Source organism: Pinus tabuliformis, chromosome 3_2 (genome assembly GCF_031772625.1).
Source record: "Pinus tabuliformis cultivar Carrire ecotype Pingquan chromosome 3_2, CPIR1, whole genome shotgun sequence".
In the NCBI taxonomy this organism is placed as follows: Eukaryota; Viridiplantae; Streptophyta; class Pinopsida; order Pinales; family Pinaceae; genus Pinus; species Pinus tabuliformis.
In genome coordinates, this window is record NC_142302.1 from 85633497 (window position 1) to 85705585 (window position 72089).

Genomic DNA, 72089 nt, shown 5'->3' on the forward strand with positions numbered 1-72089 from the left:
GAAGAATATTTCCATTATTTATAACCTAAGGATTGTGAAATAAGTATTTGATTCTACATTTCCATGAGTTTGGACATCTAATTTGGTAGTCACGCTTGTTTGGCTCGCTTTTCATAGATATCATTAATATTTTGTTGAGTATAGGAGTGGTTATGATCTATCTTATGTTATAAATCCTCACATTGAGTTTCTAGAGTAAATATTTTGTTGGAGATATCCACCCCTCGGTTGATAGCTATCGAGATGCAACTACACAAAAAGGGTTCCTACAGAGTGGTACCAACGTGACCAGCACTATGTCCTAGCTCATATGAGATACGGGCTTCACAGTGATGTGGGTTTGTCTACCAAAAATACTTACTAGAGTGCAGTGCCATGATTATCAATTCAAAATAAGGATTTTATTTAGATAGGTCCCAAATAAGGATGTGTGGAGGATTGATATTTTTTTTTACCTACTCCTATAAAAGATGTTTTCTTGCCTAATGATTATAGGACTAATAGAAATTCCAAAATTTTGAATACCACAATCTACCTAGGAATTTTCTAGAATAATAGTAGATGTAGGAGTTCCGAAGGACTTGATGAAAAGGAAGTTCTAAGTGCTATATCTCTTTGATATACACGAAAGGTCAAACAATGGTACTCAACCCAATATTTTATGGAACTAACTAAGGAGGTTGACAATATTATGAGTTTTAGTACCTATATACCTAGGTACCAGTGAGTAATATTCTTAAGTGTTTTTCATGGTGCATTATAGTAGTAATATTATCAATTAAATGATGTAATTGTGGTTTTGAGTTACCTAAGGAAATTTTAGTATACCAAAGGGTATATGGAATATAAATTTCATATACATATGATAATTAATGCATTACGATTCCAAGGGGTACCAATCAGGGTTACATGAATGTCCAACAAAGTGAAATCATTTGCATTTCTTGCATGTATTCTTCCCCACCATAATATTATTTGTAGATTCCATGACACTTTTGTAACCTAAATATATTCTCTAAAAACATTGTCATTTGAATATACTTTAATACTACTTGTGGTGTCCCTTAACTGCAAAGTAGAATATTTAGAGAAGATATAACATATTATAACAAGGTTTAGAGATAATATCAGAAAACATAATAGTAATAGGAAATTATAGGAGAACTAAAATACCATAACTAACATTACCATTATTAATGAAAGTAACGTTCACTTTCTAATTGAAGGGGAACCTCTAGATGAACATAGCTTAATTTACAATATGCTTAAAAATATTTCTCATTACCTTGCTTCTACTTAATTTTGTCATTTCTATATATCCTTCTAGGAAATTTCAAGTAGCTAGAACATTCTAGTAAGCCTTCTTACAATTATTTATTTCATATTGTATCTACTACATAGGAATTTTCTAATGGTTATGGCTTGAAGGCATATCAACCTATATATCTATTTACAAGGCTTAAGATAGGAATTTGAATGATAATTACTTTGCTAACTTTCCAATTTGTAACACTTCGGTGGTAATGTCGAAATGCTTATCATATGAGACACTTATACACCAAAAAAAAAAAAAAAAAAATTCATTCTTCTTGTACTTGTATATTTTTTTGTGTCTCCTTAAGAGTGATTTCCTTTCTAATTTTTGAACTACTTTATGGCCACACATATTGTGCTTGTCCATTTTTTAGTGACATGGTTTAAAGAATAGAAAGTATTTTCATTAATATTTTTTTCTCAGGCATGAGGAACTCTTCGCATAAAATTTTGATAAATGAGGTGAGTTGGAATTATTATCAACTTTAAATCATTTTTAAGATGACTATATTTCAACTTTGCATCATTTACACAATACTTAATGAGAGGTCATTATTGTCCATGCTCGTTCAGAAAGGAACCTATAAATGATTTTTTTTTCCTTTCCACTTAGGAGGTTCATGACTCATTTTTACTTTCTAAGAGGGTTTACCTTTTGCAATTTCTCATGAAATTTTCTTTTCAAGTACATTATGAGTATAATGTGCTTCCTTAATGGCTACAACATATTAGAGATATAATTACTTTGTCATTGAATCTATCATTCATGAAAATTGTAGTAGTGAATGGGTTGTTTGTTGGGTCCGCCTAAACAATGGCCACAAGTTCTATATATTGCAATAATATTTAGAATCACTACCTTCTACACCTAGTAGTATATGAATCATATTGTCGGCCATGCTCATTATGGGAGAGAGACAAAAAAAAATCATCCTTATTGGAGGTTTTGTGCTTGTTGTGGCTCCCTAAGAGGTTAGCATGAAATAGGCCTTGAGTCATTTAGAAGGTGATTTTATTTTATTCTTACACCATTTAGACATAGAAAAAAGTGAGAGGCAGTTTTTTTCCATGCTTCATAGGCACTTGAAAACAAGCCATTTTTCATTTTACCTAAGAAGTTTACAGATTGTATTGTGCCCTTAATGTGGATTTCCTGTTGAAATATTTCATTATATTTACATCACATGTGGGTTATGAAGCTACTGTATTTCTTAAAAGACTTTAATGAAATGTAAATGTGTCACTATTTGATAAATTAAAGAGTCATTTCATGCTAATAATGGTGGTGAGTAAGTTATTTGTTGGGTCCATGTGGAAAAAAGTTATGGGTAATTTGTAGGGTAGCCAAATTTTATTTTTCAACTTAGTAATATATTAGTTGTAATGTGGTAACTCTCATAATGGGAGGAACAAATATAAACAAATATTTTTCCACTCTTCTTACATGCTTATTTTTTTTTTAGTTCTCTATATGAGAGGTATCCTTTTTATTGTATTGACTAGTCTGTGGTGACCTATATTACTATTTTTCCTTTCGTGGTGACTTGGTTGAAAGTCTAGAATGTATTTTAAATAACTTTATTTTCATAGGAAATAGGTCTTTTTCATATAAATGTAATAAATATGATAGGTTTGCATGAGTGTGGGTCTTAAATCATTTGTAAGGTTATTTTGATTTTATTTTACCACTATTTAGACTTAGTAATATATGAGAGGTAGTTGTTAGTTATGTTTTCCTGTTGAGGAACCTATAAATAAATCTCCTTCCATTATATTAGAGAGGTTTTGGGGCTAATTGTGGCTAATTTTGGCTACTTAAGATGGATTTTCTTTTGTAACTTTTCAATAGATTCTCAACTTGGGTGGATTATGAAGATAGTGTGATTATTGAAAGACTATTGTATAGTGGTGGAAAGAAAGTTTTTATTATACATGTGTGAAAAATTGATATAGGTTATTTGTAAGGTGATTAGCTTGTAGCTTTCAACCCCTTCCACTTAATAATTAACATATGAATGATAATGAGGAAATGATCATCATGGGAAGAACTCACATAAATAATCTCTTACACATTCTCCCAAATGGATTATTATTTATTTGTGGATCCATAAGATGGCTTCCCATTTTAATCTCTCATATTCCTATATGGATACCCCTATTTATTTGTCCCTTTTCTAGGGGCTAGGTTAAAAGGATAGAATAATGCAAATTAACATGAGCATTGGGATCAATTCATTTCTAAGGTTATTGGATTTCATTTTTCCATTATTTACACTCATTAATAGATGAGAGGTAGTTCTTGGCCATGTTTTTTTTTAGGCACCTCCAAATGGACGTTTTCCCATTCTATATTTTCATATCTCATTTTGGCTCCCTTAATGGGATTTCCATTTGTAATAACCCATTGGATATGCATTATAAGTAGGTTATGAGGATATTATTAAAATACTTATGTTTTGTAGATGTTCCAATATTCTTCTAGTGGAAGTACCATTACATACCAATCGTGGTCGTATTTAAGATACATACCAAGTCTACGTGGAAAATGGCTATGGGTAATTTGTAAGGTGTTCTACTTCTAGTTCATGGTCCTTTTAATTGATTAACATGTATGTGGTAATGTAGAAATTATCATGATGGTGCTTATATAAAAAAAAATTCCATTGTTATTTGGGAACTAGTGTTGTATTGGATCCTAAGAGAGCTTTCCTTTACAGTGACTTAATTATTTTATGGCCACCACTATTGTACTTTTCACTTTTTCAATGGATTTGTTGAAATTATAGTATGTTCTCTCAATGAAATTCCATTGCATATGTAAGTGGTGTTTTCTTCATACGTAGGTGACCTATCATGTTTGACCACCATGGTATAAGCTAATTCCATCATATCCCTCACTACTTACGAATATTTGGTTAGTTTCTTATCAACTATGAAGAATACTCTAAAATATTAAAAAACTATCACTCTAGTTGAGGGTTGACATATTATAATAGTACCCCTAGTTGGCTATTGCACTATCTTACAAAATAAAACCTAGGAGGAGTAGGGATTATATCTTTTATTATTTGATATTGTTTCATAGTTGGGAAGGCCAACTTTTAATGGAAATTATTTTTCTATTGCAACTATAAATCCCATAGGTATCAATTAATTCCATATAGAGTACATCTACCTTTTTAATTGATCGTTTTCCATAACATAAAAAAAATAAAAACAAAATTATAGAAAAATAAATAAATAATAAATAAATAACCTCACCTTCTACTTGGGTAAGGATTTTCCATAAAAAATATTTATGTGTATTATGGATGGTGTTTGTTTTTCTTTCTATTTTTTATTTCTCTCATTCTATATAATAATTCCTAACCAAATGATCTTGAATATAAAAAAAAAAAGAGAATATATTTCAGTAATTTTAACAGATATGTGGTGACAATCCATTACCTGATTTGTTTCAATGAAATATATCAATGGAATTTTGGAGATAAAACTACCAATGAAAGTTTAGTTTTTCTACATCGAGTTGATACTCATGCATTTTGACACTCTCTTTAATGAACTTGAATGTTCGTTTTAGAAAATAATGTGATTTTGTGTAACTTTTTTTTATTTGCTTTGATAGTACATGGTGTATTGCATTATGTTTTTTCAAATAAAAATTATTGTAAATTATTATAAAAAGATCTACATAATTTAAATAATATAATTACTCGGTTCTAAATTCCATTTTTTTGAGATGTTTAATTTTTATATAATAAAAACTAAACACCTTTATTTTAAAAAAAATTAAAATAAAATAAAATAAGTCATACGTACCTTCAATACATTCTATCTTTAAGTAATCATTAATTATTTATCCAATTTGATAAGCAAGTTTTATCTACCTAAACGAAATCAAAACACTTTCAACAACCTATATTGGACTCTTTTGGTTCTTGTGGGAAAATGGAAGTAAAGAAGTTTCACCTACACTATAGAACTATAACATCCATAGTGAAATTATCCCCCAATTCTAAATAATTGCAATTAAACAAAGTCTAGGAGATGGTACATGGATTCTATTTTTCTGAAGATGGATATCACTTGCGGAAATGAGAAAAATGTAAACACATCAGCCTCGGTTGGTTGAAGAAATTGAATAAGTTGAATACGCATTAAAGATAACTGTAAATACAAGGGTTGGCCTAGATGTCCCTGGCCTCAAACAACAATAAAATAGGACAAAAATTAATAGAGTTATCATGCCCACGATGTCCAAGATGATTGGGCCGCATGGAGCCTAGGAAAAGGAGGAACAATTTTGCTAGTTATGGGACATAAATGAAGGAGATATGAAGACTCTAGAAGAGTAAAATGGGATGATAATTTCTTATTCACCTATGGACTATGAGTGAGGAAGGTAAGAAAATGCAGGAGGAAGAGAGTTGTAAATAGAAATGGACTAAAAAGGGAAGAAAATTACTAGCTAAAAATTCCTTGAGAAGAGGCTTGCAAGGAGGAAAAATTGATATAATAGCTAAAAAAATCCATGAGAAGAGGCTTCGAGGGAGGAATAATTGAGAAACCAGGTGAAGAATCGTTGAGAAGAGGCTTGTTGGGAGGAAGAATTGAGAGATCAGTTAAAAAGTCCTCCACAAGAGGCTTTCTAGGAAGAAGTTACAGAGAGAAATGATTGACTAAAGGTTGAAGGAATACTCTAGAATCTTGAGGATTGAAGAACCCTGTAACACCCTCCCCCCACATCCACCCAAGTAAACATGCCAACTAGGTTAAACATGAGATGAGAGGCTACTATGATCAGATTCAACCTCCTAGGTAACCTTAAGGACGTGGAATCATTGGAACATCACATACAGTTATCCAACATCATTAAGAGAACCCTCAAGAGACAAGTCAACCACCTAGACAATATGTACCTACATCCCACTATTGTTCTAGATCCCTTAGTCCCTAGTCACTCTCATGCTATGGGTAAGGGAGCAACTAGAGACCTAAAGTCACTCTCATAGGTTCCAGCAGCTATGGACTAAAGTTGCCAGTTCTGTGGCAACAACCCCCAGATTTAAGCTACTTTTTAGGCCCAAAGCCCAGGCCATTGCCTAGAATGGAATGAAAGCTCGTAATCAAGTAAAGTATAGGGAAACATGGAAGTAAAAGCAATGAACTCAACAAGACCTTAACCAGACCCATACTAGCTATGAAAACCATTTTGTTAAACATATAATTGACATGTAACCTATATGTGTAAAGAACAGAATTAGATGTAGGGATCTCATACTTATTTGAGAATTGATATAAACCATTGTTCCCTTATTTCACTTTATGCATATTCGTCTATTAGGTCATAGACATATCATCCATTCATGTACAAGTAAAAACATGTTGAGAGCCATACATAGCTACTGCCACAAAATGTACATATAACCAACATAATAGAAACAAAAGTACCATAAACATATCAGCCATCAAAATCCACATATACATCAATACATTTGCAAATGGAGATGAAGGGAATGAATTTCTCATCAATGAATGCAATGAACCAACTGGAGATGCGATTACCACCTTCCGCCTAACCATAGAATTCCTGGGCCAAATATATCTTCATCCATTCACCCCCATGCCATATTTCAAGCATGAATGTGGGACTCAAACCAAAAGAACTCAACCAGGGCATATCGTTGCTAAACCACCTCACCCTCATCAATAGAAACCAAGCTTTACCATAATCCATCCTGAATTACTAGGCCAACATAGTGAACACATCAGAACTATATTTACCATGATCTCCACCCGATCACTAGGCCAAACAAGCATGGATGCTACTGAATTTTTCCACCTATACCTTGAGGAATTTTCTTGTCTCCTAGTATCTCAATCTTTACTGCAATCCAGACCTGGATCACTAAGCCCTAAGTCAAGACCCACTCTTGAGGCTTTACTGCATGTCCCAAACATAGGATTAATCAGCCCAATGAAGAGAAAACTACCTCTAGTCTTTACCGCATATCCTACCATTCATTGACAAGGATTCATAGGCCATATGAGGCAACACAAAATTTGAACACAACCCTCAGTCTAGTTCTAGGGTTGCTAGGCCATGTGTTCTATAATTTCAGAGATCCACCTCACTTAGCTTTGAATCCATCTGGAAATCTGGCTCAACCACCCATGAGAACCTCATCACGCCATGGCTATCCGAAAATGACAAGGTTGGTCTAAAAAACACTTTTACTCCTAGAAATACCCATGTCATGATAGAAAAGAACCACATGCAATACCATGCATGCCAAATCTAGCAAGGAAAATACACATGCAATTTAATACCTGCGATAAACCCTATTGTATCAACTTGATCCTACCTTTCCCTACTTGATCCTTGCTTCCTCTTGCCTTATTTTCCTTTCTTGCTCTAATGCCAAAGTGCTCCATGAAAAATCTAAGCATCCAAGAGTATGAGAGAGAGAGAGAACAATGAAATATCTCCAAAGCTAAATTGATCAAGCCTTGCCCATTGATCCTCATAAGCCTTTTTATCAATGAGGCCTCTATTTGCTTCATTGTCCATTATTTTCCTTCAATTTCCTCCTCACATGCAACCTGTGACCTTTCACCTTCCTTTTCTCCTAATTTCTATTATTTTCATAATTAAATGTACCAAAATACCTTTTTACCTCTTTAATGCCTTAGCCTTTTCCTTTTCCAATTCCCTTAGACATAAGCAGCCAAATGAACACCCACTGGGATATCTTGCCCACCATTCAGCTTGGAATACATTTCTCATCATCTGCGGTATTAATATATTTTTACATGGAATTTTCACCAGGTTTGTTACAGAACCCTCCCTTTGGGGGAGTACTATCCTTGGTGTTCAATCACACATATACCTTAGCAACCTACTAAAAGAGGACATACTGCTCGTGGATCTTTATAACACATGTCGATGCAGTATTTACAATGGAAGATCTTCTCAAGAGAAAGACATCATGACAACATGACAACATAATGCATAGTGGAGCTTTATAACACAACTCATTACGGTATTTACAATAATACACACACATACACATATGCACATTTGCTCAATGAATAAATAGAAGGATATGATGCTTGCATCTGCAACAAGGGAATCTAGAGACTCACACCTCCATCCTCAATGTAATACTAGGATTCACCTCCTTCCTAGGAAGTCCAAAATCCACTGCAAAGTCAAATTTGCGTTGAGTGTCCAAAGCTATAATCCCCCGGCACTTGTCATCTTAGTGAACAGTTACCCACTCATTTTTCTAGGGTGCACTCCCAATGTTAATCCAATTCTATATGGAAACACTAATGACCATTAAAAACATATCTGTTACCTTCCCTTCTATGCTACACAGTCCCTCGGGAAATCTTGTCACCCCTTTCGTGCAGTGAGTCACCTTCCAAGTTCCCCGGAATCACCTAACCCAGGTGATCCATGCCTTGGCAAGGCTTCCTCGCATCAGACATTCAAAAAAAAAAGGACTATACCTACCTCAAAACCATGATACCGATCATAGCATTCTCATGGAAATCAATGGACGCTATTGGTTACTAGTGCCCCATAATGGCCCTTTTCATGAAGTGCTCTACAAACATACTGTTGCGTGTTCCAATTTCTTTCATTGTTGTTGTTAATTCTTGGAGTTGATTTCAACCGTTTAACTGAACATTTTCATGCATTACTATTCTAAGAAGATAACTTCCATTAGATTTAAAATAAATTGAAATAAATTAAAATCATATCTCATTGGTGGCTCGTCAACAAGATACATTTGCAATTCTATTCATTTCCTGTCACAAGTCAAACTAGAATATTTGACCAAATCATCATGTATAAAAACTTCACATTAGGTTAGGTCAAAGCATAACCATCATAGATCAAAATCATAAATCGCATGTAAGCAAGCACCACCTGCACAATGTGTGCACAACATCACATGTACATGACAAAACTTGCAGAATGTGCACACAATGTTATATGTACACTCCACCATTGTACATCACGTACACAATACCACATGTACACAGTACCACATGCATGACATGTACATGACACCACATGTAGATAGTGCCACATGCAAGACATCTACACAACACCACCCACACACAATGCCATTTTCACAACATGTACACAGCACCACATGCACACAACACCACTTGTAAAATCATGCACACCACACCATATGTACATAGAACCACATGTACAACATGCACTGAACACCACTTGTACATAGCATTACATTTCCAACATGTACATAACATCATATGTGCACAACACTACATATCCAACATGTGCACAACACCATATGCCTACATCACCGCATATTCGTCATGCGCACAGTGTAGTATGTACACAATACCACATATTCAACATGTACATAGCACCATTTATACCCAACAGTGAATTTGCAACATTCATACAACACTACCTGTACTACAACATGTACATAACATTATATAATCAACATGTACACACACTAAATATACACCACACTGCATGCACATGACATCATAGGTGCAACAAGTACAACATATATGACATATGCAGAATAGTTGTACCACACATCCAAAACCCCATTGACTCTTTACGAAGCAACCTTTCTTCCAGTGTATTCTTCATGCTTTTCCCAGCATGCCACAGACCATACTTCTTTAACATTTATGATGTATCCTTTGGTATAACTTGTCCAAAACATAAGCATAGGCATAATACAAGCATACAATATAAATTAATACTCACATGATACTAACCTCATATGTTTGTCATGACTACTTTGTTGAAGGAAATGTAACTACGTTTGATCTTGATAAATGTATTTTTGATATTTGTATTTATTCAAGAAAATAAATATTATTTTTATAATACATGTCAATGAGTTTCTTGCTCATTCAAATGGGTCTAGCACAAGTTAAAGTGTTATAGGTGAGTCAACTAGTCAAAATAAAATGTTGAAGACCTTGAGGGCATGTTCCATCATGTATATGTTTGTATAGAAGTCAAAGAACACTCCTCCAAGAAAATTCAAGTCTCCTCCAAAGAAAATGCACCATCAAAGAGTCTCCTCCAAGCATGTGACACCACCAATGAAGCCATCCGAAGTAAGATAGCAAGTCGGCGTACAAACATTCCTCAACTTGGCCTTCTAGTCGGCATAAAAGGGGGGACAATAGTCTCTATTTATAGGTTGTCCACTCCACTATAATGCACTCATATAGCTCTGAAATCAACGAAGTGAAGAGGATAAGACAATAATGAAAAAGGATGAAGTAAAGGATCCTCTAGTGCAACAATGTAAAGGGAAGCATAAGTGAAGGTTGGATGCTAGTTTCTAGAGAAAATATAGTCACACATGAAAGGAAGAAGAAGGCTACCTGCATCCATAAAAATAGAGACTCACATCCAAACATATCTCATCATTTGGGCTAGATACATATGCTTAAAGGGTCTCCCACTCAAGAAAAGTAGAAAGGAATAAAAGCGATGGTAATATGGTTGTTCTAAAGCCTATTACAATCATATGTGTGAGGACAAGGAGGATATCTCTCCTATCATAAAAACCCTCCCAGTATAGTTATACATGTTCGTTGGTTGTTTAAGAGAAGGAAGGGATCATCATAAGGAAAGGTTCTCATCAAAGGTATCTCTTCTAGAGCAAGTGCAACAAGATCTAACAATGGTTGGAAGAAGGAAAAAGTGCCGAAAAATAAAGTGCTAGAAGAAAGATGTGTGAGGGAACAAAGTGCAGAAAGGAGTAAGGAATTAAATTGTGTTTGGAGGAAATTCTATTCAAGGGTCTATGGTTTGGCATTGATCAATAAGAAGCTTCAATAAGAGAAACTTACTAAAGTGGTTTCTTCTGAAGAGAAGACAGGTTTTGGCCCTGGAAAAGAGTGAACATCTTGTGCTCTTGTTATTATGTTTTTTGTAGTAGTTTGATGAAGTACACACACATGCATTAATCAGAAGAAGAATATTAAGATAACAAGAAAAGTGAAAAGAATCCACAAATTGTTATTAGGTGAAGAAGAACCATACTAAGCCTAATTTCCCTAGATTCTTCTACATGGTATAAGAGATAAGGTGCCACATCAATGAAATGGAAACTCAAGGACACCCATCAAGGAAAGAAATCTACAAGGTTGAAGCTTCAAGCCAAATGTGCTCAAGGAAAAGAAGGCCTACCATCTATAATTCATCAAGGAGGACTATAAAGAAAGAAGAAGAGCCTTACATAAATGCACCTACAAAGTAGAGAAAATCAAAGAGGACCTACATCATCTACGAGTCAAGAAGAAAATATCATCATCAATGCAAGTCCACTTGGATAGATAACTTGAAAAACATAAATATCCTAGGAAGGCCAGCCATAAAGTCTTAAAGGAGAAAGAAAATCCACTATATTTAAAAAATCTATCAAGCAAGTATATGTCCCCTTCTAAATATACATCAATGTCTTTTTTCAAGGAAAGCAACAAATTGGTAAGTACCAAAAAATTTCTTGCATGGAAGAAGAGGACTGATTTACTTGTAAAAGAGAATGAAATTCTAAAACATGTCAACGAGAATATAACTATCATTGCTAAGGAACAAACCCAAGCCTTAGCAAGTTAGAATAAGGACGAGACAAGAGCTCGAAGAATTCTACTAAAATCTATCAAGGAATCCCTCATTCCTTATGTGTCTAAATTTTAAACATCAAAAGAAATTTATGATAAGCTAATAGAGCTACTCTTGGTATCCACAATTAGAGAAGTGATATCTCTAAGAAATGAATTATACAAGATGAAAATATCCAAGGAAGGATTAGTTCCCTACTTCATGAATATTTCTGAGATGAGGGATCAACTTCAAGATCTTGGGGAAGTCATGTCTAACATAGAAATGAAAATTATAGTACTCAATGCTCTACCTGAGGATTGGGGCAACTTCACATCAAGCATATAAGCCAAGAAGGAAGCAACCGCACTCAGTGGAATGTGGTCTCTATGTAAGACAGAGGAAACCAGACTTAAAGCAAAGGAAGATGTGGGATGAAAGGATAAAGCATTTAGTACCATGGCGAAGAGAAAGGGAAAATTTTGCAAATTTGGTCCATGAAGAAAAAACAAGAAATACATCTCCAAAATCTAGTGCTATGGATGCCAATAATATGGACACTACAAAAGGAATTGTCCTATGCTTAAGAAGGACAACAACAACCAAATAAAGAGGGAAGCAGCTCACATGACTCAAGAGGGGAAAGAAGAAGAAACTTAGCAAAAGAAGGAAGCTCCTCCATATCTCTACTATGACTAAGTCAAACTCTTTACTTCAAGTCTTCTTTCAAAATTTTGAGTAGGATAGGAGCGTGTAGGAATAGAATAAAATTGTATAGCTATGAACATCTTCTAGAATATAGAAACATGAAGTACACAGAGTTATAGATACTCATGCAGAAAGAGAATTTATAAATAACAAAAAATGCATGGTTAGAAATATATTCTAGAATATAGGAGCATGATCGACATAGCTCAAGATATTCATGTATAAGGAGGATACCTGGGATAGGACCTCATCCACTATGAATGAAAATTGATCATGAATAAGAATCTTAGAAGACCTCCATCATCAAAAGGAAAGAAACATTTGCAATGTAAGGGTCTTCAAGATCCTATGATGGAATCTTCAAAAGAAGATTCATGAATAAGAATCAAATATCTCATTGTGAAGCCCCATTCATACGATTCAAGGAAAGGATGATCTACAGGAAAGCTAAGATAAAGCAAGAAGGGAAACACCATGAACAATCAAATAAAGTCAAGATGATCAACGGATAGTCAAGATGAGGTATGTATGTCTCAAATTTTAGTCATGTTAGCATATGTATATTATTGAATCATGGGAATAGTTCTATAACATGATCAAATTTGAAAGAACCCATTTCATCAAGGACATGCTCAAAGGAATGTACTACAATGCAATGAAGGTCAAAAAAAGGATATGCTCACATAATGAGTATAAGATTGCTGACTAAGAGGGAAAAATAAATGTTGACTAGTCCATAAAGAAAGCAACAAAGAAGTGCTCTCACAAGGAGCAGAAGGTGGTTGGCCAATATATTGAAGAGGAATCAAATGAAGAAACAGATCAAGCATGTGAAGAACATTGTGATCACTAAGAATCACTATCTGACAAGATACTTTGAATATATCTCCCGAAGGAAGGAAGGGTAACTCTGACAAAGGAAGGAAGGACCCTTTGACAGCTATGAAGGCCTTGCAGATATGAAAGGTATAGATCACTGACTCTACTCTACAAAGTATGTCATGATGAAGAAGCCATTAAGCGGAAGCAAAGAAATGTTGAAGAAATATTAGGATGAATTCACAAAAGGCTACCAAGTCAAAGAATGTAATCAAGAGAGTATAATGAAACATCCATGAGAAGAGTATTCTGAAGCATGGAAAACTAACAAAGGAGTAGCCAGATGACAAGAAAACTTGATGTATGACAAGAAAGCCACCTTCCATGAAGGAAGAAATGACATGAAAAATCAAGAAGGAAAGTGATTGATGGATGGTGGCCTACCTAGAAGAAGTTCAAACAAAGTCTTCGTGACATAGAAGAAAGGAAGGAGATCAAGCGGTTGAACAACCCACGACAAAGAATTTCTTGGTGAATGAAAGAGTCCCTAGTTAAGAGGGAGATCTGGAAAGTCCCAAATCAAGGGGGAGTTTTGGATCACCCCTGATTACAAAGGAGTCACAATTGTGCTTTCCCATTTAATGTGTCATAAACTAGACTAGGTCTAACAATTGTAAGTGTAGATGAATGCCATGAATGGAAATGTAGACACAATATAGATATAACATGCTTATCTTCACGTTGAATAAATAATGGGAGGATTAGGCTATCATTTGGCATCTGATATGATTTGAGGATGTGTATGGAATCCAAGACAAGAGTAGGCAAGAGGGCCAATATTTTTTGAGGGTTGGGAACCCAATGTAAGAATAGTCCTAGAAGGCCATACTCAGAGAGCACCTGAGTGGGTATGTGCCCTGAGAGGCAATGATGAAGGTGTTTATAAATCATCAGTCTCCCCATCATTGTAGGTCATTGTCTCATGAAAATATGGAGTTGTTAGTCAAGGCCTTGCACTATGAAAATGTTGATTCATATGATGCTATAACATATCAATTGCAATTCTGGATTCTCTTACGTAAATTATTCAAGATTAAAACATAGCCAAACACCTTGTAATGGTGTATGAATACCTCCCTAGTTAGGAGGGAATGTCGAAGGAAATGTAACTAGGTTGGGTCTTCATAAATGTACTTCTAGTATTTGTATTTATTCAAGAAAAAAATTACTATTTTTATAATATATGTCAATGACTTTCTTGTTCATTGAAATAGGTCCATCACAAGTTAAAGTGTATAGGTGAGTCAAATAGTCAAAAGAAAATGTTGAAGACCTTAAGGGCATGTTGCATCATGTATATGTTTGTATATAACTCAAAGAACACTCCTCCAAGAAAAATAAAGTCTCCTCCAAAGCAAAGGCACCATCAAAGAGTATCCTCCAAGAATGTGACACCAACAACGAAGCCATCCGAACTAAGATAGCAATTTTCCCTACAAACAGTCCTCAAGTTGGCCTTCTATTCAACCTTAAAGGAAGGGAAGTCCTCTATATATAAAGTTTTTTCTACTCCACTATAACACACTCATATAGCTCTGAAATCATCGAAGTGAAGGAGATCATAAGATAATGAAAAATGATGAAGTCAAGGATAATTTAGTGAAATGAAGTAAAGGGAAGCATAAGTGAAGGCTTGAGGCTATTTTCTAGAGAAAATACAGTCGCACATGTGAGGAAGAAGAAGGCTTCCTGCAGTCATAATATCGTAGACTCAAAACCAAACATATCTCTTCATTTGGGCTAGAGACATAAGCCAAAAGGGTCGCCCACTCAAGTGAAGTAGAAAGGAAGAAAACTGAAGGTAATAGGTCTATTCTAAACCCTATTACAGTCACATGTGCGAGGAGAAGGAGGTTATCTCTACTATCTTAACAACCCTCCCATTATAGTTATACAACTTGGTTGGTTGTTTAAGAGAAGGGATCATCATAAGGAAAGGGTCTCATCAAAGGTATCTCTTCTAGAGAAAGTGCAACAAGATCTAAAAATGGTTGGAAGAAGGAAAAAGTGCCGAAAAACGAGGTGCTATAAGAAGGAAGTGCCAAGGAACGAAGTGTAAAAAGGAGGAAGGACTTGACTTGTTCTTATGTTTTTTATACCATCTTGATGAAGTACACATAGATGCATTAATAATAAGAAGAAGATTAAGCTAACAAGAGAAGTGAAAAGACTCCACAAATTGTTATCAAGTCATGAAGAATCATACCAAAGCTAATTTCCCTAGATTCTTCAACATACTCTTCCCACTTGATTCCTCATAGACCAGGAACCTATTCATGTCATTTTCCTTTGTAAGAAATCATTCCTCCACATGAATGATTCCTGATGACCCTATCAGATAGTGACATAGATACATGTACACATACATGCATCATAAAATAATAATTATCTTGTCAGTCAACTTCATACATACATACATATGTACAAATAAACATTAACATAAAATAATCATGATTCATGATCATCTTATTAGACATGTGTTGTAGCGGCTACAACCACTATCCAAAATTTTTCCTTGGCTTCGTTTTGGAGCCTCCCTACCAACCTTCCTTAGTAGCATGTCTTGGCTTGTTAAGTACACAAGCTTCAGCGATTTTCTAGCAGATTTTTAGCCTATGCATTATGGCTTGTTGCATTCCATCATAGGATGTATCTTCGGACATGGTCCAACTATAGGCTTAGCAACTCCCTCAAGAAATTGCACAATTCTAGAGGGGAACCAACCTTCACTCTAGAAATTGTGCAATCTTATTAGGCAGCCTACTGGGCTCCAAAATTACACAAATCTGCCTATCACCCTTCACTGCACAAACTGTGTAATACCTCCTAGCAGGGCTGCTCAATCCAAAAATTGGGCAAGTATTGGCAGTAGTCAGCTGCTCAACCCAAAAATTATGCAATCCTTATGCACAAACAACCCAACTCCCTCCAAGGAATGCACAAATTTTCCCCTTAGTTGAGAAGGTTGTTGCATGTTCCATTGAGTTGACTAGTTCCATCCAGGACCCAGAAAAATTTACTTGCATGCATGGGATTCCTTTTCCCGGAATATCAAGAGAAACATGCAAGAAACATCCCTAGATTTTAGGGAGTTATTTTTAGAAGCTGGAGGCTACATGCAAAGATCATTTTAGAACCTTTCCTACAATTGTCACTTTTTCCTATATTTGTGGAATTCATGTCATGAACCTCAAACTTATTTATTTGATGCTTCAGAGCTCACTTATTCACATCAATCTTGGCCCTCAAGCATCCCACAACACATCCAGGAGTCTTCGACACATCCATCGTAGCTATTCGCGGGTAATTCCTCTCAACTCATCTTTTGCAGCATCTTCATTGTTTTTTATGTTTTGGCTTGTGTTAGTGTTGTTTGCTTGATTTCTGTGAAAGCTTGTTGTCGTTTACATGCATACTAGCTTGTATTAGCACCATTCCAGTTTTCATTAGCATCTCATTATTGCCACATGCTGAAACTCTTTTGTGCAAATGGTCACTGATTCTTCGACTCATTCCACCCACATGTGTGTTGCTTTGTTTTCTAAATCTTTCATTTTTTATTTGCATGCATGATCATTCACTCCTGCTTACACTAAGTATTGCCATGCATTAACATTAACAATTTCTTTCAGTTGCCCATCAGTGGGTTTGGGCAGCCTTGTCCTGGACTCTACCTCACCAAGACAAAATTGTGCAATCCTAAGAGGGAAGGCTTTGTCTTCCTCTCAAAAAATGTGCATTCTTTCTCAGTGACTATCCTTTATTCTTGCATCGTGCAATTCTGAGGGACAATGACTGTTGGCCCATAAATGTGTACAATGCAGTCATTGGGCCTACAACCATTTCCAGCTGAAATTGTGCATTACGAAATTTTGACAGCTAACCAGCCTCCCAGACAGCCCATACTACCTTTTGCACATTTCTGGCAGCTAGTCTCCCATCCTCCAAAGAAAAATTGTGCAATCCTTTCCAGTCAATCCCTGGTATGTTTCATGTAATTCCTTAGTTTTCTTTGGTTTTAGCTGATAGATTTCTTGCCATGCATGCCGCTATGTCTCCAAATATAGCAGGTATTTTTTTGCCTCTTAGTAATTCAGGATCAATGGCCTCCAAGAGAGCATGATCAAAGGACACTGAAAGAAGTGAAACTAAAGCAACAGTTGAGTGAGTGTCTACAAGCCTACCAATCTATGAATACAACAACCTCATTGTAGACAAGGACATCAAATTGAAATGGAAAGAGGTCAATGATGCATTTTTAGGCACATTTGGGGAATACCTCGAATACCTCCAAGTCTATGTGAACATCCACAAGTCCATCTTGTACTAGATTGTATGCAGGTATCCCGTGCTCCCATGCGCGGACATGATACATTGGATCATCTCGTACATTGATCTAGAGATGATGACATTGAGAAATGTCAGTGGGACTGAGATTTCTACCATCAGGGCACATGATTATGATGAGATGTATCATATGCTGAAGCCCATGATCACCATGGAGACTTCCTTCAGCATACCTAGCAGCAATGCTAGCTCTAGAGATATCTTGAAGAACTGGGTGAAGCAGCTGGCTAAATTCGGGATGACACCGAACCAGGTCTACAAGATGAACATACTACAGAAGGAGTATCAATAGTTGGTCATTTTTTCATGTTGTATGTATGGCCAAGAAGGCATGATAACCTTCCCATAGAGTTGAGTGAGCGCGTTGGAACAACTGGCCAGAGAAGGCATAGCATGAAACCGGTCTGACTTGTTGGCTCATTAGCTGAAGGAATAGGTACCAATGGCTCGACGGCCTCCCAAAGGTACTTATACATGTCTACCTACATCTTGAATGCAATCTATGCTTGTCAAGAGTTCCCGAGCTTGAAGTGGGCATGCATATCAACGGAGACCTCTGTGAACCCTTATTGTAAGATGTTGTCTGAATGTAGCTTGAAAGGAGTTATGACACATCTATCTGATCATTTTTTCACCTCGGTTTACAAGATGATATTTGAACAAGATCCACCGTGCATGTCAAAGGCAACAATGGAGGCACTGATCAACATAGCTTATTTTTATGCCTCACCATCTGGTACCTTCATATGGATGTACAATGTGGAGAAGCCTCTGCATGTTCTACCAAATTTTTCCTTGGAAAAATTCATCATACAGGAAGTATCATATCACATCTCAAAAGGACTGTAAGCTAGGCTATACCGGAAGAAGAAGGAACCTTGGCATGCTCTTCCATTATAAATCAAGCTAGACGAGATACAGAGTTTCAAGCATGTGGATGTCGAAGTAGAGGAGATGAAGAAATATCCATTGGATGCCCAAAGTTACAATCCATATGACCCACATTTTCTTGTGAAAGACCACTATAAGAGAGTAAATTTTAACTCGATCCATGGGGCATGTCATTGGGTGAAGGAAAGCCCATGGAGATATTGTTACAGCTTCTCCAGATTCAATGAACCGATCGGCCTCACTGTGGAATGGGTAGCAAAGTAGCATCTCGAAGAGCACAAGAAGTAGCAGCAGAAGAGGTAAACATACTAGTGCACGACAAGGGCAAGAGGAATATTATCAACAACATGGAGGAAGAGAAAAGATGCAAGCTCTGGCGAGACCTACTTGTGCAGAAAGAAAATTTGGCAATAGAGGAAAAGAGGAAATAGCATGAAAAGAGAAACATGCAAAGGAAGAGATGGAAACAAAGAATGGAGGAAACATAAAAGGAGTTGCATGAGTTGAATGAGAAACTTTGGAAGGGACAGGAGCTGCGTAGACATGATAAGGAAGCACAGGAGGAACACGTACAAGAGGGGGTGCAACTTATATACACAGATGAAACTATGCCAGTATAGGTAGTAGACTCACCATAATAGCTCGCATTAGGCAAACAAGGTGAACCATTGCAGGACCAGGACTTCACTCAGGAGATAGAGAAAGCACTTGAACAAATGCATACAAATATGGGGTAATAGGTGTTAGAGCATGATATCGACCTAATGCCTCACCACTAAGAGGTCGACCCACTAACTTCACCACATCGAAAAGAGGAGCAAGTCCCAAGAAACCAAGGAGAAACTAAGATCCTTGGAGATCAGCCAGAAGGAGATATGCACAACATGTCATTCAACCAGTCTCAACATAGAGTTGTGCAATATCGTAGTGTGTTGAACCCGGAGGATCATACATTTCATGCACAGTTTTAGGAATGAGTGATCATATCTGACGTGTGCGAACATCTAACAACATTAGTTGATGGTACCATAGTATATGTCAAAGCCACTAGCTCGAGTGTTCGCTTCCTAATAGCTAAGAATGAGCAAATGGAAAATGAGCTACAAATGACCAAGCAAGGAGGATAATTGGTTACAACATCCGCCCAAGCAGAATTGAATAAGGAAATATTAGATGATGTATTTTCCCTTGACACAACCATGGAATTATTGTGTTCCATGTTTGGTACCATGCATAAGGTAGTTTTCCATCTCAAGAGTTGGCAACAGTGATGTGTAAGGAGAGCATGTATCTTGTTGAACATGCATGTTTCTATTCATTACATGCAAACATGGACAATGAGATAGAAGGGAGCCCCACTACACTTGCATAAGATGATGAAGCCCAAAGCAGTCAAGCTGAAGGTAAGCATCCAGAGTTAGATTTGGAACTATGAAGATCTCCCACAACTCATCACTAGTCCGTTCGATTCCCATGCACGGGTATTCAAGAGTATGCATTTTATCATGCATGCACATGCGATCCCATCTATTGGGAAACTCGCCTAGTTGAAGACAAAGGCACGGGTTTGAGTAGAGATTGACTCGTAGTTTGATTAGTTGATGCACATAACCATGAGCCCAGACGTGTTGATCAGTAAGGAAACCATTCAAAAGTATGTTTCTGTTTTGGACACACTCAAGAAAATGATGCACATGTTATCAGACGAGTTGGACAAAGGAACCCGAGTTGTGTACCCGAATGCTATGGAGGCAAGAGTTCATTTCTTGAAAGATGTCACCTTAGAGTACATGGACACCATCTCTAACTACCGATCTTAGCATTAGTTTGCTACTGTCAGCCAACATGAGGATGTCGAAGAGTTTGTCTTCCAACAGTTGTCCACATTGTAGTGATGTCTTGCATGGATTTCTCAAGCCATTTTGTCTCGCATGGGTATATGTTCATTGTAATATAACATCTTGTCAAGTATAAGTTCAAGTGTTGATAGTTGGATGTAATAGTCATAGAGTAGATGAAGAGTCATGACGGTATTTGAACTATGACAAAGGGTAATGTCAAAGGCCACCCCACCCTTTGTGATATATAGTCCCTCATAAGTCATTGTATAAGATTTTGGTGAGCCAAGCTTCCGATAGGAGTATCTTAGAGAAAGCTTGGATATTACTGTAATGAGCCTTGGCTCCTCCACTGCACAGAGCTAGTATATCTCTTTGGAGGAGTAGGCAGCAGTGACTGTAACATTCTGCTGTAAAACTAATGGTTGGACATGGATGTATTGTATGATTGTAACTTACACCTCTTAATATAATGGGCCCAACACCTTTCATGCATATGTCGTATTGTATTTCATATATCTTGTTTAGTCGAAATGATATATGTATCTATTTTCTTACACATGCATGTGTAGCTATTTTATGTATATGTATGTATGAATCTTTCTGAAATGTGTTGTTGGTTTAACCATCACTTTGGATTGATATCTCACTTTCCTTCCATGTTGTGATTCATCTTTGCTCGTGTGTTCCCTTCTGAACTCCATGCTATCACAGGTTTCCAAGGGGCACACTCACCTCACCCTCCATGTGTTAGAACCCCTTATGCACCTTCCATGACATAATGTGTATGTCACACCCTTGCTACCAACAGGGACATCTTAGTTTCCTCTGTGTGAAACTGCGGTCAAGGTGATGCCGTACGACCCACTGTTGGGACTCCTACACAAAATTGTCTAAGGTCTAATTGGGACTTCTTACTGGGGAGATCCCCTAACATGTTGGCTGGTCCAACACTGTCAATGTTTCTGGTGCGAGAAGGAGGGCTAGATTGTAAGTTGTGTCCTCTCATCCTGTTTTGAACCTTTGCACATCTATCATGGATTCTTGCACTCTCAACCCCCATGATGTTTCTCGCATGCCGAGCCTGTCCACATCATGAAGGAATTTTTTAATCTCTTTACTAAATACACATATGATGGTGAAGGCGAAATGGAATGGCCTGTGTTCTTGCATGCCTTCCTTGCTATGCTTGACGAGGAAGATGGATGTTCTGACGAACAGGCCAAACTTCTTATTGCATAAACACTTCACGAATCCCCACATTGGTGGCTATGCAGCCTACCAGCTAACAACGTGCGCTCACTTCAGAAATTATATGATCTCATTGAATATACTTTCCATCATTTTCATCCAGAACATCTTGACCACAAATTGTTACAACAACAGAAGGCTCTGCATGAATCGCCTATGTATTTTTGGTAGTGCTTCCATTATTTGCAGTTTCAACCTCTGTAGAGCCAGATGAAATTTCCTTATCTTTGGGATAGATTTGAGCACTATCTTCACAAATCTGTCCACCTCAAGAGGACGTTTGAGCCCAAGCCTCACCCAACATACTTCAGTGATGGAGCTACACAATCACAAACAGACACGGTCACTGTCACAACTGACTGTGCACCGTCCCTTCATCAAATAGCTCCACCACTTCAGAGTGATGTGGGAGATCAGGCACACATATTCCTTCAATTGTCACATCCTCCCAACATTACTTCGCTTAATTTTCACACAAATTTGGTTATGAGTCCATCAAGTTGTCATACGCGTTATGTACAATAGCCTCCATATTCATACTTGAATGCTCGTATGGATGATATTATTTTGTGTTCTTCCATTCTGGACTCTACACTTATTGTGAACGTAGATTAAGACATTGACAGAGTTGGTGTTGCACAACCAACATGCATTTTCATTCATGAACAGTATGACTGGGAGCTTGAGCTCAATAATCGGCAAAGGATGAATCCCTTATGTCCAAGTCCCCTGTGTTATTTCCTGACATCTTTGGTGAACCTACCATCCATAATTTTTCATGTGTATATTCATCTATGGATCTACCCATTGTTGACCACTCGCAGGACACACCAAATTTCAGTCCATCATCTGACAATAGAGAGGATAAATTATTCATTAAAAATCCACTTGACCTTTCATCTTCCTTTTCCAGAAATGTGGAAGATGAATTTGTCTACTTTTCATCTACCCCTCTGTTTTATTTATTAGATCATGAGGATGCTGATGAAATCATTGATTTTACTAATCATAGCTATCATGATCCATCTACTCCCATATTCGATCACGATCATGATTCTATCATAGTTGATTTTTTGAAGCTGCATGTTTATCATGATCTATCTCACGAAGAAGTCAAAACACCCCAGACTATCAAAGCACTTCAACCCAAGCTGATGGCTATGTTAGGACCTCACCATCCTAATGTTGATTTCTCTTCTGATCAAGAAATTGTTGAATCACCTGAGGCCCCTCATCACTCATTTCTATGCATTGAATATCAACCTCACATACATATCATGCTTCCTCCACTCGAACTGCACAATCCCATCGCTTATGCATTGGAGGAATCTTACATTGCAAGCTCACGTGCATGACACAATTTGTCTTTGTTTCTTTCATTTTCTTTCATGTCATAGTCAAGAGTATGTGTATGCTTCACAGCTGCACACAGTGTCACACAACACCGGGATAAGTCCATGGACTACATGTCATGCACTAGCACTCACTTATGTCCTGTGGACACTTTTAAGCTTAAAGCATGTTTGTCTTCATTATTATATCTTTCTTGTTCATTGGCTCGCACAACCGGGTTGCTCGCTGGCAAGCCTTCACTAACACGGGTAAACCAATACAACATTTGCTACATTAGAAATATCACTTCACGTGATCAGGTCCATGCACCAATATCATAGGAGTAGGAGTAGTTTTTTCTTTAAATTGGTTTTCTTGCATTCCTGTTTGCTTTCTTATTTTTCATGTTTGTTTGTTTGCATGCTTTTCTTAATACTCACTTCACTTTCACATTTACTTCTGCTTCTACTTTTCTTTTTTATTTGTTTGCTTGTTTTTTCTCTTAGGTTAGTTTAACATGGAACCATTTGTGACTCTTGAAACAAGTTGGGTAAAGTACAAGAAGCCTTGTGCATCTATCACTACCTGGTTATCTGTCATCCTACCTCTATGTGAACAAATTGTTACTTTTATTCCATGATACATCAATGGAAAATATGTATTGTTCGAAGTGAACCTTGGTGAAAACACATTGCTTGCGTGCTAACTAGTATCACCTAATCTAGTCGGTTGTTTTTTGGTTAACCCTTGGCAAAAAAATCAAGTAGAGTAAGGTGAGGGGAAAACCTTAACAGGCACATCAGAGGTATATAATAAACTACTTCTCTGAAGGAAAACCTCTTCTTCTCTCAATAAGTGGGGATCTCCCTTCCACCTCCAAAATGAATAAGTGCTATGCACAGTAATGAAAAATGAAAAAATGAAAAGTGAAAAATTTCAAAATGAAACATGAATAAGGTGAAAGAAGATAAAGGCTTCATGCAGAGAGAGGTGATGCAGGTAACCCTGTCAGGGTACTGACGATGCTCATTGACAGCGGAGTGATGCTTGTGTTGTTGCATGACTCCGTTGGGGTATTGTCTAGGCTTGCTGGCAGTGAAGCAACTCCAGAGATGAAACTAAGACTCTGACGAATATATTGCTTGTGCACCAGTATACCCCTCAACCCTAATCGAAACAAATATGATTCCTTGGCTTGGAATGTGTGTCAATTGACCAAGAGCTTGGAAAATGCTACACCTTACAATCAAGCATGTGTGAAAACCAAGAATAAATGAGAATTGAGTAATACCTCCGGAGGTGTTAGACTTGTAGGTTCTAACCCAGTACAGAAATTACATGCATACAAATTCTAAAACACAGAAAATAAATAATGCAAGAGCATAACACATAAAACACATATACACAGAGATATTCCCATGGATCCCAAAGCCAGGACTACCAGATTGATTTTTCATTATGTTCCTTTCAATGTTATAATACATATTTATACATGTTGAAGCATCCAATACCATGGACCGAAAACCATTTCATCCAAAACCATGGATCGAAAACCATCTTGTCCAAAACCATGTGCGAAAAACATGCACAAAACCATAGGTAGGTCTGCCCAACCTCATATAGGGTCCAAAAAAAATTTCCCTGGGGACCCCGTAGAGGGGGGCTACCTACCCCCCTCAAACCCATTGGATAGGGGGGATGTGACCCCCCTTGTGACCCCTTGTTGCGCAATCAGCGCAACGAAGGGGGCTCCACCAACCCTCTAACCCCCGAGTTAACTACGCAGGATAGTCATGGAAAGAATATAACACAACCCAACATTGTCCCACTTGTTGTTTTCTTTCCATAGAGGGCCACAGGAGAGATTAGTCATTTATCCAACCCTACAATGCACATTGTTTCACTACACCAAGAGAACTTCTCAAAGCTCACAATTTTTTCAATGCATCTACATTATTCGTCAAAGTGTCCACCTTTACCAGCAACACCTTTTGTTTCCTATCACATTCCTCACAAAGTAATACTGAACATGAATGTGCTTTGTCTTTGAATGATAAGAAGGGTTCTTTGCCAAGAACATTGCACTTTGGTTGTCACAGTCTATCCTTATAGCTCCCTGTACTAGCCCCATACTTGAACACAATCTTTGCAACCAAACTGCTTCCTTATTCGCATGAGTGGCTGCCATGTATTCTGACTATGTACTTGATAGTGCCACTACATCTTATTTCTTACTCATCCAACTCACTACACCTCCAAATAGGTTAAACACATACCCACTTGTAGATCTTCTTTGATCCAAATCTCCATCCCAGTCCGCATCAACAAAGCCATGAATATCCAACACTCTGTTGAATCCTATGCTTCCTTGGTAACACAACCATAATCACTAATGCCACGGAAATACCTGAAAACCCACTTCACTATTGTCCAGTGCTCCTTCCCTGGTTTTGACCTAAACCTGCTCAATACTCCCACTACATGTGCAATGTTTGGTCTAGTATAGACCATTGCATACATCAGGCTACCGACTACACTTGAATATGGAACATGGGACATGTCCTCTTCCTCTTCTTCTATCTTGGGACACTGTTCAGTAGATAACTTCACACCTACAGGAATAGGAACCTTCACTGGCTTACTCTCCTACATATTAAACCTTTGCAGTATTGCCTCGACATACTTCCTCTGGTTTAACCAAAGCTTCCTCTTTTCCTGATCTCTTTTAATTTCCATGCACAAAATATAGTTTGCAACACCAATATCTTTCATGTCGAATTTGGAGGACAATTAGGTCTTCAAATCCTAGATAATTTCTTTTTCATTTCCAACCAGCAACATATCATCCACATACAAGACTAGATAAATAACATGGTCACCAATTAATGTAAAATACACACAGTTCTACTTTTCTTCTGGTGAAGCCAAGTCCCCGTATAAATGTATCAAATTTATGATACCACATCCATGGTGACTGTTTTAACCCATAAATAGACTTATTTAGCTTGCATACCAGTTATTTCTTACCCTTCACCACAAAGCCTTCCAGTTTCTCCATGTAGATCTCCTCTTCTAGATCCTTGTGAAGAAATTTTGTCTTCACATCCATCTGTTCTACCTCAAAATCAAAAGTAGCAGCAACAGATAAAAATAATCTAATAGAAGTTACCTTGGCAACAGGAGAAAAAATATCACCAAAATCAATTCCCATCACCTGGCAATAACCTTTTTCTACCAACCAAGCTTTGTATCTCTCCACCTTTCCTTCTGCATTTGTCTTCTTCTTGATCACCCATTCGCTGCCAATGCATTTCCTTCCAGCTGGCAACTCCACTAGATCAGAAGCCTCATTTTTGTGCAAAGATGTCATTTAATCAACCATGGCCTCTTTCCAGAGTTTTCCATCCTCTGAATCTACTGCTTCCTTCACAATCCTGGGATCATAAGTAACAGATTAAGCAAAATTTGAATAGAAATAAGATGGACTATACCTTTTTTGCTGCCTTCTTTCTCGAACTGATCTTCTCACACTCGGAGTGTGTGGCTCTTTACCTTCTGATTCCTCCTGTACTGTAGACTCTGATTCTTCCTCCTTAAGCTCAAACTCTATCTTCTCAGGTTCCTTTGGTTGGACTTCATGTTTTATAACATCTTTCACCTCTCTGAACACGACATCTCGGTTGTACACAACCTTCCTTGTTACTAGGTTCCCAAGCGTATAGCCCTTTAAACCATCCTTATACCTAAGAAAGATGCACTTTTCAGATTTACTATCCAACTCGGTACTTTTCTCCTTTGGAACGTGTACATATGCATCATATCCAAATACCCTCAGATGTGAAAGAGAGGGTTTCTTACCAGTCCATACCTCTTGTGGAGTCTTATCCTCTAACACTGATGAAGGTGATCTGTTGACTAGGTAACATGTCTTCTCCACCGCCCCTGCCCATAATTCTTGTCCTAACCTGACACCATTGAGCATGCTTCTTTTCCTTTCCATCAATGTCTTGTTCATTCTTTCTAAAACTCCATTTTTCCGAGGTGTGTATGGAGTATTCTTCTGTCATGCTATACCACACTTCTGATAGAATTATTCAAATTCCTTGCTGTAAAACTCCCCACCGTTGTCTGACCTCAACACCTTTATCTTCTTCTTTGTATGGTTTTCCATCAGAGCCTTAAATTCTTTAATCCTACCAAAGACTTCAGATTTCTTCTTAAGGAAATATATCCATGTATTCCTTGAGAAGTCATCTATAAATGATACATACTACATAGACTTACCCAGGGATGGAACCTTCATAGGTCCAAACACATCACTGTGCACAAGCTCTAATATTTGTTTTGCTCTCTTACCACCAGAGGGGAAACTCACCCGATTCTACTTCCCATATGCACATTTTTCACAGAAATCAAAATCCAGAGAGATATTACTCATACCTTCTACTATACCTTTACTGTGAAGTATTCAAAGGCCCTTCTCTCCAATATGTCCAAGCCTTTGATGCCACAACATGGTCTTCTCTCTAGAGACCACTAGATTTTCTACTCCACTTTCAGGAACCACAGAACTGTTGCACCCATCAACTACAATGCTACCATGCATCTTGTACATAGTTCCAATTCGAACTCCCCACCTCCATACTAGTGCTCCATGAACCATCTTGCAGACTGTATCCTTCTCAAACACTGTTTTTACACCTGCATCATCCATCTTGCTTAGAGAAATCAAATTTCTAACCAATGCAGGAATATACAGAACACCTAGAAGTGTTATAACCCTTCCACCTTGCAACTTCAACTTTACTTTTCTATGAGAAATGATTCTAGCCTTCCTATCATCCCCTAAGAAGGCATCACCACCATCGTATTTCTCATACTTGCAAAACCACTCTCTATGGGGAGTGAAGTGAAAGGATGCACCTAAGTTAGTCAACCATACATCATGATCTACATGTGTACTTGAAGAAACCAAGTACGCATCCCCAGCTCCATCTCAGGTGCTTTTCACCTCTCCAGAAGTAGCATCATCAGATCCCTTTCCTTTGTCAGGATCTTTATATTTGCAGTCCCTTTTATAGTGCCATTCCTTTCCACATTTCCAGTTCACCACCTTTACAGGTTTTCCTGGAGATTTAGATCTCCCTCTAGATTTAGAGCTCCCACTCAATGACTTATTTTTGTTTCTGTTATAGGACTGTCCTCGTACAAATAAGGAATCACCATTCTGGTTCTCCATATTTTTTCGTCTCATCTCCTCCATCAGCTAGGATGATATTATTTCATCAAACAGCAAGGCAGTTGCATTGCTACCTATTGCAATAACCAGACTATCCCATGAATCTGGTAGAGAAGACAACAAACTGATGCACTTATCTTCATCTAAAATTTCAATATCAACAGATAATAACTGACTTACCACAATATTAAATGCGTTTAGATGCTCTGTCATAGAGTCTCCATCTTTCATCCTCAAGTTATAAAGTTTTTTCCGTAGGAACAATTTATTCACCAGAGACTTAGATTGGTACAAATTCCCTAACTTGTCCCACAAAGCCTTCTCCATAGCTTCCCCTGATACATTTAGCAATATTGAATCTGAGACACACAAGTGTATTGTTCTCTTTGCCTTCCGATGGAACTTCTTCCATTCTTCATCGAGCAATCCTGTTGGTTTAGTACCCAAATCTACTGCGATTCACTGATCTTTATCCACTAACAAATCCTCCATCTTGAGTTTCCATAACTCGAAACTCGAACCATTAAATTTCTTAATCTCTATCATTCCATTACTCGCCATCTTCTTTCACCACCAGAATCAATCTCGCAGATCTCCCACTAAACAGGGTCTACCATAGGCCCGAGTGAAAAGCCTCAGAAACAAAGGCGTCCCCTTGAAGCCAAAACAACTCTGATACCAAATGTAGGTCTTAACCCCGTATAGAAATTACGTGCATAAGAATTCTAAAACGCAGAAAATAAAAAATGCGAGAGCATAACACATAAAACACATAAACACAGAGATATTCCCCTAGATCCAAAAACCAGGACTACCAAATTGATTTTTCATTATGTTCCTTTCAATGTTACAATAGATATTTATACATGCCAAAGAATCCAAAACCATGGATCTAAAACCATTGTGTCCAAAACCATGGACCGAAAACCATGACGTCCAAAACCATGTGTGAAAAACATGCACAAAACCATAGGTAGGTCCACCCAACCTAATATAGGCTACAAAAAAATTTGCCATGGACCTTATAGAGGGGGGCTACCGGCCTCCCTCAAACCCCCCGGACAAAGGGGGTTGTTGGCCCCCATATGACCCCCCTGCTACACAATCAATACAATGAAGGGGGTGCTCTGCCCCCCCTCTAACCCCCTGGTTAACTACGTAGGACAGTCGTGGAAAGAATATAACAAAACCAAACAAGACTTTCTTTTCACGAACAAGGTCCATTCAAAGAGCTAGAGTTCTAGCAATATCTCGCCAAGTGTTGTAGTGGCTACAACCACCATCCAAATTTTTTCCTTAGCTTCGTTTTGGAGCCTCCCTACCAACCTTCCTCAACAACATGTCTTTCCTTGTCAAGTACACAAGATTTGGTGATTTTCTAGCAGATTTTCAACCTGTGCATTATGGCTTATTGCATCCCCTCGCAGGTTGTTTCTTTCGACTTGGTCCAGTTGCAGGCTGAGAAACTCCCTTAATAAATTGCACAATTCTAGAGGGGAACTAACCTTCCCTCCAGCAATTGTGAAATCCTGTCTGGAAGCCTACTGGGCTCTAAAATTGTGCAATTATTCCTATCACCCTTCACTGCAAAACCCATGCAATATCTCCCAACAGAGATTCTCAGCCCAAAAATTGCGCAATTCTGGGCAGTAGTCAGCTGCTTAGCCTAGACATTATGCATTCCTTCTAGGAAGCTAGCCTATCTCCCTCTCAGGAATGTGCAAATTTTCCCCTCAGTTCAGCAAGATATTGCATGTGCCATTGAGTTGACCAGATCCACCTAGGACCAGGAAAACTGGACTTGCATGCATGGACTTCTTCTTCTCTGAATAGAAAGAGCAACATGCAAAACGCATCCCTAGATTTTAGTGACCTATTTCTAGCAGTTGGAGGTTACACAAACATCGTTTTAGAATCTTTCTTCCAAGTGTCAGCTTTTCCTAGATTTGTGGTGTGCTTTTCATGAGCCTCAAACCTATTTATTCAATGATTCAGAGCTCACTTACTCACATCAATCTTGGAGCTCTGACATCCCACAACACCTCTAGAAGTCTTCGACACATCCAGATTAGCTATTCACAGGTAAGTCCTCTCAACTTGTCTATTGCATCATTTCTATCTCCTTTTGTGTTTTGGTTTGTATGAGTGTTATTTCCTCGATTTCTGTGAATGATTGCTATCGTTTACATGCATACTAGCTTGTACTAGCATTGTTTTGGTTTTCATTAGCATCTCACTGTTGTCGCATGCATGAAAATATTTTTCACAAATGCTCACTGATTCAGTGACTCATTCCACCCACATCCATGTTGTTCCATCTTCTGAATCTTTCATTCACTATTTGCATGCATGATCATTCACTCCTGCTTACACTCAGTATCACCATGCATTCACATTCACAATTGCTTTCAGTTGCTTGTCGGCAGGTCTGCGTAGCCTTGGCCAGGACTCTGCCTCACCAAGATAGCATTATGTAGTCTTGATAGGGAAGGCTCTGTCTTCCTCTCAAAAAATGTGCATTTCCGCCTACTGATTGTAGATCTATAAACAGGGTCTCTTTCACCTCTAATTACCTCACATTAATATGTCAATCCGGGAGCGTTTTGTTATTTCAAAGAGTGTCTCAGTCTGAGGCTATCATTTGTCAGAGTAATTCTAGTAGTACAACGTTCAAGAATACAAGAGTAAACAGATGCTTATCTACAACTAAGTTACTTCAAAAGAATAAATCACACACTCAGAAAACTAGGCAACTTATCAGTCAAGGGTTCGACAGCGATAACCCATCCCTTTGGAAACTAATGGAAAGGAAATTAGAGAACAGACCACGGGTCTGGGAGCCAGACAGTAAATGTCGAGGCTCACTACAGCCTTAGATCATCTCCCACACCAAATCAACAAATGCTAGTAAATGGAACAGCAGATAAGAAAATAGAACATCAAATAAGAAATCAAACAACAAATCTGGAATGGAAAAACAATTCTGAAATGGAACAGAAATTAAACAACTAAGTCTCTCAAGCAACGATCACACTTAATCTACTAACTCAAATGCATTAACCGTAATCAAACATCAATCTTTCACTCTTAAGGCGGATCAAGCAGCACACACTAATGGAATAGCTCTGATTACTGCTAAGTTATGGAACAGCGCTTGGAAACCATATACGCACACAACACGCTTGAATAGTAATCTGATCTAAGCATCAATCCCAATTAGAAGGAATACGACTGCGTTTCAAAATAGAACAGTGTTACTTCTGAATCCAACAATCGTAAAGAACATAACTTTCAAGATGAATCCTGTAACATGAATGTACAACACAAAAGCTCTGTAATAAAATAGTAACAATATTCGGTTAAGAGTAATAAAATTCAAACAACTCTGAAAGGAACAGTAATATGATGTAGAGTCAATACAACAATTCTGTCTGTAGAAATCTTAATAAATTAATCTTAATGGAGCATGTGATGTAAACTTATAAAGCATATCAGATTACCAAATAACGACGATAAGCAAATCACGCAGAAATCAAATCGTAATAATATAGAAGCCAGTGTCCTCCAGGGCCGGGCCCTTAGCCTCCAAGGGTACACCGCTTTAGGTTAATCCAGACGCAGAGATGAAATAGTCACCAAGTTTTTATTAATGCATGAAACAAAAGTATAATGAACCAGTTCTTATCGAGACTCGATGATCAAAGTTTTTGATCTTAACAGAAATTACATAAAAGCATAATCCTGTCTCACTCTCAAAGCTAACAGTGTTGTCCCTTTATATAAGGGTGATGGCAAAGATGTCTAAGTAACAAGATAAATAAAGCAGCGATCCCTCAGGATCAAGGATCCTGAGGGATTCGCCAAACCGTTAATCCTTAATCATCTCTTTTCCCTCCTGCGCCGAGCTGGTGTCTTTTCCTCCTTTTCAGGGCCGATTTGCTTTGATCTGCTTAGCCTTGTTTGTACTCGGTCTCCCGTCAAAGGGACAACGGTTACCTTGTCCTTGTATTTTTCTTTGGAACAACAACTCCTCATTTTCACCCCTTCCTGCACGAGAGAATGACAATTGTTAGCGGTTAAGTCTTGCATATTAATCTCACATGTTTTGTTATAGTTCTTTATTTTTTTCCAAGTTCATGACGCAAAAAGGTTTACAAGTTCTACTGAAAAGCCACTGAAATGATCATAAAAAACATACCTTTTTAGTACTCCACAGTGGCTATCCTCCAGTCTTGCATTGCACAATTCTAAGGGACAGTGACTATTGGCCCAGAACATTGCACAATGTAGTCACCTGGCCTGCAAACACTGCGAGTTGAAATTGCGCATTGCACAATTATAGTAGCCACCCAGCATCACAAACAATCTAGAATTCCTTTTGTGTAGTTTTGGTAGCCATTCTCCCAGTCTCCTAGGAAAAATTATGTAATATGCCAATCAATCCCTAGGTTTCTTGCATGTTGTTCCTTAGTTTTCTTTGGTTTTAGCTGACATATTTATTACGATGCATGTCGCTATGTGTCCAGATCTAGCAAGTGTTCATCCACCTCTTAGCAGTTCAGGATCAATGGCCTCCAAGAGAGAAGGATCAAAGTACACTGACTAAAGTGAAACTAGAGTAACAGTTGAGTGAGTGTCTACAAGTCTACCGATCTATGAAGACACCAAGTTGATTGTAGGCAAGGAAATCAAGCTAAAATGAAAGGAGGTCAATGATGCATTTGTAGGCACATTTTGGGAATACCTCGAAGACTGCCAAATCTATGTGAACATCCACAAGTCCAACTTGAACCAGATTGCATGCAGTTATCTCGTCCTCCCATGCACGAACATGATATATTGGATCGTCTAGCACACTGATCCAGGGACAATGACATTGAGAAGTGTCAGTGGGACATATATTTCTACCTTTAGGGCACAGGATTATGATGAGATGTATCATATGTTGAAGATTGTGATCACCATGGGGACTCCCTTCAACCTACCCAACAGCAATCTCAACTCCAGAGGTATCTTGAAGAACTAGGTGAAGGAGCCAACTAAATTCAGGATGAAACCCAACGAGGAGTATAAGATGAAGATACTATGGAAGGAATATCAATAATTGGTCATTCTTGGATATCGTTTGTATGGACAAGAAAGCACGGAAACCTTCCCACAGATTTGGGTGATCACGTTGGACCAGCTAGCCAGAAAATTCAAAGCATGCAACTGGTCTGACATGTTGGATCATCAGTTGAAGGAACAGGTAACAAGGGTTCGAGAGCCTCCCAATGGTATGCAAGCAAAAATATACATCTTCACCTACATCTTGAACGTAATCTATGCCCATCAAGAGTTCCTGGGCTTGAATTGGGCATGGACATCAATAGAGACCTCTTTGAACACTTATTGTAAGATTTTGCCCGAATGCAGCATCAAAAGAGCTATCACACAAATGCCCGTTCATCTTTTCACCCTATTTTACAAGATGATATTTGAACAGGATCCACCCTGCATGTCGAAGGAAATAATAGAGGCACTAATTGACATAGCTAATTGGTATGCTTCACTGTCTAGCACCTTCACACGGATGTACATCACAGAGAATCGTCTACATGTTCTACTGAAGTTTCCTTTGGAAAAACTCGTCATGTAGGAAGTATCATATCACATCCCGACAAGATTGTTATCTAGGCTACATTGAAATAAGAGGGAACTTGGTCTACTCTTTCGTTGTCGATTAGGTTATATGAGATATAGAGTTTCAAGCATGTGGATGTCGAAGTAGAGGAGATGAAGAAATATCCATTTGATGCCCAAAGTTACTATCCGTATGTCCCACATTATCTTGTGAAAGACCACTGCATGAGAGTACAATTTGACTGGATCCAGTCGGCATGTCATTGGATAGAGGAAGACCCATGGAGATATTGGTACAGCTTCTCCAGAATCAATGAACCGATCAGCCTCTCTGTGGAATGGGTAGCAAAGCAGCGTGAAGCAGCATCCTGGAGAGCACCAAAAGAAGCAGCAGTAGAGGTAAACATTCCAGTGCATGACAAGGGCAAGAGGAATATTGTTGACAACATCGAGGAAGAGAAAATCTAAAAGTTTTGAGCAAACCCACTTTTGTAGAAAGCATCTTTGGCAATAGAGACAAAGAGGCAACAATGGGACAAGAGAAATGCATAAAGTCAGAGAGAGAAACAGTGAATGGAGGAAACAAAGAAGGAGTTGCATGAGTTGAAGGAGAAAGTCCAGAAGGAACAGGAGTTGTGCGGATAGGAGAAGGAAGCGCAATAGGAACATGTACAACAGGGGACACAACTTGTCCAAATAGATGAAACTATGCTCGTACAGGTAGTATACTCATTAGAATAGTTGGCATCATGCAGAGAAGGTGAACCATTGTAGGAGTAGGACTTTGCTCAGGATATAGAGCAAGCACTTGAACAAATGGATACCAATATGGAGAAACAAGAGATAGAGCAAGATATTGACCTCATGCCTTACCACCAAGAGGTCGACCCACCAGCTTCATCGCATTTGGAAGAGGAGCGATTCCCAAAATACCAAGGAGACACTAAAGATCCTTGGAGATCAACCAAAAGGAGAGATGCACAACATCTCATTCATTGAGTCACAACATAGAGCTGTGCAATCTCGCATAGTGTCGACTACGGAGGATCATACATATCTTGTGCAGTTTGAGGAACAAGTGATCGTGTCTGACATGCACAAACATCCAACAACATTGGCCAATTCTACCAAAGCATAGGTTGTGGCCACTAGCTTGAGTTTTCACTTCCTCATTGCTGATAATGGGCAAATGGATAAGGAGCTACAGGCGACTAAGCAAGGAGGAGAATTTGTTACAGCATCCACCTGAGAAGAATTGAAGAAGGCAATACTAGATGAATTATAGTCCATTAACACAGTCATGCGGGCGTTGTATTCCAAGTTTGGTACCATGCATAAGGCAGTTTTCCATTTGAACGTGCATGTTGTTGTTGATTACATGCAAACATGGATAATGAGATACTATGTAGCCTCACTACACTTGCCTAAAATGATGAAGCCCAGAGCAGTCGAGATGAAGGAACGCATTCGAAGTCAGATAAAAAACTATGAAGATATCCCACAGCTCATCACTATTCTACATGCTTCCCATGCATGGGTATTCAAGAGTATGGATGTCATCATGCATGCACATGTGATCCCATCTATTGGGACACTCACGCAGGTGAAGACAAACGCATAAGTTTAACAAGAGCTTGAATCGTACTTTCATGAGTTGATGCGCATAGCCACTAGCCTAGACTTGTTGATCCATGCATAAGTATGTTGTTGCTCCAGCTGCACCCAAGAATATGATGTCCATGCTATCAGACGAGTTGGATAGAGGAGCCCAAGCAATGTGCTCAGATGCTATAGAGGCAAGAGTTCATTTCCAGAAATATTTCACCTTAGAGTACACAGACACCATCGCGGACTACTGATCTTGGCATCATTTTGCTACCATCAACCACCATGAGGATGTCGAAGAGTTGGTCTTCCAATAGTTTTCCGAGTCATAGTGATATCTTGCATGGCTTGCTCAAGTCATTTTGTCTCACATGGGTACATTTCCATTGTAATGTAACATCTTGTCAAGTGTAAGTTCAAGTGTCGATAGTTGGATGTAACAGTCATAGAGTAGATGAAGAGTCATCATGGTAGTTGAACTTTCATAAAGGGGAATGTCAAGGGCCACCCGACCCTTTGCTACATATAGTCCATCATAACTCATTATATAGGCTTTTGGTTATCCAAGCTTCCAATAGGAGTATCTTAGAGAAATCTTGGATAGTCTTGTAACAATCCTTGGCTTTTGCACTGCACAGAGCTAGTATATCTCTTTGCAAGAGCAGATGACAATGACTGTAATGTTATTTTGTCGGAACTAGTGGTTGGACATGGATGTATTATATGACTAGAACTTACACTTCTTAATATAACAGAGCCATCATGTTTCATTCATATGTCATATTGTATTTCAACTATCTTGTTTACTCTAAATGATATATGTATATGTTTTCTTAATAAATCTTTTTGTAATGTGTTGTTGGTTTAACCATCACTTTGGATTGCTAGCTTACTTGCCTTCCATGTTTTGATGCATCTTTGCTCATGTGTTCCCTTCTTAACTCTATGCTTTCACAGGTTTCCAAAGGGTGCATTAACCTCACCCTCTCTATGTTAGAACCGCTCATGCACCTTCCTTCACTTACTACATATGTCACACCCTTGCAACCAACAGGGACATCTTACTTACTTCTGTGCGAAACCATAGTCAAGGAGATATTGTACGACCCACTACTGGGACTCCTACACCAAACGGTCTGAGGTATAATTGGGATTTCTTACCAGGGAGATCCCCTGACATGTTGGTAGGTCCAACACCATAAACAACATAACATATATACATGCCTACATGTATACCTATATAAACATCAACGTAATCATGATCACAACAAAATTTCTACATATTATAAGGTCAAGGTTAAGAGAATTTCCTTTATTCATGCAACACATGTGAAATATTGAGAAGAACAGTTCCTTGCATAGAGAAGGCATATGACTCCTCCAATCCATTCAACTGACCCTTCTTGATTACCTTTCCCATGATTGTTATGTCATCATCCTTTTACCACAATGGAACCAACTGGTCTAACCGACTATCATAGTCTTACCTTCCTCTGCACTTACTCATGCACAGAGCTTCATCTAAACCTTACATTACCTTTCGAGTACCGCACAACTCTCCCCAAGTTCCATCAACATTTTCTCTTTCCCAACCAATTCTCCATTCTCAAAACATAAAAGGCAAGAATGGAAACAACAACAACAAGAAAACCATGAAAGCCAATAAAAACATGACTCTACAAATGAAGTGGTATGGCCATACTCTAGATATAAATAAAGCTGCAAATCAAGTGCAAGAAAATAAAAAAATATGAAAAGCGCAAGACTAAAAATGAAAACCATGACTCAATCCCCATGGTTCCCAGGGAAACTCAACCTGAGCCTTCTTATAGATTTCATGGAAACCTCTATAACCATTGAACTCCCTACATCATGTTGTCATTAAAACATAACTATTAGTGCATAAATAAGCACAACAATACACCAATTACCTCATTTTGTTGTGGCAAGCACATTTCTTTCTACTCAACACATCCACGCCATCTCTCAAGGGACTCCAATCCTTTGACAAATCCACATGTAACTAAATACTAGCTAATATACCTGTCAAGTAAATGTTCGTGAGTATAGCATGTATCCACATAATTTCAGACAAATAAAGGTTAAGAAGACTTCATATGTGGAAAGAGCTCATTAGTTTGGAATTCGGGTTTCCAACCATAGCCAAAGGAATTCTTGTCCTTGAACTCCTTCCTTTTACCTTTTTACTCTGATACAATTCGAGGTTTACTATGCATTGCCCCATCAACCAATTGTTAGTGATATAAAAACGTAAATTATTACATTGTGAGGCTAATACCAGCAAGCTTCTTGCAACTTCTCACACATGTCAACCACATGTTCCAAATATCAAGACAATCATATCTATCAATTGAAATCAACCCTTACCAAGACAAACCAACATGCCATAGTAAACTCATAGCCATTGGACATTATGCTACAACTATCACCTACTACACTCAAGTACCTATCAACTGTCTCAATACATATGTATTAATACAATCATCTCAAAACAAGATTATTGGAACACATACTCATATTATGCAATTAATCAAATATTCAATGAACTTCTAAACAAACCAAGTTAAATGACTCAACTAGATGAAATATTAGGCACCAAACATTTGAAAACCAAATATATGACATAATCAAATAATCAAGCACAAGTTAGATGACATAAGCAAGTTCATATGTTAATGCATCTTAGGGGAGGCTCTCTTGTCTACACAATCAAGCTAGGTTAGCATGGTACAACTTCACAACATATCAACTCAAATATAAATCATGATATCCATAATAGTAACTAACTAACATGATCACATCGTAAACTCATAAGAATTTCGCGTTCATGCACAAAAATCACATATGTACGATCAATCTAGATTACTATGACACTATATCACAAGTATGTCAGCTCATACATGAATATCACAACCATAACCATTTGCATAGGTCAAACTAGGTTAACAATACATATAACATCATGATCTTCAATGCAATGAACATAACCATCACGTATATGACCAGTCCAAATCACGAAATCAAGATCTTAATGAAATAACCCTAATCATCAAGTTAATTGCATATAACGACAATAAGCTATATATCATGCTCATCAGCAACATATAACCTAATCACCAAGCGAACTATCATATAACAACAACATGTTAACCTATAACATACTCATCAACAAAATATAACATAATCATTAGGTTATCTAACCTAACCAACAATAGCAATGCTTACAGCCATATGTTACTATCATTCTTGACTCTCCAACCCATGTGCATATTACTATACTAATCAACTATCATCTATCATGTATGTGGTCGTAGCATCAAAAGACATGTATATAAACCTAGTGTATGTTACCCTAATGCATATAACAATCCTTAACCTACGCACCTGCATTCCCAACATATAAACCTGTATGACAACGTGCTCTCACCTCGAGGTCTAACGCTACCACTTCACTTTGATGATTTTCATCTCCTACTTTACCTCATTCAACACATTAGCATAATAACAAACCAATAGCACCATGATGACCTAAATTGCATACAATGTCTTCACAAGGCATGTTTTCCCTACTATTAAAACTATAACCAAGACCATACATCTATAACAATTGTATATAGACATATAACAAATGAGTACCAAACCATACACACATCATTCTAGCTAGGGTCCAATCATCAATTCGTGGCCATATCAAGTACACAAGCCATGACTGTTGAAATAATAGCAGAGATTGAAGAAAGAATAGCAAGAAAATGGGAGAAGACTAAGAAATATAAAACTGAATTTGTATCTGCTTTATTCAAGAATGAATTTTCCTCTACATGAGCATTCGATATATTCATGTGAATAACTACCATTACATACATAACTAAATTACTCGTTACAAAACTGTTTAACTACATTTACCCAAATTTGTTGTCAAACTAACAAACTCCACCTTGACAACAATTTTCCCATTCATCATCTCTCCTGCAAGCCAAGAGAAGCTAAACACCACCGCAACTTCTCTACTGTAACTGGCTTTGTGAATATGTCTGCACAATTTTCTCGTGTATGGACCTTTTTAAGAGCTACTTTTCCACCATCGATCACATGTCTCAGGAAATGATATTTCACATCAATGTGCTTGGTTCTCCTGTGATAGGTAGGGTTTGTGGCCAAGTGAATAGCACTTTGACTGTCGCAAAATACACTCACTTTCTCCTGCGTTCTTCCAATTTCATCGAGCAAACCCTTTAACCAGATTGCTTCTTTACTGGCATCTGAAGCAGCTATATATTCAGCTTTGGTAGTGGACAATGCAAACGTGTCTTGAAGCTTTGACATCCAACTAATTGCTCCACCTGCAAGAGTAAAGACGTAACCTGTAGTAGATCTTCTTTTGTTCAAATCACCTGCATAGTCAGCATCTACATATCCGCAGACTGATCCTTCACTACCATTAAAGACGATGCAATGATCTCTTGTGCCTCTTAGATATCGAAGCACCCATTTCACTGCTAGCCAATGTTCTTTACCTGGATTTTCCATGAACCTGCTGACAACTCCAACTGCATGTGAAATGTCAGGTCTTGTAGATACCATCGCATACATTAAGTTGCCTACCGCATTTGCATATGGTACATGAGACATATACTGCTTTTCTTCATCAGCTCTAGGACTCAAAACCGAAGAAAGCTTAAAATGGGAAGCTAGGGGAACATTAACAGGTTTCACATTATTCATAGAGAACTTTCCAAGTACCTTCTCCACATACTTCTGCTGTGATAACCAAAGCTTACCATTTTTCCTATCTCTGTGTATCTCCATGCCCAAGATATGTTTTGCTGCTCCAAGATCCTTCATATCAAACGCCCTAGAGAGTTGAGCCTTTAACCTGTTGATCTCTTCCATGCTTTTGCTTGCAATAAGCATATTGTCAACATACAAAGCTAAGATAATGAATATGCCATTGAAACTTTTGAAGTACACACAATGATCATACTCACTTCTTATAAAGTTCTGGCTCACCATGAAGGAATCAAACTTCTTGTACCATTGTCTGGGAGACTGCCTCAGACCATACAATGATTTCCTGAGCTTGCAAACTAATCTTCTGCTGCGACCTCGTACAAAACCTTCTGGTTGTTCCATATATATCTCTTCATTCAAATCACCATGTAGAAAAGCTGTTTTAACATCTAACTGTTCTAACTCAAGATTAAGCAACGCAGTTAGTGCCAACACAGTATGCATAGAAACAAGTTTTACAACTGGGGAAAAAATCTCATGAAAGTCTATACCTTCAACCTGAGAATACCCTTTTGCTACCAGTCTCGCCTTATATCTTTCGATACTACCATCAACTTTCCGTCTCAGCTTGAAGACCCATTTGCATCCAACAACACTTCTCCTTTCAGGAAGCTCTACCAGATCCCAGGTATTGTTCTTGGCTAAGGAGTCCATTTCTTCTTCCATAGCCTTTTTCCATTTCTCGCTATCTGTATCATCTATTGCTTCCTGATAACAAGACGGTTCCCCATCTTCAGTAACCAAAGCAAAAGATGAAGCAGAATCTTCATACCTTTTGGGAGTTTTCCTTTCCCTTGTAGACCTTCTCAGAGCGACTGGTTGCTGAACTGGTTCAGAAACTTGCACTGGTTCAGAAGCTTCAACGGCTTCCTTTGTGTCTTCAACACCTTTGTCTCCAGAAGTCTCTCCTTCCTTTCGACTGTCACCGAAAGATCTAGCCTCCAACTGAACTCGTTGACACGGCGATACCTGTTCCTGTTCAACTCTTTCAACATTTGATTTTAACAAAGAGGATTCATCAAATGTTACATCTCTACTAATGACTATCTTCCGCAATGTAGGATCCCACAACCTATATCCTTTCACTGCATAGTCATACCCAACAAGGACATAACATTTTGACTTTGGATATAATTTTGAACGCTGATTTTTCGGAATAAGAGAATAAGCATCACAGCCAAATATCCTCAAATGAGAATAGTCACAAGACTGACCTGTCCAAACTTCTTCAAGAATTTTACAATCAATCGCTACTGAAGGTGATCTGTTAACTAAATAACAAGCAGTAGATACTGCTTCTGCCCACAACTCCTTTTGCAAGTTAGCATTGCCGATCGTGCTTTTGGCTCTTTCCATAAGAGTCCGATTCATACGCTCAACAACACCATTTTGCTGAGGAGTATAAACAACAGTTTTGTGTCTAACAATGCCCTCATCCTTACAGTATTGTTCAAACTCAACAGAAGTGAACTCACCACCATTGTCAGTTCTTAGACATTTAATAGATTTGCCTATTCTTTTCTCTACCATTACTTTAAATTGTTTAAAGACATTGAATACATCAGCTTTCCTTTTTAGCATATAGACCCAAACTCTACGAGAGTAATCATCAGTGAACGTTAAAAAATACAATGCACCTCCATATGACATAACAGGGGAAGGCCCCCACAGATCAGAATGAATGTAGTCTAAAACATCTTTACTATTATGATTGCCAACTTTAAATCTCTGTTTACACTGTTTTCCATACACACAATGTTTACAGAAATCTAAATTCAAGGATTTCAGACCGGGAAGAGATTTAGGTTTCATCAGTATGTGAAGACCTTTCTCGCTCATATGACCCAAACGCTGATGACACAGACGAGTACCTGCTTCTTCCTTTTCTGACGCAACCGCTGCTTCACCGACCTGAGTACTTCCTTTTAACCTGTAAAGATTTCCGACCTTTTCTGCCTTCATAACCATAAGAGCACCTTTGAAGACCTTCAAGACGCCATCCTGACCTGTAAACTTATAACCATCTGAATCCAACGCTCCCAAAGAGATTAAATTTTTCTTCAAATCAGGTACATGTCTAACACTAGTTAATGTCCTAACTGTGTTATCATACATCTTAATCCTGATATCTCCCATCCCAACAGTCTGACATGACATATTGTTACCCATAAACACAGAACTACCGTTTACATTTTCATACGAAGTAAACCAGTTTCTATGTGGGCACATATGATGCGAAGCACCAGAGTCTAACAGCCAACTATCAAAACTCTGAGAGACATTACATTTAGGTGAAGTTTCATCTATCATACACAAACCTTCAGCAGATAAAACTTCGTCTACCATACCTGAATCAGCCTGATTCGCTTCGTTCTTCAGGTTTTCGGATTCCTTCCGTTTCCAACAGTCCTTCTTCAAGTGTCCAACCTTACCGCAGTTCCAACATTTTGCCTTACACTTCTTGCCCTTCGATTTCGACCTGGAAGACCCCCTTGGTTTGTCTCCTCTTTCCTTTGAGCGTCCTCTAGTGACCATGGCTTCTGACGCAGTTGTATCAGTGCTGGATTTCCTTCGTACTTCTTCAGACAGAAGAGCTCCCACGACTGATTCGAACTTCAAAGAATCAGCAGAGCTGAAGCTGATTGAGGTTACGAAGTGATCCCATGATTCAGGCAGAGAACACAGCAAGGTTATGGCTTTATCTTCTTCCTGTATTTTGACTTCCATATCTGTTAATTGACAAATTAGTGTATTAAAAACATTCAAATGTTTTGCAACGCTTGAACCTTCTTTCATTCGAAGACTGTATAATTGTCGTTTCAGATAAATTCTGTTGGTTAATGATTTTGTCATATAAAGGTTTTCAAGTTTTTCCCACAAACCTGACGCCGTAGTCTCTTCAACGATGTTGAAGAGAACTTCATCCGCTAGACATAACCGGATGGTACTGAGAGCTCGGGCATCCAAGTCCTCCCAGTCTGAAGTAGTCATGGTTGTAGGTTTCTTAGTAACCCCATCCAATGCCTTGTGCAACCCTTGTTGCACAAGCAGATTCTTAACCTTCAGTTTCCAAAGAGCAAAATTGCCCTTTCTGGTGAATTTCTCCACCTCGAATCTTGCATTCGACATCTTGGCCATTTTTCCTCCTTCCTAGGGTTTCAGTCTTTCTAAGAAAAAAAAACAAATAACCTCCCCAAATCAAACAGAAAGACAAGTTTCAAATCCTTTGTTTCTTGCAAACCCTTTTGTTTTTCTAGTTTCAAAACATTCTTGCAAATCTCTTGCAAACTTTTCCTTCTACAATATTTGTAAAAAACAACATCCTTTTCAATCTCTGTTGTCTTTAAAAAAAAATTCTGAACAACCAAACAACCTTTTCAAACTCTGCTGTCTTAAAAAAAAAATTCTGAACAACCTTTTCAATCTGCTGCTGTCTTTAAAAAAAAAATTTTGCAAACCCTTCCTTTTTTTTTCAATATTTTTATAAAAACCACAACTTTTCAATCTTCAGCCTTTGTTTTTTTTTTTTTTTTAAATTTCTGCTAGAAAAAAAACAAGTCTGGAAACTCCGATCAATACCCGGATTTCACGCTCTGTCACAAATCCTCTGCAACTTTATGCAGGCCAGCAGGCAGATAACGCAGGCTCTCCTTCTTTTAAAAAAACAATACGCAGCAGTCTGGCTCTTCTGGTTCTTCACGCAGGGACAGCACGTCTACAGGGTCTTTAAAAAAAAACGCCTCACGCTACACAGCGCTACACAGCAATCTCCCTCACGCACAGCCTTTCACGCTTCAGTTTTGGTCACTGGAACGGTTCTTCAGCCTCACGTCTCCGTCACGCAGGGTTTTGGTCACTGGAACGGACGCTACACAGCAATCTCCCTCACGCACAGCCTTTCCCGCTTCAGTTTTGGTCACTGGAACGGTTCTTCAGCAACGATTTCGAGGCTCTCACGCTGATACAGCCACACGCCCAGGTGTTGGACTCACGGCTCTGATACCACTTGCTGAAATAATAGCAGAGATTGAAGAAAGAATAGCAAGAAAATGGGAGAAGACCAAGAAATATAAAACTGAATTTGTATCTGCTTTATTCAAGAATGAATTTTCCTCTACATGAGCATTCGATATATTCATGTGAATAACTACCGTTACATACATAACTAAATTACTCGTTACAAAACTGTTTAACTACATTTACCCAAATTCGTTGTCAAACTAACAATGACATCATGCATGGAAACAACCATTACTCCATTGTACACACTGCCACACACAACCAAAAGTGTACATATGCAATGCCAAATCAACTACACACACACATAGATGCATGTTCGCGAGCATAAGAGATCAATTCTTATAATCAACCTACAAGGTTGATACATGTAATCAAGCCTACAAGAATGTAACCTAACGTACAAGGATGCAAGTATGCAATATATAATCAACATGTAAGTGCCATATAATCCATATGCAACCATTCGCATACTCATGACAAATTCATTCCACAAAATCAATCATCAATGATCAAATTCTCCATGATAACCATACTACAACCCTAATCAATCGTCAAGAAAATGCAAGAAGCACATGAAATACAAGTGTTGAAGACACATTTTCAATTGGAATGCATGCATGACTAACACATTCAAACCATCCAATCTGAGAGTTGAACCCTACTCTGATACCACTCTGTAGTATCAGATATGACCCAAAGAAAGTGCAACCTACTCTGATACCACTTTGTAACACCCTCATCCCACATCCACCCAGGTAACCATGCCAACCATGGTAAACAAGAGATAAGAGGTTACTATTATTATATTCTACCTCCTAGGTAACCTTAATGAATTGGAATCGACAAAACATCACACGCAGTCATCCAACATCATCAACAAAACCCTCAGACGACAAGTCAGCCACTCAGAAAGCCTGTTCTTGGGTGCCACTATTGTTCTAGACCTCTAAGGCCATAGTGACTCTCATGCTGTGAGAAACAGAGCATCTAGAGACCTAAAGTTGCTCTCATAGGCTTCCCTACTAGTGACTATGGAGTAAATTTTCCAGTTCTATACCAACATCCCTTAGATTTAAGCCACTTTTTCAGGCCAAGAACCCACGCCACTAGAATGGACTGAAAGCTCAGAATATAGTAAAGCACAAGGGAACAATGAAACAAAAGAAATAAACTCAACAAGACCTTAACCAGACCCCTACTAGATATGACAACCATTTCGTCAAACATATCATCGACGTGAAACCTACATGTGTAAACAACATAATTAAGTGTAGGGATGTCATAATTATCTGAGAATCTCTATAAACCATTGTTCCATCATCTCATTTTCTCCATATACATCTATTAGGTCATAGACACATTATCCATTCATGTATAAGTACAAACATGCTAAGAGCCATACACAGCTGTTGTCATAAAATGTCCATATAACTAGCATAATAGGAACATAAATACCATAAACATATCAGCCATTAAAATCCACATATGCATCAATACATTTTCACATGGATATAAAGAGAAAAGGTTTCTCATGAATGAATACAATGAACAACCAGAGATGGGACTACCACATTCCACCCGACCATAGAATGGATGAGCCAAATCTCTCTTCAACCATTCACCCTCATGCCATATTCCAAGCATGAATGTGGGACTCAAACCAAAGAACTCAACCATGGCATATCGAGGCTAGACCACCTCACCCTCGTCAATAGAAACTAGGATTTATTATAATCCATATTGGATCACTAGGCCAAAATAATAGACACATCATAACTCGCTTTACTGTGATCTTCATTCGATCACTAGGCCAAACAAGCATGGATTCCACCGCATTTCCTTACCTACACTCTAAGGAATTTTCGTGTCTCCTAGTCTCTCAGGCTTTACCGCAATCCAAACCTAGATCAATAGGCCCTAAACCGATACCCACTCTCCATGATTTACCGCATGTTCCAAACTTGGGATTACTAGGACCAATGGAGATCAAACCAACTCTAGGCTTTACCGTATATCTTGCCATTCACCGTCAAGGATTTCTAGGACATTTGAGGCAACACAAGATCTTGCTTTACCATAACCCACAATCTGGTTCAAGGGTTTCTAGGCCATGTGTTCTATCATTTCAGAGAACCACCTCACTCAACCTCGAATCCGTCCAACAATCAAGCTCAACCACACATGAGAACCCCATGACACCATGGCTATCCAGAAATGGCAAGGCTAGGCCGTAAAACATTGTTACACCTCAAAAAACCCATGCCATGATATAAAAGAACAATATGCAATACCATGCATGCCAATTCTATCAAGGAAAATACACATGCAAGTATATACCTACAATGAAGCTTGTTGCAGCTGCTTGATCTTGTATTTCCCTACTTGATCCTTGCTTCCTCTTGCCTTCTATTCCTTCTTGCTCCAATCCCAAACTTCTCTAAGAAAATTCTAATTGTCCAAGAGTATGAGAGAGAGAGAGAGAATAATAAAATAGATCCAAAACTAAACTGATCAAGCCTTGCCCACTAATCCTCAAAAGCCCTTTTACCAATGAGGACTCTATTGTCTCCATTTTCCATTATTTTCCTTCAATTTCCTCTTCAAATGCAACCTGTTACCTTTCACCTTCCTTTTCTCCTAATTTCCATTATTTTCATAAATAAATGTGCCAAAATACCTTTTTTCCTCATAATGCCTTTGCCTTTGACTTTTCCAATTTGCTTAGCCATAAACAACCAAATGAACACCCACTAAGATGTCTTGTCCACCATTCAGCTTGGAATACATGTCCCATCATCTATGGTATTTATATACTTTTACATGGAATTTTCACGAGGGTTTTTACAAACCTAATGGAATAGGGAAAAAACAATCACGTGTTTGTGAGAGTGAAGAAACCAACAAGATTTCCTTGGGGGAAAAACATAGGTATTTTTCTCACTAATGAATCACCTTAAGAAGTGATTCCTTCTATATAGCATTAGATTATCCACTGAAGAAACATCTTGTTGCGTGGATTCTTATATATTGACAGTGAATTGATAATTCTCTATTATATGGTATCGTGATAAGGATGTTAATCTTAACTATAAGTCTCAAAGACTAAGAGGAAATCTACATAGTTATTGTGTGAAGGTGTTGCATCCTTATAACATCCTTTTCAACTAAAAACATAGTTTTTTTTTCCTTTCGAGAAATCACTCCACCTCAAGCACTATAATCTAGCTTAGGGGTGATAAATGCAAGTGAAAACAGGTTGCAACTATATATGGTTGGGTGGAGATTCATAATCCTGGACTGAGCTGCCCAAACATTCATAAGTGTTTCTAATGTATTATTTATGTTAATGAATGTTCCTTGTATTTATGGTTTGGAATGATTTTATTAATACATGAGGCATGATTGTCTTGTACATACTTATGGAATTGAATGGTATATCATGTTATTGTTTTAAGGGTGTTGGTATATCATGTAAGAATACTAGTTTGTTACAACACTATTATCATGAGAATTCTTCTTCTTTATTGAAATATGTTAATTATTTTGATTTAAATCATGTGTTGCCTTGTTGTGTAGCAAGGTAGCAATATGGAGGATTTATTCATTTATCCTCATTTACCTGTTGCTTATATAAGATCCTTCTTCAAACCTTCAATGATGCATTCCTTGGTGTAAGGTATGGACATTCGTTTTATTAAGGGCTCAATTTAATACATTTTCATCTAGTTTTATGTGAGGAACAACCTCATGAGCTTCAATGAATTGGTTTAAAATTTATGTATTCCATACAAAGATTCACCCTTGTGATGCACTTGTTAAGATTGAAGTCACAAGGATGAGTGTGTTATCTTTGTGTGGATATGGCATGGGAAAATCTATGCTTAAAAGATTGGTTTTAGCCATGGTGATAAATTTTCTTAGTACTCCATAATGGGTATCCATATATTGGGAAATTTTGTGGTCAATTTGCCTAGAATTCCTATTCAACTGAATGAGATGATTGCAAGCTTGTGCTATCACTAGTTAAGTGACGGTGCTTATAGACGATGCTTGTAATTTAATTGAGCGAGATAATTCCTTATTTATTTGAGTAGTGTTGATTCCTTTGTAGCCTTTTGGTCATCATTTTAAGCTTGTCATGTTGATTGGACCTTCAAGGGTTTCCTTTGGATATATGGACTAAGATTGACCTATTTCCATAAGTTATTAAGGAATCAAGGAGACTACAAGTTTTGAATGGCTTAATGTGGAAGTCCTTGTTTCATGTTTTTATTTTTGCCATAAAAAAACCTTCAAGGATGATCTATTCATAGGCTTAGAAGGAATACCACTAGTGTGAGCTTCGCATAGCCATAATAAGTGATGTTTGAGACTTGGCATGCGTGTAGGTATTTACGGAACCACCATGGTTGAACCATGGTTGAATCCCTTTGCAAATGTCTTAGGCGGAGGCCTTATATCATTCCCTTAACTTTTATCCTTATCCATGGTCAAGGAGGGATGTACAAAGCCGATTAAGGGCTAGCTTCAAGGACAGATTCATAGCCATAATATTATAGAATAACTTAATGTAAGTCCAGTATAATGGAATAGAGAAAAAACAGTCACGTGTTTGTGAGAGTGAAGAAACCAACAAGATTACGTGTTTGGTACATCCCTCCTTGACCATGGTTGAATCCATTTGCAAATATCTTAGGCGGAGGCCTTATATCATTCCCTTAACTTTTATCCTTATCCATGGTCAAGGAGGGATGTACCAAGCCGAGTAAGGGCTAGCTTCAAGGACAGATTCATAGCCATAATATTATAGAATAACTTAATGTAAGTCTAGTATAATCAGCGGTCAAGATTAAGCGATGGAGGTTATCAAAAATTACAAAAGGGTCGAGGATGATGTAAGCTCGGAGGGGTCGCATCTTGGAAGTCCATAGAAAGTCACTCAAAGGAAGGAGTCGGGTTGACAAGGACTGTGCTAAGTTGGCAAGGTCATTAGTTTGATGTCAGTGAGGACCAATTGGAAGCATTGGTAGTATTTGGGGGAGGTCCTGCTAGGGAATGTAAGCCTATAGGCTATTACCCAGAAGTATAGAGAGGGGTGCATGCTTAAATAAGTGGGGTGATATTAGCCCACGATGTGGCGGCATACACACAAACTTGATAGCTTAATCATTTGTGTAGATGTATGGAACCACAAATGGGTCAACCCATAAGGTCAGTCATAGAGAAAAAAATTAAGCACATAAATGAAATGGGTCGGATAACGGGACCCAGGATATGGGAAGTTTTTCATATATAATGGCCTATAGGGTGGTCGGCGATATATATAAATATATCACCATGCATATATGTATAAGGTTGTAATTTAATGCAATGCGCATGGTCATGGAATCCTAACCGATGAATAGTTCAGAAACCATGAACTATTTTACTTACAACACTAGGAGGCCACACAGGGGGTATAGCCATCTGGCTAAGATGATGATGCGATGCTCTATAATTCGCCAAAATTGAAATGATCACACCTCTTAATGTGAAGGTAAGATTGAAGTAAAGTTTTGTATCACCACAATCATCTTAGAGAGACAAACACAGTGGTGATGTCAAAATCAATATTTATGTGAGTTGAAGAGATTGAACTTTTTAGACCCCATTTCCATATTGACACCTTGGATCTTGGGTTAGTGTAGTAACCACCCCCTCTTAATCGATGTTATGGTGATGATTGGCGGGGGCTATTACAATAACATAATAGTATGAGGTTTTGGAAATTCATAGAAAGGTTTCAGCTCATTACTCCATTGATAGATAGTGAACATTGTCATGGGTAATGTTGAAACCACCTACACATTTAATAAGAGTTTGGATCATAGGAATGCCATGGCTTCGAGGTTTTATAGTCATTATCTCTCTAACTTAGTCACATATATAAGTAGCCTATAATAATGAGTATATATGAATTTCATTGTTTAGAGAGCATCTTCATTTCATTACTTTGTTATTTTAGACCTAAGTGATCTCACAATTGGATACTATTGAGTGTCAATATCATATATCCCTTTATGATGGATTTCTTTGTAAGTAGATCATGGCACATTATTCTTCTTATTCTTTTTCTTTTTTCATTGAATGTTGTAAGGAAAAAAAATTACAAGACTTAACATACATTTTACATTGTAATTTCAATTTTTATGTATAAAAATATTAGCAATCCAAATTTATAATCATCAATCATATATTTAAAATATATTTTGTATACAAGATAACAAATTTTAACATGGGATCACAAACATGTCAATATATCATCATTTGAAATAACTAAAAGATCATATTTAAATACTTCAATACAAAATAAACTTTTAGATTGTCTAAGGGTTGAGATAATTAGTCTCAAAATTCTAAAAACTACTTTTCAATAAGATTCTATCATTGGGACCTTACTACCACCCAATTCAAAGTGATGGAAACCACATTTAAAGTGGAATATTTTCCAATTAATTGAAACATATCCCAAAGGATTATCATAGATCATATTCTCGATTTATTAACCCTAGTGTAATGGAGACTCCTAGACTTAAAACGCTACCAAATATCATTTGAAATCTAGCATTGAGGGTTCTTACTACTACCTTCAACATTCATGATCCCAATCACCCAAGATTCTAATAACCCCATCAACAAAAATCTTACTACCACCATTAGTTGGTCATCAAAATCACAATAAACATTGTCATCCTATTCTGGAAGAAAAAAAAAGAACTACCTCTTTATAGTTATTAATGTTTGAAAGCATACAATGCATGATGGAATCCTAAGAATTGTTCCCAAGAGAATGGTACAAAAATAAATGAATATTGATCTTAACTATTTTTCTTAACCAAATACATAATTCAAAATCACAAACACTATAATCATAAAATGGTAAAATATCATAGCATTTCATCATAAAACTATCAACATCAAGAATATACATGAAACCTCTTTTATAATGCATATCATTGTAACATTTTCAATGATTCAATTATTAAACTTCTCTCGTCTCATGTAAGAGCTAATTTTGCATCTCTTCTCAAGTGTGAAAAATACGATAATATTAAGTTACATCTCTTTTCCCTTTAAATATTAACTTTAAGATCGTTTTCACACACCCTTTTTCATTTCAAAAACTTCCTAATTTCTAAGCTGAAACATCTTCCTCTTAAGTGCATTTCCCCATTCTTCACCAAATTGCCAGCTAATACTAAGTTGATTCCTCGAAAATACTAAGACGATGATTACACCAACCACAAAAAATCTATACAGAAAACACATCCTAACATGAATTTTGTCAACAGAAAAACATGGACATCTAAGGCGTCTAACAATGCATCCAAACATATGATAGAGTTCCTGGATGTTCATCGAAAGATCATATTGATTAATCATCAATGGTAAATGTGGCATACCTGTCATCAGGTTTACGAGTGCTTCATGCAATATTATCATACATATTCAAAGCATAGCACACCAATATACATGTTCAGAAATAAATATTTCATGCAATATAAAAAAAAGAAAATCGTCCTAGCATGCTAACCTTCTAATTACATGCAACATAAGTATTTCTCCTCACGAGTCATTGGGATATAAGTGTGAGGATGATAATGAACCCAGGACCGTTAGTTGTAGGTGCACATCTCGGAGTATGGATTTAACGATTCAATCCCTTTATCACTTCCGTCTGAATTTTAATTCTGATCGTATCTATTTCTTTAGCACAATCAAAAAAAAATCTCCATAGCGATATTATGTGAAGCAAAATGGATAGATGGTTCTCTATAACTACAGAACATTATATCGGATTAAATCATGAACCGTTTGCTTAGATTGCATTTAATCTTGAAGATCATATTTAAATTGAAAATAATTCTCAGATATAAACTGTTTAAAGATAATTCAATGATTTATTCAAATGTACGTGTATAAAATGGATGTCAAAAATAGAAGAACTATAAAACCCTTCCAATGGTCTTCAATGGCGTGCACTGTGCACATTGTATAGCATAGCAGATCACGGACTAACTATTGACTACATTTGATTCATAGCTAAATCTCAATATGCGGGGATATCATATGATGAAAGCAAATTTCCATTACAGACTATCGACTGGTCAATCTTCATCATCTGTATTCGCCATGCCAGCATCTTTCCCGCTGGTAGACACAATCTATGTGTTAATGGTGGAGCTGGAAGCCACGTCCCGTTTTACTGCATTCTCCAAGATCCAGGGATGATCTACATCATTCCAATCATCACGTTTAAACAATAATTTAGTACCTCGCCCATCCTCAACAAAGTTTGGACCATCTTAAACAAAGTAAAGAAAATAAAATCTCACTCAAGATTTGAATCATCACGTTTAAATAGTATTTAGTACCTCGCCCATCCTAAATAATGTTTGGATATCAAGAAACTGGAAAGAAAATAAAAACTCACGCAAGATTTGATCGCAAGAAAATCGGCGCGCGCTGTCCTTCTGCAGCATTCCAAGGACGAGTTCCTTTGCGGATTTCGATATGGAGGGCAAGAAGGGGTCACTCAGCTTTGGTTCTGTATTTTGTATTTGCTCATACATGACCGCCGCATCGTCCACTGCATAAAAAGGTGTCCTTCCGAAGAGGAGACGGTACAACACCGCTCCTGCGCTCCAAATGTCAATCTCGTACGAGTACACACTTCCGCCCAATATCTCTGGAGCAGAATATACCAATGTCTCCACGTTATCCATTATAATGACTGCATTTTGCCGACCTGCAAAAATAAATAATCCATCAATGTACTCCAAGGGACTGCAAAATTTACAAATAAATCTTCAAGAAAATTTCTGCAACGTACCATTCCAAATTGACCTATCAAAATTCCCAAGTTTAAAAACCCATGAACATGGGTTGGCATTCTTTGCAGTGTTTGTAATAAAAATACTCGATGGCTTTACGTCTCTGTGAATGATTTTCCATGAGTGGCAGTATTGAAGCGATTGGACAAGAGATTGGATAATTGGGGCTGCTAGTCTCTCAGGAACGGCGCCATAGGCGTCAATAAAACGCTGGAGATCTCTCCCATCACACAGCTCTGAAATCATGTACACATTCTTTGACGAGCCATATTTCCCCACCCTTTCCTGCAGGTAGTGGGCTATGGGCTTCAAGATTCCTGGGTGTCCCCCGGGTAGACGAGTTTGCAATATATTCATTTCATTCAATGCATTATTGGTCGCGGGCATCTTTTTACACGCGAATTGCTCTCCTGTTGTCCTGTCAATGCATTTGTGTACCACTCCCAACCGTCCTTTACCAATCTCCTCCCGAAATTCATAAAGCATCTCGACGAGAGATTCATCTTCATCCCGTCTGCTCCAACAATGGCACAAAATATTTATAGCTTGCAGCATGGCTTCAACGTCCTTCAAACGATTGATGATAAAAATTTAACACCACGGTCTGTCGATCGGAGCAGTTTTTCGAATCTAATCGCGAACCAGTAAGGAGGAGCGCTCAGAATGCGAAGCAGAAGCAGAAGCAGAATGCGATTGCGAGGAAACAATGTAACCAGCGGTATCTATTTATAACATTTCTTACTATTACTGTGGTTATAAAACTCTTATTTGAGTACTACCGGAAAGAACGATGTTCAAAGATAATTTGGGATAACGTATGAGTCGAGAAATGCATCCGTTCGGATGTGGTGAAGCCTCTACGATTCATAGAAAAGGTTATACGTGGTATTTCATTGTGGCGATGGGTGTCTCTACCTGTATCTCATTTTTTTCCGGGAGAAAAAAAATGCTAACCTTTATATATATATATATATATATAAGGAGAGCACAGGTTATAGATTTTTAAGAAAGAGTACAGGTTACATATTTTTATCTTCTGTTCAGTATTAAGATCTGTTATGCAATTCCAAGAGGATTCATAATCTAAAAAAATCATAAAAAGTAGTCCTCAGAAAGATATTAAAACTTTCGAAAACTTGTTATTTATGATTAACCATTTCAAATCGGTATGTAGTCTCGATCTCTGGAAGATAACTGGGGCTTAGAAATGGAAATACTGCATGTGTTAATGGTGGAATCATGTTTGTATGCAGCATAACAAAATGACTCTTATAGCTGTCTTTACCTTTTCATTTAAAAGATATCTTTGATGTGATTCTGCTCCATATCGATGTGACTGTATGTGATTTGTTGAAAACCACTTTGAGTGAAAGTATGAGCTTCATCCAATTTGTTAAGAATGGAAAATGTAATAAAGAGAGTCCCTTAACCCAGTCAATGGTGTACCTAGAGTTCCACAATACTTGTAATTAGTTGATGTTGAGTCATTTTGAAATGGAAAAAGCACCCTATAAAGTGTATTATAAACTTTATATTATAAAGTGTCTTGTTGTTGTTGGTGCTCCTGCCTCCTCCCTCTCCTCCCTCTCACAGAAATGATACTAAGTGTCTAGTTCAAAAATAATAAAAACACCCCAACGTCAGCAAGTACCATAGAAAAAACCAACTAAAAACCTTGGCTACAAATCTCGTGGTCTGATTGGAGGTGTAAGGGACATCTCCTCAAGCGCACGTGGAAGTTCTTCCTGAATTTCCCTTGGAGTTTCAGTCATCCACCTTCAAACTTAACTATCCTTGAAAAACAACCGGATTGCTAAATTTGCCTGGAAAATATGAAAACTTCACTTACCGGAAACAAAGGAAATTTAACACTGCTATTGAAAAACTTCTCAGTTCTGCCTTTTCCACAGTCCTCTACCTCTGTAAGGGAATCGAAAGAAAAAACAAGTTGCACCTTATAATTTCTCGGGTCCGAAGTCTGAATTAACCCTTGGATACTTTTTCAACATGACTATCGTTGGATCGTGGTCTCCACAATGGACGGTTATGATTTCCGGACTTCTACGGAATTAAGCCATAATTGAATTGTTCATCGGGTCTGAAAATTCTATTGAACACCATTCACTTTTCCATGCGATATCCGTTGGATCTCTCTCCTTTTCCATGCGATATCAGTTGGATCTCTCTCCTTTAATTGGACGGCCTAAATCAACTGCACTATTAACCCAATTTGATAAAATATCACATTTGGTTTTGCACTAAATCTTGACATTGATTTGCATGTGACTACCGTAGATCTAACAGTTCTGTCGATCAGATGACTCAAGGCTTCTTTCTTAGGCTCTCTCGTTCTTTATCGAGTTTTCCTCCATTCCGCCAAGTTTTTCCCTTCCGCCAAGTTTAGACTTTGTTAAACCATATTTTCTTTAAACATATCCCGATGATCCCATTACACAGAAATAAACAATCAATCATGATAAGACAAAGTTACATTATCAACCTTGAATTCTAAAGGCCAACTGTAAATTAACAATACATGGAAATGTTTTGAAGGAATCGAAACCTTTGAGATTTAACCTTTCATGCAAAAAATACACAGAGATATAGAGATCATCCAATTCTTTTACAATCTAATTCTGCATAACCAAATCCAGCCAAATCCTCTTATAATAGTTCAAAACATACATAAATACTTTACATCCAACAATTCGATTCTCAATCAATAGATCGAATCTATCTAATCTTAGATGAATACCTAAGCTGCTCTATTCTCCTCGACAATCTCAACTAAGTCTAAACTACTTGAACTAATTACAAAATCGTTCAAATACCTATATTCTAGCTCAATTACTATCTAGAAAACTTTCTAAACTGACAGCTAAAGGATCCCACTCCTTTGCCTATAATTTTTTTTTGGATTTTTTGGAATAAAATGAAGTTTTTTGTCTTTAAGCCTCATGCTCCTACATCAGACTCCTCAAGACAAAATTCTTCATGGGCTCCTGTCCATGGGCTCTTCTACAGAACAACCCAACTTCTATAACATGGTTTCTGTCACCCAGGTAGCATCAGCAATTGGTTGATCTTTCCACTTGAACAAGTACTGAAAATACTCATGTCCCCTTATCTTCTTAAACACTCTTTTATCCAATATATTCTCTGGTTGCAATGTCTTTGTTGCAAGTAACTGTTTTACCCAATCCACCTCATGTTCTTCCTTTTCTTCTGTTGTGTCATTTGTCTGTTCCTTTTCAAACCTATACAAATAAGAAACATTGAAATTTAGAGATATTCCAATACCATGGGGTAACTCAATTTCATATGCATTTGTAGAAAATTTCCTTAAAACTCTGCATGGTCCTATCTTCTTGAATTTTAATTTGTTATACTCCCTTTTTGGAAATCTTTCCTTCCTTAGGTGTGCCGAAACCAATCTCCAACCTCAAAATTTACTTCTCTCTTCCTCAAATCTTCTATGTTCTTGGACTTTGTGTTTTTGTTCTGTAGTTTTTGTTTTGCGTATTCATGAACTGCTTGAATCTCTGAAGCAAAATCTTCTCCTAGAGCACTCCTCATTTCAGCTTTACCCAAATCTCTCAATTTAGTCACTCCTATTGGGTGCATTCCATAAACTATATGGAATGGACTTTGCCCTGTACTCCTGTTAGGAGAATCATTATAAGCATACTTAGCCTGTGCCAAAACTTGATCCCACTATTTTGGATGTTCATGTGGAAGGCTTCTCGAAAGATTACCCAAGATTTTGTTCACAACTTCAGTCTACCCATTAGTGTGAGGATGATATGTAGAACTGAGACTTAGTTTAGTGCATAGCTTCTTCCATAAAGTCCTCCAAAAATGACCAATAAATATGGTATCTCTGTATGAAACAATGCTCTTGGGTAACCCATGCAACCTTACAATTTCCTTAAAAAACAAGTTAGAAACATGAGTAGCATCATTGGTTTTATAACATGGAATAAAATTTTCCATTTTTGAAAATCTACCAACTACTACATAAATTGAATCATGTCCCCTTTGAGTTTTTGGCAAACCCAAAACAAAGTCCATACTTACCATACCCCAAGGCCTATCTGGAATAGGTAATGGAACATACAAACTTGTGTCTTGGCTGCTTCCTTTTGCATACTGACAGAATTTACAATTCTTCACATACTTCTCTACTTCAGCTCTCATCTTAAGCCAGAAATAAAACCGGCTCAACTGCTCATAAGTCTTGTATGCACCAAAATGTTCTCCAAGTCCACCACTATGTTTTTCGTTGATCAAATTTTCTCTCATAGAACAATTTGGTATGCACAACTGATTTCTTTTAAATAACAGTGCTTCTTGCATGAAATAATCCAACCACTTCTGTTTGAAAAAAATAGGACTTCTACAAGCTTCAAAATCCTCTTTAAAATATAAGTCTTTCTCATATAATTCCTTAAGAAAATCAAAACCAAATACTTAAATTTGACTTTCTTGCACCAAAATTCTTTTTCTACTTAAGGCATCTGCTACTTTGTTTAATTGACCTGCTATATGTTTTAACACAAAATTAAAACTTTGAAGGTACTCTACCCATTTTGCATGCTTCTGGTTAAGGTTTGGCTATTGCATAATGTACTCTAATGAATGGTCTGAATACAGTATTAACTCCTTAGACATCAAGTAATGTCTCCACTTCTTCGAAGACTGCACCACTTCATAAAACTCCTTGTCATAAGAAGAATATTTCTTCTTTGAATCTTTCAACTTTTCACTAAAATAAGCTACAGGTCTATCCTCCTAACTAAAAATATTTCCAATGGCTTCTCCGCTGGTGTCACACTTCACTTGAGAAGGTTTATTAAAATCAGGTAAAATCAAAATAGGTTTCTTAGTAATCTTTCTCTTCAATAGCTAGAAGTTCGTTTCTACTTCAAAAATCCAGTTAAATGGTTGTTTGTCCTTCTTTATGGTATAAATAATTGAAGCATTGATCTTACTAAAATTCCTTATGAATTTTCTATAAAAACCAGCAAGACCGTGAAAACTTCTTACCACAAAGATACATTTTGGTGAAGGCAACTCCATGATTACCTTGATATTCTTAGGATCCATCTTTAACCCCTAAGCAGAAACAAAAAAACCCAAATACACCAACTCCTCCTTCAAGAACGAACATTTCTTTAAATTTAACATTAACTTCTCTTGTTGTAGGCTCTGTAAGACATAATTTATATGTCTCACCTATTCCTCTTTTGATCTACTATAATCTAAGATATCATCCATATATAGTGTTACAAATTTACCTATAAATTCTTTCAAAAATTCATTCATGGGTCTCACAAACATACTGGGAGCCTTTGACAACCCAAAAGGCATTACAATCCATTCATATAATCCTTCATTTATCTTAAAAGCAGTTTTCCACTCATCCCCATCTCTAAATTTAATTCGATGATAACCACTTTTAAATATAATTTTGCAAAATATCTTGCTCCACTCAAACAATCCATCAAATCTTCAATTCTAGGTAAATGAAATTTGTACCTAATTGTAATCTTATTGATTGCTCTTGAATTAGTGCACATTCTCCAGCCTCCATCCTTCTTTGGGCTCAACATTGTTCGCACTTCACAAGGACTTAAACTCTCTCTAATCAATCCCTTGTATAATAGTTCCTGAACCTGCTTATAGGATGACCCTGCACTCGACCCACCAACGTGCTACATGTCCTTTCAATTTTGTGACAACAAACTTCACCTTCTTTCCTTCTTCTGTCTCTTCATAATCAAAGAATTTCTCCATGTCATTAATCGAGTCTATCAATTCTCCAGGGCTTAAGGTTCTTGTATAAATTGAAACTTCAATTCCGGGCTTAGATGTGGATCTCAATACTGACTTAAAGAATCTCATTTTAGGAGTTACATCTATAAGCTCCTCATCTTTTGTAGCTCCAAATTCAGGTTCACTAACATCTCCAGCATGTACATCTCTTCCCATTTCCATTGCTTCCAATCTAGCTTGCGTCCATTGCGTAGATTCCAACACTTCATTTGCAATTGGTCTTCCTCTTCTTCAACCACCACCTCTTCCTCCAACTTTGAAAGCCATGTGGGACTTCTTTTTCTAATCCTTGAGATCTTTTTCAGTGTCAGTAGGCGGTTTTGATACCACAAATGGTGGTTTGGTTGCAGGTGTAAGGGATAGTCGTTCAAATCCTAAAACGATCTCCTCAAGCATAGGTGGAATTTCTTCTTGAATTTCCCTTCGAGTTTCAGTCATCCCCCTCCAAATTACTATCCTTCTAAAACACCCAAATTGCTAAATTTTCCAAAAAAAGAGCAGAACTTCACTTACTGGAACTGAAGGGAATTTAAGACTATTGTTGAAAAACTTCTTAGTTCCACCGTTTCCACAGTCCTCTACCTCTCTCACGGAACTGAAAGAAAAAACTAGCTCCAATAATTTCTCGGGTCCAAATTTTGGATTAACTTGTGGATACTTTTTCCACGCGACTATTGTTGGATCACGATCTCCACAATGGATGGTTACAATCTTCAGACTTCAACGGAATTAAGCCATAATTGAATTACTCATTGGGTCCGAAAATTTTATTAAACACCATTCACGTTTCCACGCAATATCTTTTGGATCTCGCTCCTCTAATTGGATGGCTTAAATCAACTGCACTATTAACCTAGTTTGATAAAATATCGCATCTGGTTTTGGGTTAAACCTTGACGTTGATTTGCATGCGAGTACTGTAGATTTAACAATTCTTTCGATAAGATGGCTCCAAGCCTATTTCTTAGGCTCTCTCAGCTTTAATTGGGCTTTTCTCCATTCTGCCAAGTATTTCCCTTTCACCAAGTTTAGACTGTGTTAAATCATATTTTCTTTAAGCATATCCCAATTAACCCAATACAAAACAATAAATATTCAATCGTGATAACACAAAGTTATATTATCAACCTCGAATTCTAAAGGCCAACTAGAAATTAATAATACACAGAAATTTTTCGAAGGAATCCAAACCTCCGAGATTTAACCTTTCATGAACAAAATATGCGGAGATACAAAGATAATCCCATTATTTTACAATCTAATTCTCCATAACCAAATCTAGCCAAATCCTCTTACAATAGTTCAAAACTTACATAAATACTTTACATCCAACAATCTGATCCTCAATCAATGGATCGAATCTATCTAATCCTAGATGAGTACCTAAACTGCTTGATTTTCTCCTCGAGAATCTCAACTAAGTCTAAACTGCTTGAATTAATTAAAAAATCATTCAAATTCCTATATTCTAGCTCATTTCCTATCTAAAATACTTTGTAAATTGACAACTAAAGGAACCTACTACTTTGCTTGTAAACTTTTTTCATATTTTTTGGAATAAAATGAAGCCTTTTATCTTTAAGTCTCATGCTCCTGCATCAAAATCCAATGCTTTTTCTTTTATGAGATTCTTGCCTACAAATCCAATGCTTGTGCCTTTCTTAGATTTTGTACTTTCCTTGGTCCAATTTCCCAATTCTATATCTAATTTCTGAAGTAAATATGTGATATGGCTGATTTGTGACAATTCTATTTTTATGGGTAGGTTTTCAGAGAATTTGAATATGACATACACTAAATTATTTAGTCCATGAATTCTAGACCATATATAACAGTATGCGAGTTAAGATTCTTTTAGGGAGTCTTTCTTTTCTTTTTGATTTCTTTAAATGTTTATAAATTCCATTAATATGGTTTATTATTTGTCTTTTAAATGTTTAATTCATTGGTTTTAAGATAGGAAATATTAGTTAAGTGGATTGATAAATTATATTAATATAGATCTATTTTAAGTATGGATATAATATGAGCATAGAGGGAGCAAGTTTTTTCATAAAAAAACTTCTAAAATACAATATGTTACTTTTCATTATTTAAATTGTATTTTTGAATGCTATAGAGAGTGTGTAAATGACCAAATATAAGTCTTAACCATAAAAACTTAATTTTTTCATGGTATATACATAATTCTTTTAAGTAAATATATAATATATAGATAGTTGACATTAAAATATTTTACCAAACATGTACATCAACACATTTCTATAGTGCAAATTAAAATGTTTTTTTATTATTAATATATTTTTAAGTATATGTCAATATTAATTCATATTAAAATATTCTATTGATAACCCAAACTGAATATTTTTTTATATACAACAGCAAAATATTTAATTTTAACATGTTTTTCTATATATAGATATATATAAAGTTTATATCCACATAAATTAGTTAAAATAGATTTTCAAATAATTTATTTAAATCTATTGTTGAAATAATTTTGAAAAGTATAAGATTTAAATATTCTAGTCAAACATTTTCTTTATTTCTAATTACTTTATAACCCATTAATTTTTTTAATTATACTAGACATTATTTTTGACAAATTTACAAATCTCTCATACTGGGTTGTAGAATAAGCCTCTCAGCTCAATAATAATTTTTTAGACCAAATACCCAAATATATTTATATATCTAAATTATATGTTTTCACATCTTTTTATAGTTTTTTTTATTGGGTCTACCCTATTACATATATTTATACATATTACATGTACATTTGATTCTATTTTGGCTATATTATTGTACTCTACTACAAAGAGTTTTGTCATCAAAGTTTTGCAATTAATAGTGTTATATGTGAGAAAACCAAATAACATGTTTTCCTTATATGGTTACATTATTCTTGCCATTATTGAGAATGATTCATCCTGCCACATTCCATGGAAATTGATGATTTTTCCATCTTCTTCATCATGATGTTGATATTGATTTTCTTCTCTTCTATGAAATATTTCTTCCTAATGATAATGTTAATATGGTTTCACATTTGATGGTTTTTCCTCACTTTTCATACCCATTTTATCTTTCTTCTTTTTAGAGATAATGACCTCCTCTATCCTCTTTGAGTGTTTTTTGTTTACTCTAGCCTTGGAAGTAATATCATCATATTTGACATGCACATCCACTGCATGGAGTTCAACTTCTTCAAATATCTTCTAATGAATTTCTTAAATCTTTTCTTCTTTCTTCTTTTGAACTGGCAATCTCACACCATCTATCAAATTTTGAATTATTTCAATTCTATAATTTATTTCTAATTTTACCTCATGGGTGTCTAGGTCTTCTTCAATATTATTCTCCTTTCCAACATTTTCACTCTAGGTTTTATTCTCTCTTTTCAACCTTGTAGTTGTCTATATGTAACACCCTCCTCCCACATCTTCCTAAGAAACCCGCCATCCAGGATAAACATGTGATGAGAGACTACCATGACATGATTCAACCTCCTAGGTAACCTTACATAAATCAAATCAACATAAACACAACATACTTACCTCCCTCAGGTGCTTCCGAACCCCTGAGTTAACCTAGAATTTACATGAATTAAACCTAGAGTCTCTCCCATGTCAAGGCATGCATACAACTATAAATATATAGTCTCTCCATAATGTCTACAAGGGAGAGACCACAGTCGCTATCAACGAGTTCTATGCGAGAGACTGTGAGATTTAAGACACCTTTTCAGGGTTAGTCTCCAAATAGATTCCTAGAACTGGACGAGACATTCCAATACAATAAATGACACCATGTAAAAGCCTTTAACCCAAAACTTGATCAAGGGATTGACTTAACAAAGCCTAACCATGATAGACATTTTATCAAACACTTAGTAAATATGCAACCTACAGGCATAGATAATAGATCACAACATAGGGATCTCATACTTATCTCATATTCACTATGAAGTATTTTCTCATTATCACATTAGTTGTCATTTCATCCATTAGGTCATAGAAACATTGATCATTCAATAGCAAGTAATAAATGATGAGATCCAAACATAACTTGTATCATAAAATACATAAATAACCAACATAATAGGGACAAAAATATCAATGAAATCATGGCCATATACACCTCATATAATCCATGATAATAATCATAGAAATACCAGGAGAAATAAATATTCATTAATGATGCAAAATCCAAACCCAAGACTAGTAACTTAACCCAAGCTAAGGAAGATGAAAACCAATCAAAAACAAATAATGAATGCGAACCCACAATCACCATGGATATCTGGGAAATGGCAAGGCTAGGCAATCCACTATCAATCTCGGCCATCCTCCGTGCTAATGATAAATCATATCCAAGAAAGCACATGCATGTGCTACGCATGCCAAAAATAGTGAGGAAAACATACATGCAACTTGGTACCTACAAGAAAATCCCGCTATAGTTGTCAATCCCAATGCCCTCTTCCACTATCATACTCTCCCTTTGCCTTCATGGTCCAAGAATCCAAGTATAATACCCCTCCTAGAGTGCTCCAAGAAAAATCTAAGTATCCAAGAGTATGAGGGAGAGAGAGAGTAATGAGAGAAAGATCAACCACGGAACTGACCAAGTCTTGCCTATTGATCCTTAGAATCCCTTTTATTAATGAGGCCTCTATTTTTTTCATTTTCCATTATTTTCCTTCAATTTCCTCCTCACATGAAACCAGTAACTTTTCACCTTCCTTTTCTCCTAATTTGCATTATTTTCATAAATAAAATACAAATTAATGTCTCATAGCTTTCCAAATCCTTAGCCATTTTATTTTCCATAATAAACGGAATCACCACCCACAGGAATTTTTCCCCCACCATTCAACTTGGAATACATGTCCCATCACGGTGGCCTTATATATATTTTTACATGGAATTTTCACGAGGGTTGTTAAAGGACCCTCCCCCTTGTGGGAACACCATCCTTGGTGTTCACTGACACCTATAACCAACAAGACTGCTGAAACCAAAAGTACTGCCCATGGAGATTTATAACACAACTCATTGCAGTATTTAAAATGACCACTACTGAAACATGACAAACATACCACTTATTGTTGCTTTATAACAAAACTCATTACAATATTTAAAATAACCACATATACACATACACATGTTCTTAAACCAACAAATAAACATACTGCTTATGGATATTTAAATCCATCTCGATACAATATTTACAATAATATACGCATATACACATTTTCTCAACCAGCAAATAAATGATACAATGCCTGCATCCCCAACAAGGGAATCTAGAGGTTCACACGTCCACCTTCAAAGTAGTACCAAGATTCACCTCCTTCTAAGGAAGACCAAAATCCACAGAAAAGTCAAATCTACACCCAATGTCTAGTGTTATAATCCCATGCCACTTGTCTTTTCAGTGAACAATTACCGACTCATTATTCCAACATACACTCTGAATGTGCATCTGATTCCACATGGGAATGATAATGACCAAAACAAATCCATCCTTGGGCTTCCCTTCTCTGCTACATAGTCCCTCAGGCAATCCAGTCAACCCCTTCCTTGCAGTCCCTCACCTTCTATGTTCTGTTCACACCCCCATCTCAAGAAGTCCATCACTTTCCAAGGCTTCCTCACATTAGAAGATACAAAAACCAGGGCATATCCCTACCCTAAAACCATCATACCAGTCATAGCATGCTCATGGCAATCAATGCACACTATTGGGTACCAGTGTCCCACAGTTGCCTTATTCTTGAAGTGCTTTACTAGCATATTGCTGCCTATTTCACATCCTTTGTTGCTACTGCTAATTCTTGCAGTGGATTTCCACCACTCAACTAGACATGTTCATGCTTTCTAGTACCAAGCACATAACTTCCATTAGACTCAAAGCAAATTGAAATAACTTCAAATCATACCTCATTGGTAGCTCGTGAATAAGGTACACTTGCAATCCTATTTACTTGTTGTCACGACAATTCAAACTAGCATCATGTATAGAAACATCACATCATGTTATCTCAAAACATAACCATCATAGATCAAAATCATAAATCACATGAAACCATCCTTAACTAGAATCATAAATCACATGTAATCATCATATACTATAATCATAAATCATATGCATAATAAAAATAAATAAAATGTTGATACTTATCGTTTCATCAGTCCTTAACTTCCACCTATGTCTTTATTCAATACGCACTCCAGATTGGTTGCCACATAGGACAAACACCCAATGCCTTCTCCTAAACCATGTGCATGTACACATAGTGTGCATCACACACATAAAACCACACAAAACATACAACTCTATGCAATACATTCACCCACACCTAACATAAACACATATAACTACACCGAGTTTACGTACGTATATGTGCACAATGTACATAAAAAGACATTCATCGACACACAATGTGTGACACCAAAAAATGCATACATGTACTCACAGTAAACAATAAATCTCATACACCTACACCCAGTGTAAAACACAACACAATACATAAGCCTACATCTGGGGTACAACACAATACAGGCAGCCACACCTGTTGTACATCATAACAAAAATACATGTCTAGAGTGCCACACAATGAACAAATATGTCATGATAGCATGACTACACAATGCACATACATAGTATCACATGCCAACAACACAATGTGTACAACATGCACTCAATCCCACACATAAACTAGTACCACATGTACCAAGTACCACCTTCACAATGTGTGCACAACATCACATGTACAGGACACCACCTACACAATGTGTACACAATGCCATATGTACACTAGCACCATTTTACAACATGTACACAATACCACATGTACACATGTATGTGACACCACATGTACACAACACCACTTGCAAGACATTTACACAACACCACCTACACACATCGCCACTTGTACAACATGTACACAACACCACATCCACACAGTACCACTTGTACAATCATGAAAACCACACCATATGTACATAGCACCACATGTATAACATCCATGCAACACCACTTGTACATAGCACTGCATTTCCAACATGTACATAACATCATATGGACACAACACTGCATATGCAGCATGTGCACAACACTACGTGCACAGAACACAACATATCCATAATGCACACAATACAATATGTACACAATACCACATATCCAACATGTACATAACACCATCTATACCCAACACTGAATATGCGACATTCATACGACACTATTTGTACCACACCATGTACATAAGATTACATAATCAACATGTACACACTAAATATACACCACAATGCATGCACACAACATCACGGGTGCAACAAGTACCACATATACGAAATATGCACAACAATCGTACCACACATCTCAAAACCACACTGACTCTTGACCAAGCAGCCTTGCTTCTAGTGTCTTATCCATGCTTGTCCCAGCATGCCACATACCAAACTACTTTCACTTTGTTGATGTATCCCTCAATATAACCTATCCATAACATAAGCATAGGCATAATACAAGAATACAATATAAATTCATATTCACATGATACTGACCCCCTATGTTTGTCATGACTACTCTTTCCACTTGATTCCTCATAGACCATGAATGTCTTTATGTCATTTGCATGTGTAAGAAATCATTTCTCCACAAGAATGATTCCTAATGACCCTGCCGGACAGTGACATAGATACATAGACACCTACATATATATACATAAATATTAGCATAAAACAATCATGATCCATGATGACCATATCAGATAACAACGTACATACATACATATATACATATAATAATTAGCATAAAGAAATCATGATCACAACATGAATGCTAGATATCAAGGTCAAGGTTAAGAGAACTTCCTTTATTCTTGCACAACATTTAGAAGCATTGTTCCCAACTTAGTCAAGCCATCTCACATCTCAGGTCCATTTACTTTACCTTTTTTTGTTACCTTTCTCGTGCCTATCATGCCGTCATCCATTTACACTAATGGACACAACCAGTCCAACTGGTTGTCAGAGTCTTACACTTCGCTGCACTTAATCATGCCCAAAGCTTCATATGAATCTTACATTAACTTTCTGGTACCACACAACTCTCCCGATCTCCATCAACTTTCCTCTTTCCCAAACAATTCCCAAGACTCACAACATAAAAGGCAAGACAAGAGACAACTAAGAAGAAAACCCTCAATGCCAATAACAATAAAACACCACAAAAAAGGTGGCAGGTCCTTGCACTAGACATGAAGAAACCACAAATCAATCTCAACAAATAACAAAATACCAAAATCACAAGACTAGCAACAAACACCATGACTCAATCCCCATGGTTCCCAAGGAAACTCAAGTAGAGCCTTCTTCAAGATTTCATGGCAACCTCTCTTGCCATGCAACTCCATGCATCATAATGCCATAAACACATAATTTTCAATGCATAAATAAACATAACAATACATTAGTTTCCTTATCTTGTTGTGCTAAGCATGTTGCTTGAATATGAACACATCCATGCCATCTCTCAAGGGACTCCAATTCCCTTAACAGATCCACCTACAAATAGAGACTATCTAATATACCTATGAAGTAGACATTCATGACCATAAAACATATCCACATAATGTCAGACTAAACCAATGTGAAGAAGACTCCTTTCATGCAAGGAAATGATTCATTTGGAATTAGTGTTTCCAAACATAACCAAAGGAATTCTTTCCCAATTCATTTCTTTTATCCTTTTTACCTTGCTGCAAATGAGGCTTACTATGTACTGTCACATCACCCGGCTGTTAGTTATATGAACACATCAAGTGTTACCTTGTCACAATAATACCTAACATGTTAGCTTGCAACTTCTCACACATGTCAACCACATGTTCCAAATATCAATAAAATAATATCTATAAATTTAAGATCATCCTTTACCAAAACTAACAAACATGTCGTAATTCATAGTCAACTCATAGTCCTTAGACACAATACTACAACTATTACCTACTATACTCAAGTACATATCAACTATCTCAACATATATGTGTTAGTATAATCCTCTTAAAGAAATATCGTTTTGGAAAAGAAACCTTATAAACACATACTCATATTATTCAACTCATCAAACATACAACCAACTTGCAAACATACCATGTTAAATAACTCAACTAGACAACATAACAGGAACCAAACACTGAACATCATTAGACGACATTATCAAGAATGAATTACCAACTATACTTCATAAGAAATCTCATACCTTAGTTCTCCTCAGGGGAGGCTATCTTGTCTGCACAATGAATCTAGTTAGCAAGATATAACTTTACAACATGTCAACTCAAACATAAATAAGATCATGATTTCCATAAAACTAACTAACTAACATGTTTGTACCATAAACTCATAATAATTTAGCATTCATGCATAGAAATCACAAATGTACGATCGATATATATTAGTAACACACAATGAAACACATTAGGTTGACTCATACCTGAATGTCATAACCATAATAATCTGCATAGGTCAATCCAATTTAGCATGATACATATAACATCAAGATTTTAATTAAATAACCTTAATCATAAAGTTACTAGAATATAACAACCATAATCTATATATCATGTTCATTGACAACATATAACCTAATCGTCAAGCTAGTTGTCATATAACAACAAAAATTTAACCTATAACATACTCATCAACATCATATAACATAATCATAAAGTTATCAAATATAAAACAAAAGTAGAAATGCATACAACCACAGGTTACTATCATTTATGACTATCAAACACATGTGCATATGACTATACTAATCAACTATCATCTATCATGTATGTAACCATAGCATCAAAAACAAGTATATAAAGCTAGTGCATATAACAATCCTTAAATTACTTACGTGCATGCCAAACACACAATACTTGTATGATTATCTACTCTTGCCTTGAGGTCCCATGCTACAAATTCACTTTAATAATCTGCATCTCCTGTTCTATATCAACCAACACATTAGAGTAATAACAACCAATATCACCATGATGACCTAAATTGCATACGATGACTTCGCAAGTCATATTTGACCTACATTTCATGCGTAACTATAACCAAGACCATGCATGCATAACAATTACATATATACATATAGCACATGAGTAAAAAACCATATGCACACCATTATAACTAGAGTACAGTGATCAATGCATGACCATATCAACTACAAAAACGATGACCTCCTACATGACAACGCCAAGCACATCACGGGAACTTGATAATATGTTAACTCTAACGTGCATAACAATGTGTATTCAACCAAACACACATGAAGCCATACTCCACGACAACACCTTCAAACTTCGCATGGTGACATCACTACAATCATGCTCAACATCATTCAAATTCACAAGCACATGGAATACATGCATAAGGAATACATATGCAACCAACATGAATGCATGACCAACACACAACCCAAGGAGAGTGCAACCATGCTATGATCCCACAATGTAAGACCCTCCTACCTCATCTAGCTAAGAAACCAGGCACACAAGGTAAACATGTGATAAGAGGCTACCATGACATGATTCAACCTCCTAAGTAACCTTAAGGAAATTGAATTTGTGGCAACACAACATACAAATCTCCCTTAGGTGCTTCAGGGCCCCAATGAGCTAATCCACCACTCTAGGTGGCCAACTGTTATGTACCTAGGGGGGGTAATATGGGGTACCAAGGGAGGTACCCAAGGTAATAATGTAATAATGGGATGGGCCATAGTAATAAATAAGGTGATTAACCCATGTCATGTAAGGGACCACAAGTAATTAATAATAATGTAATGGCCACGTGGTATTAGTTGATAGTATGAGGGAACCATGGTAATGACCCATGGTATTGTATGTATGAGGCCTATATAGAGGCTAGAGACTCCACATGGAGAGGGAGGAAGAGGAAGAGAAGGATTATTGTATGAACAGGCGTATGGCTTGTGGAGTGTTCTCCTTCCTTAAGGAGTGAATGTATGGTGTTGCCCTACCTTAAGGGTTTTGATATAAAGAAGCATTTCTATCTATTTTGATCTTGTTATTCTTGGGTTATTTATATTATCATAATATCTTTGGATTAGATCTACAACAATTGGTATCAGAGCATTATCTTATACTTTTATATCAGGTCTATAATATTTTTGGGTTAGATCTACAACAAGTGGTATTAGGGGGGTGGAATGTTATATACCTAGGGGGGATAATATGGGGTACCAAGGGAGGTACCCAAGGTAATAATGTAATAATGGGATGGGCCATAGTAATAAATAAGGTGGTTAACCCATGTCATGTAAGGGACCACAAGTAGTTAATAATAATGTAATGGCCCCGTGGTATTAGTTGATAGTATGAGGGAACCATGGTAATGACCCATGGTATTGTATGTATGAGGCCTATATAGAGGCTAGAGACTCCACATGGAGAGGGAGGAAGAGGAAGAGAAGGATTATTGTATGAACAGGCGTATGGCTTGTGGAGTGTTCTCCTTCCTTAAGGAGTGAATGTATGGTGTTGCCCTACCTTAAGGGTTTTGATATAAAGAAGCATTTCTATGTATTTTGATCTTGTTATTCTTGGGTTATTTCTATTATCATAATATCTTTGGATTAGATCTACAACAATTGGTATCAGAGCATTATCTTATACTTTTATATCAGGTCTATAATATTCTGGGTTAGATCTACAACACCAACCCCTGAGTTAACCTATGGTTTACATTAATTAAACCCATAGTCGCTCCCATGAGAAGGCATGCATGTGATTTTAAGCATATATTCACTCCAATAGTGCCTACAAGGGAGAGACTCAGTCTCTATCAACCAATTCTATGCTAGAGACTATGAGATTTAAGCTACTTTTTCAAGGCTAATCTCTGAACCAATGCCCTAAACTTGATAAGACCTTCCAAGACAATAAATGGCGCTAATGCGAAACCTCTAACAAAAAACTTAATTGACAGCTTGACTTAACCATGAGATTCACGATGAGATATTGTCTCCTACTTATCTGGGCTCTCATACTTATCTAAGATTCACGATGAGATATTGTCTCCTTATCAAATTAGCTTTCGTTTCGTACACTATGTCATAGATACATTAATCATTCAATAACAAGTAAGAACATGATGAGAGTGAAACATAAATGATGTCATAAAATACATACATAACTATCATAATAAGGACATATATATCAATGAAATCACAACCATATACACCTCATATAATCCATCATAATACCCATAGAAATACTATGAGAAATAACCTTTCATTAATGATGAAAAATCAAAACTAGGGATGGCACTTCCATATTCCACCCAACCATAGAATGACTGAGCCAAATCTCTCTTCATGCATTCACCCTCATGCCATATTCCAAGCATGAATGTGGGATCTTAGGGAACACATCAATCATATCTCATACAGGGCTTCCAGAGGCCATCCACCTCAACCCATTAAAAAAATTTTCCACTTCACAGTCGGACACCACAAATCTAACATATGATCGACCTCTATCCCAGCCTTTTAGGGCTCTAGAGTGTTTGTCCAACCAAGTCTCCAAGACTAGTAACTCAACCCACAAATTTTATCGAGCTCCAGAATGTTTGTCCAACCAAGGATTTAGGCGTAGTAACTCAACCCACGAAGTGATCCATAGAATTTTACCAACCAAGGCTTCAAGGATAGTAACTCAACCCAAGCTAATACATGGCTCCAGAGTGTTTGCCCGATGAAGGCTCCATGACTAGTAACTCAACGCAAGCTAAGGAAAATGAGAACCAATAAAAAAATCAATGCCAGTACAGCCACAATCACCATGGCTATCCAGGAAATGGAAAGGCTAG

At 37.1% G+C, this 72089-nt stretch overlaps 1 protein-coding gene across 1 annotated transcript; it reads right to left on the reverse strand.

Annotated features, from left to right (window-relative positions):
- Positions 1-52686: 52686 nt before the first annotated feature.
- On the reverse strand, positions 52687-59352 carry LOC149179960 (calcium-dependent protein kinase 21-like). The gene is made up of 4 exons (XM_089413714.1): positions 59246-59352; positions 53355-53869; positions 52956-53270; positions 52687-52826 (listed from the first exon to the last, which is right to left on the reverse strand). The coding sequence occupies exons 1-4, from the start codon at positions 59350-59352 to the stop codon at positions 52687-52689; spliced, it is 1077 nt and encodes a 358-aa protein (XP_089269840.1).
- Positions 59353-72089: the final 12737 nt, after the last annotated feature.

Excerpts from the sequence above, each read along its gene's own strand:
- LOC149179960 (XM_089413714.1), bottom strand. The coding sequence starts at position 59,352 with ATGGAAATGGGAAGAGATGTACATGCTGGAGATGTTAGTGAACCTGAA. Across the intron at positions 53,271-53,354 it reads TGATAGGTCAATTTGGAATG|GTCGGCAAAATGCAGTCATT; the intron begins GTACGTTGCAGA and ends TTATTTTTGCAG. Across the intron at positions 52,827-52,955 it reads TTCTTGCGATCAAATCTTGC|ATGGTCCAAACTTTGTTGAG; the intron begins GTGAGTTTTTAT and ends ACTTTGTTTAAG.